This window comes from Lathyrus oleraceus, chromosome 7 (assembly GCF_024323335.1).
Source record: "Lathyrus oleraceus cultivar Zhongwan6 chromosome 7, CAAS_Psat_ZW6_1.0, whole genome shotgun sequence".
NCBI classification, from domain to species: Eukaryota; Viridiplantae; Streptophyta; class Magnoliopsida; order Fabales; family Fabaceae; genus Lathyrus; species Lathyrus oleraceus.
In genome coordinates this window covers 506,952,761-507,024,849 of record NC_066585.1, presented here as the reverse complement: position 1 = coordinate 507,024,849, position 72,089 = coordinate 506,952,761, and the positions used below count along the sequence as shown (strand labels likewise).

General features: G+C 37.6%; 1 protein-coding gene across 2 annotated transcripts; it reads right to left on the bottom strand.

Moving 5' to 3' along the window:
* Positions 1-46,745: 46,745 nt before the first annotated feature.
* Positions 46,746-61,456, bottom strand: LOC127105971 (molybdenum cofactor sulfurase). Of its 2 annotated transcripts, none has more exons than XM_051043196.1 (22): positions 61,234-61,456; positions 60,976-61,074; positions 59,934-59,992; positions 59,389-59,549; positions 58,513-58,661; positions 58,318-58,441; positions 57,335-57,440; positions 57,211-57,256; positions 56,424-56,462; positions 56,184-56,340; positions 54,116-54,218; positions 53,537-53,653; positions 53,389-53,466; positions 53,190-53,291; positions 52,905-52,977; positions 51,766-51,873; positions 50,245-50,312; positions 49,229-49,380; positions 48,413-48,645; positions 47,524-47,660; positions 47,199-47,309; positions 46,746-47,108 (listed from the first exon to the last, which is right to left on the bottom strand). In XM_051043196.1, exons 1-22 carry the CDS (start codon positions 61,343-61,345, stop codon positions 47,061-47,063), a joined length of 2,382 nt encoding a protein of 793 aa, XP_050899153.1. In that variant the 5' UTR covers positions 61,346-61,456; the 3' UTR covers positions 46,746-47,060. The 2 variants fall into 2 exon arrangements, with proteins under 2 accessions (XP_050899153.1, XP_050899152.1); XM_051043195.1 differs by having other exon boundaries at positions 46,746-47,104.
* Positions 61,457-72,089: the final 10,633 nt, after the last annotated feature.

Genomic DNA, 72,089 nt, shown 5'->3' with positions numbered 1-72,089 from the left:
CAGCGAAGAAAAGAGTTTGATTGGTTGAATGTATTTTTGGGCTTGAAAGACGAGTATTTATGACTTGCAAGCTCTTACAACTTGTGTCTAATAATCGGGATTACGTCTGGACCTTTCACCCAGGTAATCTTTTTCTTTCAATTTTATTGAGAAAAGACGTTTGAATATTTACAAATATTTTAAAGAGAAGACGAATACATAGGGCTTACAAGCTCTTACAACTTTGGCCTAATATTAGGGATTACAACTGGATATTCCATCAAGGGTAAGCTTTTTCTTCAGACTTTATTGAGAAAATTACGTTTGAATATTTACAAATATTTTGAAGAGAAGACGAATACATAGGGCATACAAGCTCTTACAACTTGGGCCTAATATTCGGGATTACGACTGGATATTTCATCCAGGTAATCTTTTTCTTCCAACTTACTTATGAAAATGGTTTGAATACTTACAAGTGTTTTGGAGGGAAGACAAATACTTATGGATTGCAAGCTCTTACAACTTGGGCCTAGCATTCGGGATTACGACTGGATATTTCGTCCAAGTAATCTTTTTCTTCCAATTTTTATGAAAATGATTTGAATATTGGAGTATTTTGAAGAGAAGACGAATACTTATGGCTTGCAAGCTCTTATAACTTGAGCCTAATATTCGGGATTACGACTGGATATTCCATCCAGGGTAATCTTTTTCTTCAGATTTTATTGCGAAAAATGGTTTGAAAATAATTTGAGGTTATTTTGATTAAAATGACTTGTCTTTGTTTTGAAATGGATTTTGAATTTGAGGAAAATTAGAATTGATTTTGAAATCAAATAAAATGTTAGTGAAATTGAATTTAATTATTTACATGTGTGAAATGAACATGGATAGATATAGAAAAAATTACCTAATTAATTCAACACATTGAAATTGAATAAACACACAATTAAGTAGTCTACACAATAAAAAAAAACAAATTAAATAAATAAAAGTTCAAAATTCAACAACTTAAAGATTTCTTTAATCCTTTGAATGGATTATACAAGAAAAACCTATACTATTTCATTTGAATTTATTTCAATTAGACTAGGCATTTGTAAAGAAAATCTAAAGCAAGGTTAAGCATCATTAAACATGGTGACGTGAATTTATCTTTAAAATTTATGCAATGTACACTATAATAATCTCATTTTGGAAGTCATTTTATGTGATAAGAATTTTCTCTTTAAGTTTGGTTTAAATTGTACAAAGGTACCACATACCCAAGTCAAAGAGAAATGAAAATGATGATACATGCACGTGTTCTGAGTTTTAGAAAAATTCATTAGCATAAAGTGAGATGTCTCACTTGAACAAATTATTTTTTTAATAAAATTTTAACACCTACCAAATAAAATTGAGACACATGGCAGTGCTATTAATAAAACAAATATAAATAAAACCTCTTCTTCTCTTTCATCTTGTAAGAAACAAATGCAGAAGAAAGAAAACAAGATAACCTCTCTTTTTTCAATTTTATGTCCTCTCTCAAACATGTGTTTTTTTTATAAAAAAATATTCATCTCTCTCTCAACTTCCAACATAGAACTTTATTGTTCTCACTCTCTCACTCAAAGAACAATAGCACAACAATAATCATTTGCAAAACCAAACTTAAAAATATTAATCAAGACAAACAAAACGATAAAAATAACAAGGAAAATAAGGTGGTTACCAAGGTGATGTATCATTCATGGGGTGGTGATGTTGTTGTGAAATACATGGTGTTCAATGAAGGCTTCGGTGGTGAGGTCTGTTTGTGTCGGTGCTTCATTTATGAACTTTTTCCGGCAAGGTGTTGTGTTCTCACTCCACTTCTTATCCTTCTTCTATTTTTAGCTTTTTTGCTTATTATGTTGTTGTTGTTCATGGACGTCTTGCAGAGCAACAGAGTTTATGAAATAGTATTATGTGGTGTAGTCAATGGTGGTAGAGGGAAGGAATTGTTGTGCTTGGTTGGTGGTGCAGTGCGGTGCATGTGGTTATTTAGTGAAGGGAGGACCAAGCGGATGTGGTGGAAAGCATATGTGAGAAAACCAAGTATTCTTCTTCAACTCTCTTCTTCAACAACTTCAACTTGGAGGATAAAGATAGAAAGTGAGATATTGAAGGGAAAAAAATACAGTCAGACTTTTGTGTGGTATGTAGGGCATAATAAAGAGAGAGTTAGAGGTTAGTGATGTTGGTGGTGGGTGCAGTTATGGTGGACATCGGTTGAGTGGTTATGGAGTGGAAGAAAAAGCTAATGGTCAAGAAAGAGATGGTCACTGTTTTTTATTTATTGATGAGTCTGAAAAAAAAGTACGATAAAGTGTTTTTTCTCCTTTTGTTTTGAAAACTCATATGAGTTTCAAGGATGAGGGGCACCGCTTCTTGTAGGTTTTTGGATCGGTCCCCTCTCACACAAACAAAGCATCACTTAAATACCACAATGTTAGGGTTTTAAAAATCTTAAAATCTCATTTTACCCATAGATATTTTAAGTGGGAAAAATGATTTTAAAATAAATTAAATAACTAAAAAACAAACAGTCTTTAAATGATCAAAATAAAATTGAAATGAGATCATGGTAAATTCTATTTATTTATTTCGAACATTTTGACAAAGAGATAAAAATAAAATGTCTCAAAATGAGTAAAGGTCGGGCGCAAAAGTGCTCGAAAAATTAAAATGAATGCACAAAAATGATCAGTGCGAAATAAACTTATTGGAAAAATACAGCGTTTCTTTTAATTTTGAAATAAATTTTGACCGGTTAAACAGGCTCGAGCTGATCAAAAAGTGGCCGGAAAATTAGCTGAAAAATAAATCGAGCATACCAGATTAAACTACGCGAAACGTAGATTAATAAAGTTGATGTTTGGAAGCTTGATTTAAAAAAAATGCATCCACTGATTTGACGCACATCCGTCGATTAATTCAACCGGTTTGCCTGCAGATCCAAAAAAATTATTTCGACTGATATTCTAAGCACTGTGCGGTATGGAATGCATGGTATGCTATTTAGATATGCAATATCTATGATGAATGTACAAAATCCGTGATTTAGGGTCAAAATCGGGGTATGACATTGACCAAAAGTCAACTCTAGGTCAAAGTAGCATTTTTTGTATAAAATTATGTAACTTGGATTTTGTAATGGAATGTTTGAAGGTTTTGTGATGGAAAATGACCTTTGAATGGCAATGTAACTTATTCTTCAAGAAAAATATTTTTCCCTCCAAATTGGCATTTGAAAATTTGAATTTGAACTGAACTTTGATCTTTGAATGAAACTTGGTCTTGTATGAATTGTGAACTGTAATGTCTTGCCTTGAATCCAAACCAAATAGATAATGGACTAATGTATTAAACAAGCTCATAAAGAGATTAGGTCAATAAGAGTCAACCTACCATGGTTAACTTTGGCCAAGTCAAACCTGCAATCAACGAACAAATATAATGCTAAAATGCCATCCATAGTAATCAAAAACAATAGTCCAAGAATTTGAGTTCCATGAGATTCAAGTCCAAGAGACGCATCTCCCAAGTCAACTATATCACCAAGATTCCATAGGCTGAATCCCCAGAGAAACCCTAGCTCAGTGTCAGTCTCAAACATCAAAGGCCTTTGAATCAATGGTGTTTACTTTAAAATATGCAACTGTAAATGAATGTCTTATATGCCATTGAGTATGCAGATGAACCAAAGACCAAAACTCATATGAAAAGGGAAAAAGGTAGGGCAAATTTTGGGTATGACAACTGCCCCAATTTAATCATCTTGAACCAGAATGTACGAATGGTGATAGTTTTTCGGGCATTCGAGGTAGAAGATGATTAAATATAAGAATATCCAAAATTTTGTATGTTGATAACAGAGTGAATGTGGTGTGAGGAAGGTAAGTGTATTGAGGATTTGTTTATTGGGGATATAAAATGGTATGTAAGCCTTTTGTAAGGTCGTTTGTTGGGGATTTACTGAAATATTATGTTGGGGAAATAGATTAGTGGCACAGAGTAATGTTTGATATACATGTTACATGCAATGTATGTTTGCTTTTTCATGATCCATGAAGTTATGTATGCTATGCAACAATATGGGTTATTTTTGTGAGGAAAATGAGTGGTATTTACAAGGGCGGAAAACTTTTTGTATGGTGGTAGACTTCGACTCTGCGACTTTTGATATCTGAACTAGAGAGCTTGTCACAAAGGGGAGTACTTCATGTTGCCACCACTTTCTCGGGATTTTCAAACAGCTTCCTTCTAAGAGAGAGAATGATGTGTGAATTTATCGGGCAATTATTGATATGCTTATGTGTATTAAACATCCTCTGTAGATTGCTGATTTCCCTTTAGAACTTTTCAAGTAAACAAGGCAATGCACAAAGTTTTTCTTCTTTTTTAGCATTTTATTATTCTCGATGTTTTGTGGCATTATATGATAAAAAATAATCAATTATTTGCAATATAAAATATGGGAAATGAAAATTGATAATGAAAAGTAAATTGATTATGGAAAAGGAGAATTTTATTGAATATGGAAAGTTTATACATATGATGTGTATACAAGGATGCAAAATCTTAGAAGAGGAAATTACAAAAATTGAAAAATAAAGATAAATGGAAATGGAAAATTTATATGAATTTCCATTGGTTACAACGTAGGCTATCATCCACCGTAAGATTTGGGTCCCAACACTTTGCTTTGGTTGACGATGACTGGATCGATATCTTCCCGTCTGAGATCTAGCCGTGATGAAGTAGGCTCAAGGTTTCAGTCAAATTCCTTTATCCCAAACTTTTTCCTGGACATTTTTGTTCTTTTTTTTCGTCCATTGGGATGCTCATTTTTTCCTAAATCTCCCTTTCGGGTTTTCGATAAGCGGGTCTATATGTACATTTTTTTATCCCTAATTTTTGCCTGGGCATTTCTTTTTATTTGGCCCACCAGGACACTCATTTTTTCCTAGGTTGTCCTTTCGTATGTCAACCTAGTGGGCTCTTATTCATTTCTTTTCAGGCATAATATTTTTTTACTGCGTCAGAGTTCAAGAGAAGTGGAAACTCCTCCCCATGCATGGTGGTGAGGATCAGGGCTCCGCCCGTGAAGCCTTCTTGATGACAAAGAGTCCTTCGTATTTGGGATTCCACTTGCCTTGTGGGTCCGAGTGTATTGGAGAGTATTTCTTGAGTACAAGGTCACCTTCTTGGAATACTCGAGGGTGAACCTTCTTGTCAAAAGCTTTCTTGAGACGTCTCTGGTATATCTGACCATGGCAGAGAGTCATCAAGCGCTTTTTTTCAATGATATTCAGCTGGGCATATATATGGATTGGATCCATTCGGCTTCATCAAATTTGGCTTCCATGATAACCGTTAATGAAGAAATTTCCACCTCGATTGGAAGGAAAACTTCCATGCCATATACGAGGGAGAATGGAGTTTCCCCAGTAGAAGTTCTTATTGAAGTCCTATATCCATGAAGTTAAGAGGGAAGCATTTCATGCCAATCTTTGTAATATTGACCATTTTTTGGACAATCTTCCTGATGTTCTTGTTTGCTGCTTCTACGATGTCGTTCATCTTGGGCCAATATGATGAAGAATTATGGTACTCGATCTTGAATTCTTGGCACAAATCTTTCATTATCTTGTTATTCAAGTTACTGGAATTGTCAATAATAATCTTGCTAGGAATTACGTAGCGACAAATTATTTCTTTCTTGATAAACGTTGTAACCACTTGTCGTATGACATTAGCATATGAAGCAGCTTCGACACACTTGGTGAATTAATTAATGGTGACTAGAATGAAGCGATGTCCATTCGAAGCTTTCAGTTTGATCATTCCAATCATATAAATTCCCCACATAGAGAAAGGCAAAGGTGATGTCGAGACATTCAATGGAGTTGATGGATCATGGACTTTGTCAACATAGATATGGAACTTGCGACATCTCTTGATAAAGTTGTAACAATCAACCTCCATAGTTGTCCAATAATAGCCAGATCGAAGGATCTTTTTAGCCATAGCTGGCCCTTTAGCATGGATCCCTTCACAGCCTTCATGGATGGACTTTATGATCATGTCTGCTTCATGTCTATCCATGTATCTGAGCAAGACAGAGTCATAATTCCTTTTATACAACACATCCACATTCAAGAAGAATTTGGTAGAAAGCTTTTTCTAAGCCTTGTTATCAGTGATGGACACATTCTAGGGATACTTTTATTTCTCTAGATACCTTTTGATGTCGTAAGACCAGGGTTGATCATCAGATTCTACCTCAGTTACTAGACAATATGCATCTTCATCCATGTGTTCAATTGTTATGGAGGGTGCTTCATTTGCCCACTTAACTTTGAACATGGATACCAAGGTAGCCAAAGCGCCAGCTAGCTAATTCTCTTTCCTAGGGATATGATTAAAAGTGATTTTATCAAAGTAGGGAATCAACTTTGAAACGTGATTCTTGTATGTAATTATTGTTCTATCACGAGTTTTCCGATCTCCCTTGATCTGACTGATTACCATAGCTGAATCTCTATATACCTTGAGGATTTTGATTCTCAAATCAACGGCTAGTTCAATGCCAAAGATACATGCTTCATATTCTGCCATATTTTTGGTGCAGTCGAAACATAATCTTGCAGTAAAAGGAAGGTGAAAACCAGTTGGAGAAGTGATGATTGCCTCAACCCCATGACCTTGAGCATTTGAAGCACTGTCAAACACGAGCATCCATCATGATCCTGGTTTGGGTCCTTCGTCAGGGCCTGGAATTTCATAATTTATTATAAACAAGATATCTTCATATGGAAAGTCAAATCTCATTGGTTGATAACCCACCATAGGTTGATGAGCAAGATATTCAGATAACACATTCCTTTTAATAGCTTTTTGGGTAACATATTGAATATCATACTATGTCATTAGCATTTGCCACCGAGAAATTCTTCCAATAATATACGGATTTTCAAATATGTACTTTACTGGATCCATTTTGGATATCAATAAAGTAGTGTGGCAAACCATGTATTATCTTACGCGTTGAGTAGCCCAAGCTAGAGAACAATAAGTCTTCTCTAAGAGTGAGTATTTGGTCTCACACTCAATGAACTTCTTGCTCAAATAGTAAATGACACTTTCTTTTCTGCTTGTGTCGTCATGTTGACCAAGTACATAGACCATTTATACATTCAATACAATGAGATACTTGATTAATGGCCTACCCGACACCGGTGGTATTAAGATTAGTGGTTCTTGCAAGTATTCCTTTATTTTATCAAATGCCCCTTGGCAATCATCGTTCCACACAATCGTTTGATTCTTTCTCAATAACTTGAAAATTGGTTCACAGGTAGCCATCAGATGGGAGATGAACCTTGAGATGTAGTTGAGTCGACCCAAGAAGCCTCCGACTTCCTTTTCTGTTTTGGGAGGTGGCATGTCTTGAATTGCTTGAACATTTTTGGGATCCACTTCAATGCCTTTCTGACTGACAGTGAACCCAGAAGTTTACCAGATCTGACCCCAAAGGTACACTTTGCAGGATTAGATTGCAGCTTGTACTTTTAGAGTCTGGAAAATAGCTTCCTCAAATGGCCAAAGTGCTCGTCTTCAGTCTTGGACTTAGCAATCATACCGTACACATAAACTTGAATCTCTTTGTGGATCATATCATGAAAGAGAGTTATCATAACTCGCTGAGATGTTGCCCATGTGTTCTTCAAACCAAATGGCATGACTTTGTAGTAGTAAGTTCCCCAAGGCGTGATAAAACTAGCCTTTTCCATATTATCTGGAGACATCTTTATCTTATTATACCCGGAAAACCCATCCATGAATGAGAAGACAGAGAACTAAGCAGTGTTATTGACGAAGACGTCAATATGAGGCAAAGGAAAGTTATCATTTGGGCTCTCTTTATTGAGGTCTCTATAGCCTACGCATATTCTGACTTTGCCATCTTCCTTTGGAACTAGGGTGATTTTGGCAAACCATTAAGGATATTCAGAAATGGCTAGGAAGCCTGCATCAAACTGTTTCTTCACCTCTTCTCTGATTTTCAGTGTCATGTCGTGTCTAGTCCTTCTGAGCTTTGTTTGATAGGAGGACCTTCAGGCTTGAGTGGCAAGTGATGCTCGACAATGTTGGTGTCTAGACCAGGCATATCTTGATATGACCAGACGAAGACGTCTACATATTCCTGAAGCAACTTAACCAACTCAGTATGCACACGTTCTTCAAAGGATGCCCTTATTTTCACTTCTTTTCTGGCTTCTTCAGAACACAGATTGATAACTTCTACTGGCTCTTGATGAGGCTGAATCTTTATTTGCTCGTGCTCAAGAAGCCTTGCTAGTTCAGTCGGCAATTCACAATCTTCCTCACCATCGTATTCGGCTTGGTTAATTGGAAACCTATAGTTACAAGGGATATTAGCCATGTGGTTACCAATGGATTCATTTTTTCTGCATGTTTATTAAGCTTTATTTTAGAGTGGGCTTTATGAAAAGTGTAAAAGAAAAAAAAGAAATTTTTGCTATTTATTTTGTAAAACATAAAAATAAGAGAAAGGAAAGGAACAAGATTTTGAATAAAAAAATCCTTTATTTATTGATGATATAATGTTTTAAAAACATGGAGACCCTTACAAGCTATCATCTTGTCTCGGGAGGACAAGGGATTGAAAAAAAAAAGAATTATGTTATAACAGAAAAGACCGTGGGGATAATAGAGGTTGTCCAGTTGTTTAGCGTGAAGCCAGGTGGGCACCGACGTACGAAGCTGGAAACTTCTCTTTTGTTTTCACCTTCAATAACTGCCACGACGTCGTCGCGCAGAAACCCATCACCGTTGAACTTGACAGGGAAAAACTTCTTTTGATTCTCTTGATTTGGTAGGCACAACGATGGATAATAATCAATACCGAAGCGATTATTCTTTTCAGCAACATCTATTATCTGACCCCAACCAGGAGGAATACCCTTCTCAGTAGTTTCCTGGCGCTCTTCACAGATGATATAACCACTTCTGTTGACTTGTCTTGATTGGATGTAGTAGAACTGACGTCTTCAAATTCCAAGCAATGGAAAGGAACCTCAATTATGCCTTTCTCGGTTTCAACATACCAAAACGATGATAATTCATTGACAAGCAAACCCTCTTCACCACAAACAATAACCAATTTGTCTTCAAATATGAATTTAAGCTTTTAGTGCAGTGTAGAGTTCACTGCTCCAGCAACATGGATCCATGGTCCACCTAGAATGCAACTGTAAGTTGGATTGATATCCATCACCTGGAAAGTGATGGTGAATAAATATGGTCCAACTCTGATAGCTAGATCGACTTCTCCAATTACTTGTCTTCTAGAGCCATCAAAAGACCTTACAACCAAGGCACTGGCTCTCATCTCCTCCCCTTCTACCGCTAACTAACTTAATGTGTTTTGGGGCATCACATTAAGGGAGGAACTAGTGTCCACCAGAACTCCAGATAAGAGTGTATCCATACATGTGACAAAAATGTGTAAGGATTTATTGTGAGTAGTTCCCTCAGCAGAAAATTCAGCATCATTGAATTCTAAATACCTTATGGTTGTAATGTTGGTGACGACTTTGTCTAATTGATCGACAGTGATATCATGCATTATGTGTGCGACATTCATGACTTTCACTAAGGCAGTTCTGTGAGCTTCTGAACTTAACAACAAGGATAAGACTGAAATATTGGATGGCATCTTCCCCAACTGATCCACTATCTTAAAGTTACTCTTCTTGATTAACTTGAGGAATTCTTGGCTTTCCTCTAAAGAGACGGTCTTATTGTGACCTTCCGGTTGGACTTGTGCATCCACGATTTCTTTACCTTTTGTAACTTTTGATGATATGTTTGTAACATCTTTCCCCACAGGTGGAGCAATAGTTGTGATCGTGGTAGCAGGGATAGATGTTAATGCTTCCTTATGTTGAGAAGGAATTTTTGACACAATATTCTCTTTCGGAGTAGTAATTATTAACGATACTATCTTCAGTGTAAACTTTGGACCAAAGACGTGACCACTATGAGTCACGCCCCTAGTCATAACTATATTGACTATTTTCTGCTTCAAAGAACTATATTGATTTACCTCTAACATATGCAGTGGTGTCATACCTCCAAGGCACATCCTTGGTACTCTGATACGGAAACGGCCCAAGAACGCAAATGTTAATTGGTTGTATCTTCTTCATAGGAACTTCAATTTTCTTCTTTCTGTAGATGATGGTAATAGGCTCGATTATACGACAAGTACCTCTTCCACGATTTTTGACTTGGTGAATTGAATCACCCCTTGATTCATCAACCCCTATTTTTCAATTTATCATAATAATCAGGCTCCATTTCACAAACCGGACAATCAATATGGAGATATTCTAAGTAACCATGCTCTTGCAACTTATTTATAACAAATGTCATTGGAATTTCAACTCTATCAACCTTCTTAACCACTTATGTACCCTCCTCTTTAATAACTTCATTAATTATCATCCCATTGTGGATAGGTAAAGGGTTAGTCTTCATCTTGGGTTGTTCTTCAAAGAAGGACGAAATCTTATGATCAATAAGCTCTTGCACCTTAGTTTTGAAGACTATGCAATCCTCGGTAGAGTGCCTTATGAACCCGGAATGGAACGCACACGAGACTTTAGGATTATGCTTAGGTGATAGGGGAAAGTAGCAGGGGCATCTTCTTTGGCACAATTTCCCCTATATGAACGAGATAAGGTAGTAACTGGGTATATGGTACTAGAATTTTGTCAAAATAAGGTTGTCTCCCATCTTGATTATTGTACCCACGTTTATATTTCCCTTACCCTTGGTTTTTGTTGTGCTATGGTGGTTGCTGATTTTTGGGAACTCGAGCCCGAGGAGGATGTTGATATTGAAGTGGTGCTTGATACTGAAATGAAGGTTATTGGTATTGAACCGCAACGACATATGGTTATGGATACTATGGCACGGGAGCTATAGAAGCTTGAAATTGAGGGTGAAAATTCGCCATAACAGCGCTTGTTTCCCCTTCCTTCTTTTTGGTGAAGTTGCTCTAAGGTTTTTTAGCCACTGTCTGATGATTAGCAGCGCCATAAATCTTTCCAGTCTTTAACCCATTCTCAATATGCTCGTCAATTATTATAACATCATAGAAATTAGAGGATATGCTATCCACCATCTTCTAAAGTACATCCCTTGAAGTGTACACATAAAGATATCAACCAGTTCGGTGTCAAACAACGGAGGTCGAACACGTACATCCATTTCTCGCCACCTTTGAGCATATTACTTAAAAGTCTAATTTGTCCTTTGAGCCTGATTCGGCAGTTGTAATCTGGTAGGAGCCATGTTCAGATTATATTTGTACTATTTTAAGAAAGCGTCATAAACATCCTTCCAAGATCGGATCTTATTGCGCTCCAGTCCCATATACTAGTCAAGTAAAGCCCCATACAAGCTATCTTAAAACCAATGAATGAGTAAGGCATCATTGTCAATATAGGAATCCATCTTCCTACAATACATAGTGATATGACTCCTTGGATAGCCCAACCCTTTATACTTTTGTAGATCAGGCACTTTAAACTTTTGAGGTAAAACCATATTTGGTATAAGACATAACTCTTTTGCATCCATACCGTATGCAGAAACCCTTAATAGCTCTGGTGCATTCATGTAACCGTTGATAATCAGTAGGCTTATTGGGAAGATTCTGATTAGCAAACTAGCCTTAAGAATACGCTTGAGAAGTAAGAACCTAAAAAGCTTGTGGAGTAGTCTGAGCAGGCACTTGAGAAATACCATACTAAGGAATCTGAGTGGCAGCAAATTGAGGGAACATTTGTGGAGGATACATCATACCATTATTAACCATTTGTGGACCAGGTCCGGGGGTCGGATATGCAAAGGGAAGATATTAGCACCCCTCACATTCATCGTAATCGATGAGATCCATTTAGTTAAATTTGCGATAGAGTATTAGCTAAGGTTAATTGTCATCTTCTACTTACTGAGTGAGAAAAAAGAAAGAAAGGAAATATGTTTTTTTATTAAAGTGGTGTTTTTTAACATTAATATGACTGACAAGATTTTGCAATCCTACTCCTACGTATCTTCAGGTGCTATGAAGAACTCAAGGCATACATAGTTCTACTAAAAGAGAACTACTAAATTGATTGATTTTAAGAAAATGATGCTTAGATCGCATTTGAGCGGTTAAACCTTTATTTGTTGCTCGCTCTTGGAGGCTGAAGTCTTTGTTTGTTTCGTGCCAAAATGGATGAAGCATACTCTTTTTTGAAAATGTTTTCGGGGTCGCACAAGGGTAGAAAACAAGTTTGATGAGTTTGAGTTGATTCAAAATGGAGATATGCATCCAAGCAAGGAGCTCTACTGCAATACTCAAATGCCTGAAAAAGAATAGGCATAAGCCCAATCATTCTCTTTTCATCCAAAAGTTTGTTATGAAAGTGTGTGGCAAATTAGGTTAAAATTCATTAATGGAAGACGATTATTCAGACAGTGAGCTCTACTGTAGTGTCCAAATAACTGGGAAAGAGAAGGCCGATACTCAATCCATCTTTTTCTTCTGTAAGAGACATGACCTAATTATGGTAATTTACTGTATTTTAATATGGAAGACGGATGTTCGAACATGGAGCTCTAAAACAGTATCTTAACATTCAAAAAAGAGAGTCTAAACCTAATAAGTTTCTTCCATTTTTATTGTGAAAAGCTTTAAAAAAAATAGGGGGACAACTTGACGTTGGATCAAGTGTGTAAAGGTTATTTATGAAAAGAATTTGGATGTGGCGGGGGTATGTGTTGCACCCCAAAATTTGCCCTCTATTTTTAACTCTAACCAATTTTTTGTTTCACATTCATTTGCATCATCTTCATAGCATAACATTTTTTTTCTGTCTTAATATTAGCCGGAATAATTTCTCGGAATTTACAAACAGACTGGTCAAATTAACTTTTTAACTGTGCCTAAAATTAGTCAACGAAAAAATGTCAAGTTTAAGTTTGCAAATGTCGGTAACATTAATCTGCGGTTCACGTGGTTTAATTTGACATGCTAAAAATATTTTTACGACTATTTTTGGTCATATGTTGATCAGTCTGAGCAGTTTAAACGGTCATAATTTTTATCTCAAAATCCGACCAAACGCTGTATTTTTCCGAGTCATTTATTTCGCGCTAATTATTTTGACGTGTTCATTTTATTTTTTTCGAGCATTTTGGTGCCCGACTTTTATTTTTTTTTGAGTTTATTTATTTTTATATTGGGTCTAGAATAAATAAATAAGTTAATTAATTTTTATTTTAATTTTAACTATTTTAATTATTTAACTTTATTCAGTTTTTAATTTAATATTGGGTTTCAAAATAAACTTAGGCCCATTATCATTAACCTAATTTGTTGCTATATATATTTACTAGCATGACTGATAGAGGGAGGAAAAAAGGCAGAACAAAAAAGAGAAACTGAGAGTGGCTGATCTATACTATCGTACACACAGCTTGGTAATAGTTTATATATGATATATACTTTATCTATTTTGTTGATATATATTTCTATTTTATGTTATAATTTGATTATGTTTTCGGATCGGATTGTGTCAATACGCCGTTTTCACATATACGTGTATGAGGCGTGACATTTGTGTTATCCGATCCAGTTGCGATGATCGCAATTTTGCGCTAGCAACGCCGTTGTTTTTTTCTAATTCATATTTTTAGATCTGCACATTTTTTTCATAACTAACTACCCTGATTTTTCCTAAACCCTGACAATTTCGCCACAAACTCTAAATTTCAAACCTAAAACTTTAACCGTGTTATTTCCTCTCAACCATAAATCTTTTCTTAAACCTTAACAAACCTTATTATTATTTCCTATTTTCGCTCATATTTATGTTATTCATACACTGTAACTGCTTCGCCCTTGTAATATTTTAAGTTTTAACTTGTAATATTTTCAGTTTTACTTTTCGCCATCTTTATTATGTAACTGCACCAAAGCGTTGTAATAATTAGGATTTTATTTTCTGCCATTTATTTTCTGCCATTTTATTTTTCTGCCATTTATTTTTCTGCCATTTAAAATCCTGCCATTGATCCTATACTAACTGCGTGGTTTAGTAATGTAGGGAGTGAAAACCTACTAAATTAATTATTTAATATTTTTCTATAACCTTTATATTTTTTGTAAATAAATAATAAATACTAACTATTTTAATAACTTTTTTTTATTACTTACTTATAATAATAAATCCTTATATATTTTGTAAATAAAATCTAATTGACCATTTTTCTAATTGAATAATAATAATAAACCTATTAATCTAATAATTTGATATTTTCTATAATCTTTATTTATTTTGTAAATAACTAACTTAATATTTTTCATATAACTCTTTTATTTTATAATTTGTACATTAATGTATTTTAAATTCTTTTATTATTACTAATTTATTTTAAACTCATATTTTTCTAATAACTTCTAAAAAAATCTAACTTGTTTAACTTAAAATAATTTCTTTTAAAATTCTAACATTTTTATTATCACTTTATTATTATTGTTATTTTATTATTGCTTTATTACCATTGTTTATTTATTATTTTATTATTATTTGCTTTTATCTATTCTATTTTTGCTTCATTATTTTCCTTATTTTAATTTTGTTTTATTTATAATATTAGGAACAAATGTATAGGTTGTAAATTTATTCTTTCTCGCCTGATTATTATGTATCTGTCCCATAGCCATGTAATAGTTTAGGAATTTATTTTTCTTGCTTTTATTTTTGTAAATATTTATTGCGTGGTTAGTAATTTAGGGAGTGCAAAAAACTAACTGTAAATAATTGAATTTAGAAAATTAAATTCAAGACAAATATCTGAAAAATAACACTCACACACGTAAGTCGATCTTTGATCGCCATCTGTACTTCCTAGGGTATTCCTCTTGGTTGCCTTCTTTAAATGGTCAAGTCCCTCGAAAATAGGGGTGTCTTAAGCAAAGTCCCTTCAAACAGAAAAATCATCAAGTCCCTATAAACTTAAAAGATCAAGTCCCTACGAGGTTGCCTACGATATAATGATCTTGTCCCTTCGGTAAATATGATGATAGTCCCTACGAGTTGCTAAAGACACCCCTTATGTTGCCTTCGTTGACCATACGATGACCCTACGCCCGTCCCTTAAACACATCCAAGATAATGACTACCTATTCCTTAATAATAGGGACAGTCTTACCATTGAAAGAATATACGAGAACACGAAAGACTTAATCTAGGGTAGGTATCTCATAGTTACTTGCTCACACTTTTCAAAATTACTTTTACACCTCACAATTTCTAAACTAGGCTTTGTATACACCCATACGAGGATCATTACAAAGTACTTAAAGAAATTTTTCTAATCACACACTACACTCTTGCAAACAAACAAAGTGAGCTAAGTAACTAAGAGCCCATGGATAACCATGGATATAAAGGGTGCTATTACCTTCCCTTTGTATAACCTACCCCCCGAACTCAAAATCTTTTTAAGGTCTTTCCTGTTTTTTTATGTCCTTTCCTTTTGGATAAAATAAAAGTCGGTGGCGACTCTTGCTATCCGCAACATTTAACTAAAGTCAGTTCTCCCATCGTGTTACAGATTTGGCGACTCTGCTGGGGACTTAATAAAAGAGGGGTACCCTTAGGAATTAGATCACTTTAAAATTGTTTGCCTTGTTTGCTTTATACTTATCTGTTGGGTGCTCTTATGTGTGAAAGATCCTAACCCGGATCTAGTGTACCTTAGGTAAATGGCAATAGACCAAGGAAACTGTACGGCGTATATCGATATGGTTGATCTAGTGGCCATAGTTAGTGTGACTTCTTGGTTGGTGCTTATGTTCCTTAAGCAAGTTGAGGATAATATGAGGCAGCCATATGTTGTCAATACACTAACTGACTTTTAGAACCCTAGTCATCCCATCTTGGCCATTAGAAAATAGTGAGATAACCGGCTTTGGTGAAGACTGAAGTTGGTTGATACTCGATACTACACTCATTGAGATCCTAAACTTGGAGGGTTTTGGTTGGCAAGTAAGTTGCCTACTGAACAACCATCCTTGTGAAGGATCAATGATTTTGAGATCCCTTAGAACCTGGTTACTTTTGTAGGACAGGATGAATCAACTAAACTTCAGGGGAGGGTACTTACCTTTAAACCTCATGCAAGCCTTCAAACCTAGGGCTATTGTGTGACTTGTTTGTGTGTGCCACATGTTTGTGATTGAGCATAACATCATAGCATCATCATGCATCATAAGCATAGCATTTTCACTAACCATTTCAAGGACCAAAGGATTTATCTTTGTTCTTTGTTGCAGGTCATGGCTTCTGCTCGTAGGAATACTATCCGGATCAACTTTGTAGGAATACCTCCTAAGCTTAAGGAATTGGTCTCTCAAGTTTCTGAAAACTCCCAGTTCATCAAGAGGCATGGTCACCTACTAGATCTAGTCACTTCAGGGTTCAATGAAGACATGATGAGTGCCCTGTTTCAGTTCTTTGACCCTAAACATCATTGCTTCACATTTCCCGACTATCAGCTGGTTCCTACAATGGAAGAGTTCTCCAAGCTTCTGGGTATACCTATTCTTGATCAGAAACCCTTCACAGGCTTGGAAAAAGAGCCTAAACCTGAAGTCATTGTTGCAGCCTTACATTTAAAGAAATCAGACATTGTCCTAGAAACAAGGAGTGGAGTTAAGGGTATTCTTGCTAAGGTATTGATGGAGAAAGCTCAAGTATTCCTGAAGGCTATGAGTTATGATGCTTTTGAGGAGATCTTAGCCCTATTGATTTATGGCTTAGTACTGTTCCCCAATCCAGACCAGTTCATAGACGTACACGCCATCAACATATTTCTGACTCGCAATCCAGTGCCTACATTACTTGGAGACATCTTACACTCTCTTCATACCCGTACTACGAAGGCACGAGGAACTCTGATGTGTTGCATACCTCTATTATCTAGGTGTTTTATTTCTCACCTTCCTCGATCAGTGATGAAGAATGAACGAGGGTTCAGGTGGTCCAAGAGGATTATGTCACTTTCTCATTCAGATATCCGTTGGTGCTCTAGATCTATGGAGAATGTTACCGTCATTGACCGTTGTGGGGAGTTCCCTAATGTGCCACTCCTTGGCATAAGAGGGGGCATTACTTATAACCCTTCTTTAGCTCTACGTCAGTTTGGTTACGCTCGAACTGATGGTCCTCATGACATGCTTATTCAGGGTATTGTGTTCGACTACGACAACGATCTTCAAGGTTACCGTCAAAGGTTCATACGAGCATGGGGTAAAGTGAACAAGGTTGACAGCAAGACTCTGGAACCCAAGTACACTATTCCTATGGAACCATATCTCAGATGGGTACGATCTCGTGCTCAGACTCTTATGATGCCATATCCTGCTATCCTGCCAGTTACCATAGAGCCTGTTGCTGAAGGAGATACTTCTTACATCATTCTTCATCCAGACATGCCCACTGACATGGAAGAGTTACAGAGGTCCTGGATCCAGTTGAAGGAGCAAAGAGATACTTTTGAGACTCATTACAAGACAAGTCAGGAAAGAATCCTGGAGCTAACAAAACAACTTCACGAGGAGCGGAATCTCAACTCATACCTCAACACAAAGAGGAAACGTCCATGGGAGACTTAAAACCCCATTTTCTGTATTCATTTCATTTTTATTGTAAGCCCAAGGGGAAAACAAGTTTATTACTAATAAAAGTTTACTTTTTGGTGGTTTAAACAAATTTAAATCCTACGGTCATTGAAAACATTGCATAAGCATCTACATACCATATTATTGCATCACAGGTTTCTTATGAACAGGTATCTTATCTTCTCGCTGTTTATTTCAGCAGAAATGGCTCTTGAACAGACTGTCAAGATCACTTCCAAGGGTCCTATCAAAATTACTGCTGAAGGCCTGGTGAAGACTGTTGCTGAAGTTAGAGTGCCTCCCATGATTATTACCACTCCTGGCCCTATTCCTTATACTTCTGATAAAGCTATACCCTGGAATTACGGTTCTGATGTTTATATCCATGGTGTTAAGCAGGAACCTTTGACTGATACACCTGTTACTGATGATAACCTTGATGTTGATAATATTGCTGGATCTAGTAAGATCACCAGAAGTGGAAGAATTTTCTCTCCTCCAGCTACCTCAAAAAATACAGTTCTTCCAACTACTACCTCCACTTCTGAGCCAAGTACGGATGCTCGAGGCAAAGGTCCTGTGGTTGAACCTGTGCAAGCTGAAGCACCGACTGCTGAAAATCTCTCTAAACAGATGGAAGAAGTGTTGAAGATCATTCGTAAGAGTGATTATGATATTGTTGACCAGTTGGGGCATAATCCCTCCAAAATTTCCATGTTGTCTTTGTTGTTGTGTTCTGAGGCTCATGCTAAAGCCTTGATCAAATTCTTAAGGACTGCTCATGTACCAAATGAAATTTCTGTGGATCAATTTGAAAATTGTGTTGCACATCTGACTTATGATAATGGGTTAGGTTTTTCTGATGCTGACTTGACTCCTGCCAAAAGAAACCATAACAGAGCTTTACATATCTCCATTGAATGTAGGGGCACTACCTTGTCTCATGTGTTGATAGACAATGGCTCTTCATTGAATGTACTTCCCAAAGAGGTTCTGAACAAGCTCAGTCCTGAAGATGTTGTGTTAAGATCAAGTAATATAGTGGTGAGAGCCTTTGATGGTTCAAGAAGAGTGGTGCATGGAGAAATAGATCTCCCGATCAAAGTAGGCTCTCAAGTCTTCGATTCTACCTTCTATGTAATGGATATTCGTCCTGCGTACTCTTGTTTGCTTGGGCGCCCCTGGATCCACGGGGCAAGTGCTGTGACCTCCACTCTACATCAGAAGTTGAGATATCCAGTGAAGGGAAAAATCGTAACTGTTTATGGAGAGGAAGAATATATGGTCAGTCATGTGAATACATTTAAGTATGTTGAAGTGGAAGGTGAATATGTTGAGACTCCTTGCCAGACATTTGAAGTAGTTCCTTGGGTCGTTCCCGCTACTGAAGCTCCTCCTGTGGTTAAAAGAGTTCCTGTGGTTACCAGAGTACCTCCTACAATGGCTTCCCTCAAAGATGCTAGAGTTGTGGTTGAAGAAGGTGGTTGCACTATTTGGGGTCAACTTCCCGACATTCCTTACAAGTCTGACAAGTTTGGTTTGGGTTTCACTGCAGAGTCCCAGAAGGTTGTTCGTCGTGCTTGTGCTGTTCGTATCACCAATCAAGGGAACATGAAAGATCAAATCAATGTTGTGGGTGACTATAATGAAGACTACAATCTGGATAACTGGATTTTTCCTACTGTGGGTGATGGGCTCAACAATTGGAAGACTGAAGACGTTATTCCTATCTCCTTTAGTCAGGAGTGAATACTATTACTGCGTTGTTATTTTTAAGCCTTGTGCCTTACCCGGGGCACAATGGTATGCTTGTTTCGGGATGTCATTTCATTTGCATACTTCATTCAATAAAAATCAATTGACGTTTCGTTTTCATAAATATTGGGCTCTTTGTTTTTCTTTTATTTTATTTTCATCAGCTATGTGTTCTTACACACACCCACATCACTAAAATGCAGATCCTCATCCACCCTGGATCCTGTTGATAACAGTTCTACTATTGCCAATTATAATTTCGAGAATCCGATCTATCAAGCTGAAGATGGAAAGGATAAAGATTGTGAAGTACCTGTAGAGCTTGCTAGGTTATTACAACAAGAAGAGAAAGTTACACAGCCGCATGAGGAATCAATTGAGGTTGTAAATCTGGGTACTGAAGTAGACAAGAAAGAAGTCAAAATAGGAGCAGGCTTGGAAAACAGTGTCAAAGAAAGATTGAGTCGGATGTTACGTGACTATGTAGAGGTTTTCGCTGGAAAAATCAAGAGATGATATGGAATGATGAATGTCAAGAAGCTTTTGACAAAATCAAGAAGTATCTCCAAGAACCTATAAATCTGATGCCACCAGTTGAAGGAAGACCTCTAATCATGTATTTGAACGTGTTAGAAAATTCAATAGGGTGTGTGTTGGGGCAACATGACGAGTCTGGTCGAAAAGAGCATGCAATATACTACCTTAGCAAAAGGTACCGATTGTGAAACAAGATACTCCCAGCTCAAGAAAGCTTGCTATGCTTTGGCTTAGGCTGCTCGCCGACTAAGACAGTATATGTTGAATCATACCACTTTATTGATTTCTAAGATGGATCTTATCAAATATACATCTGAGAAACCTGCTCTCTCCGGAAGAACAACAAGATGATTGCTGAACTCTGCACACAGTTCAAAATAAAACACCATAACTCTTCTCCATACCGGCCAAAGATGAATGGCGCCGTGGAGGCTGCTAATAAGAATATTAAGAAGATCATACAAAAGATGACAGTAACATACAAAGACTGGCATGAGATGTTACCCTTTGCTCTTCATGGTTATCGCACTTCAGTGCGCACTTTGACAGGGGCAACTCCTTTCTCTTTGGTCTACGGAATGGAAGCCGTGTTACCAGTGGAAGTTCAGATTCCCTCTCTAAGAATCATGAAAGAGGCAGGTTTAGACGAGGATGAATGGATTCAGACTCGACTCGACCAGATAAATTTGATTGATGAGAAGAGGTTGGCAGCTGTTTGTCATGGTCAGATGTACCAGAAACGGATGATCAAAGCTTTCAATAAGAAGGTTAAGCCAAAGGTATATCAGGCTGGTGACTTGGTAATCAAGCGTATCATGCTACCACAGGGTGATCCTAGGGGCAAGTGGACTCCTACATATGAAGGACCATTTGTGGTCAAAAGAGTATTCTCAGGAGGTGCCATGATGCTTACTACTATGGATGGTGAAGACTTTCCACAGCCTGTAAACGCAGACATAGTTAAAAATACTACGCATAAAAAGAGACCCGTTAGGTTGACTGGCCTAGGCAAAAATAAGGGCATCCCGGCAAACCAAAAGGGTTCGGGCAAAAATTAGGGATATATATAAAAAAAATGTACACCCGGCAAGTCGAAAACCTGAAAAGGCGGCTTGGGCAAAAAAGGGTATCCCGGTGGATTGAAAACCTGAAAGGGCAATCCAGGCAAAAGTTAGGGATTAAAGCGTATGACTATGTCTCGTTTGGATCACTCATGTAACTTCAACTGATGGTGCTACCTAAATCAAGTTCAAACAGATAAAGATCAATCCAATCGTTTCTGTCTCAACAGCAGAAGATGAGATATTTGAAGATAATGGCAATAGTAGAATTGAAACTCAATAGGATCATTTTTCACATAGCTGTTTTCTTTGTTTTATAAAAAATTTACGACGAATTCCTCTTACTAGGATTTCTGTCTCCTTGTACAAACTTGCCTATGTATAGGTCACTTTGTGATATAAATAAAATTTCATCTTTGAATCCAGATTTACTTTTACTCTATTTACATAAGCGAAAACGTCCATTGGTTGTGTTTGAATGTATGTATGCTTTTGAATACGATTGATGTTTACCAGAAATGCATAAAATGCAGTAATAGTATTTACTAAGGACGAACGAGGGTAGTAGTTCAACGAAGCTTCGCCGGTTCATCCCCACTACAAATCCCTAGTAGAGCAAATCTATCTTTATAGATGCTTCGAATTACGTCTCCCCTTGAATTTATGTCCATCTCTTTTATCCTCAGTCGGGATATGTAATACCCCAAAATTTACCCTTCAGTTTTTCCAAAAAAAAAAAAAAAGGAAAAGAAAAAAAGAAAAAAATAAATAAATAATTAAAATATAACAAATTTTGGGTCTCCCTCATTCCAAGCCCACAAGTCCACGAAAATCAGCTATAAATATAAGAGTTTCAGTAGGGTTTCAGACACTTGGAAATTCCCTGAGAAATAGACTTGGAGTTCACGTGGAGTTTCAAACCTAGGAACTACTCTGCAGCAACCTTCGGGCAGCCCTGAGAAGTTCATTCCGCCTCACGCAAACCCTAAACGTTACTTCGCCAATCCGGCCTTGCCTTCCAATTTTAACAGGTCTCTCATCAGGTATGCCTCTGTTCCTATTACTCTATGCCTCGGGTTGAATACTGAATATATGAGGTAACCTCAGGCTTGGCCCTCAGGGTTATATTTGTGTATGAATATGTGATTTATGCCTTGACTGTTTAACAGTTTCGTTTATGAGGTGAATGCCATAGGATCTGGAATCTTTAACATCGTGCAGGTACCAATGGGAAATCCAAATCCCGCAGGTGCTCGCTAGCCGCTTCGCTAGGCGAGCACGCAGCGAAGCTTCGCTAGGCTTTCGCTAGGCGAAGCAGTCGCGAATGTGACAGTATCTGCTTTATTCCGTTTTGTTCTAACCTGTTCTTTGTGTTGCCATGGCCTTGTTATCTTTTGATTTCAATCCTGTTTGCCTAACCCCTTTTGTTGAGTTTTTGTGAGGGCTCACATATTCTCGCAGGGATACCCTCCGGAGGTTTATTCCGATTTCCCGTACTGATTGGTTTTCTTTGATGGCATCAGCTTGGGAGAATCTCAGGGTTGCTTATCCTTTAATTGCTGTAACTTCGGATCTTGATCCGTGTGGTATTTTACTTCTTCCCTTTTATTTCTACGGTTTCTTAGCTGGAAGACCTCGATAGGAGGCAATGTTTGAGCCCCTTGGTGGCATTTTTTCTATTTCAAGATATATGTTTTGTGTGATGTGATTGTTTCCCCATAGGATGCGAGGCTTCGCATAGTCTCCCGTTTGCATGCCAATTTAGGTAGCACTGTTCCTCCGCCTAGGACTTCCTCTTTGCATGCGCGTTCCTACAACGCAAACAAAACCTAAAACCCAAAGCAACACGTTTACTCCTTCTACTACAGGCGAGTAAGTCTCCAAAGGTCGAGCATCCGGTAGATTGCGTAGTAACGTTGTTCACCCCGTAACATAATCCATAACCCCGTAGTTAGTCGAACTACGTCTTGCTCTGATTCTCATTCCAGATGAGATACGTAGGCATAAGACGCGATGTCTTAGCGAGCACAATTACCCCCAACCCATAGGTCAGCCGAGCTACGAAGACTCTGATTCTCATATTCATATGAGATACGTATGCAGTGGATGCGACATCCGCGCGAGTCCATTTCTCTTAACCTTTTTAGTAAATAGCACATTAGGCAAAACCATACCCTTTAAACAGAAACCGCATAAGTGGATCCCGTAGAGTACTACGGATGCGTAGGGGTGCTAATACCTTCCCTTCGCATAACCGACTCCCGAACCCAAGATTTGGTTGCGAGACCTTGTCTTTTCCTTTCCTCTTTTCAGGTTTACTTCGAGCGTTTCCTTTCCCTCCTTTGGGATGAATAACGCACGGTGGCGACTCTTCTGTCATTTTCTTTCGCCGGTTGTTTTTTTCGCGCACTGTATTTTTCAGATTGCGACAGCTGGCGACTCTGCTGGGGAGTGTAGAAGTTGACCTCTTGCTGGTCCATCTTCCCTAAGCGAGTCCTTCCTAGCTTGTGTGTTTTCTTGTTTATTGAGTGTTCATTCTTTTGTGCAGTTACTTATTTGCCTAATTGCATTCATGTACATATGTTTGCTGTATCTGCTGCTGTTTGTTTGTTTGTTGGGATGGGATGTTCTACGAGAGATAAGCCCATTACCCAGGCTTGAGTGTACACACAGGTTTTAGAGTGGATGTTCATGAGGCTTGCGTGGTATGTTGCTGCGTTAAGTCGTTCGTGAAGAACCACACCCAGACGAGGTTTCTCTTGGATATACTATGTCCTACGGATGTTCCGTAACGACATAATATTCCCCTAGAAATTGTCGACTCTGGTGACCATTTCCCGAGAACTCAGTCGAGGCCTCTCCTCCGAGACGTGATTATGTTAGCTCTGGTGGGCACATTCTCGCTGATCAATCCGAGGACCCCGAGACTGGGAACTTGCTTTAGGATGTCCTGTTGAGGGGAGTCAGTGGAGGTCTTTTATTCCGTAATAATGCCAAACCTTCAATGGTAAACGTATTATTCGCGACTGAAGGGCTGAAGTTGACGAACTTCTGTTCTTAGAACCTACCAGTGAGGGGCGGGCTAAATTCAGGAAACCTTAACCGCCAACCAACCCGGTTTTCTGGAGCAGTGCTTTGATCTCGTATTATATTCCTCAGTGGTTTTCTCTTCAGACAGTGCAACCTGACAAATGCTCAAGCAGATACAGCAATCCTGATTGACACGCCGCTGCATTGCATTCACATCATCACATCATTTGCATTCATATCATTTAACACATGTTTATCCATTTCTAGGGGGTTTACATCTTCTTCTTGATTCCGGTCGGGGTTTTTCCTGGTTCTCTTAAGATGGATATTGGCAGAAAGAGACTCGTCGCCTACAAGTTTCCGGTGGTCTGTTTGGAGCCCATCCAACAACTGATGAAGTTAATGGATCCTGGTTCTCTAGAAGGATTCCGAGAGGATTACGGTTTAATTCTAAGTTTCGTCGCGGTTCTTTCCAAAGATCAACATGATGCTCTCTTCACACTACTGCAGTTCTATGACCCTCCATTGAGGTGCTTCACATTCCCGGATTATGTTTTGGTCCCTACTTTGGAGGAGATTGCCAGTTTTCTCAGAATTCCCATCAAGTCACAGTTGCTATTCTACAGCTCGGAGTGTCTGCCCGATCTCAGCATGGTTGCTTCAACCACATATTTGAGGGAATCAGTTTTGAAGGCTAATATGTGTCAAAAGGGAGAAGTTAACGGTTTTCATCTGAGTTTCTTATTGGGAGAAGCAAAGAAGAAGCTTGAAGATGGTGACCAGAGGGGTTTCAATGCTGTGTTGGCTCTTTGTGTGTATGGGATTGTCTTGTTCCCTAATGTCGCCAAATTTATAGACGTAGATGCCGTACGCCTCTTCGTGTTGGGAAATCCAGTGCCGACCTTGCTGGGAGATTTCTTTCATTCAGTGCACCACAAGAATAAGAATAGAAAAGGAGGATTGTTGAATTGTTGTGCGCCTTTGTTCTATAAGTGGTTCAGTTCTCACCTACCCAAGTCAGGAGCATTCATTGATGTCAAGGACTCGTTGAGTTGGTCAAAGAGATTGATGGGGTTGAGAGCTGAAGATATTTCTTGGTGGTCTGACCGGAGTTTGCTTCGGGCAGATATTATTCACAGTTGTGGGAACTTCCCGAATGTTCCGTTGGTAGGAAGAAAAGGAGGAATCAACTATAATCCTTCTCTGGCAGTTAGACAGTTTGGATATGCCTTAAGAACTCCGCCGGTGGAAAAGGATGTGGAAGAGTCTCTGTTTTTCCATTCTTCGCCTGATTTGACGGTATCCCGTAAGGCAGCTGAGGCCTGGCTCAAGGTGATCAAGAAAGGAAGAATTGTTCTTGGGAAAGGAGATTGTAGAGCTTACCCTCAGTATGGAGAATGGCTTCAAGGAAGAATCGAAGAGTTTGGTCTACCGTTTCCTATTGAAGAACCCTTGTATTCACCTACTCTCGAGCAGTCAGCAACGGTGAGCCGAGAGGAGTATGACAAGTTGAAGAACACCACGGAAGGACTTCAAATCGAGAACTCGGAGTTAAGGGAGAAATTGCAAGACTGTATGCATCGATTCCATGAGTCAGAATATCAGAAGGAGGAAGCCGTCAAATTGCGAGAGGAAGCTGAAAGGAAATTTGCTGTGGAGGTGAATTTCTTCAGGAAGACAGACGAAGCCTTGAGATCATCCAGTTCTGAGTTGAGGCGAGTCAAGCAGCAGTTAATGGATGCTCGTGGTAAATTAGCTGGGTGGCAAGAGCGATGGGATGCATTTTCAACTTCTCGGAAGACAAAGGAGGAAGAGACGGTGGCTGAACTGACTGGTCAGATAGAGAAATTGAAGACTTTGCTGAAGGGGAAGAACCACGAGCTGCTGTGTACCCGATCAACTAATGGTTATATCACAGATCAACTCAATGAGGCTCAAGGATATATCGAAGAACTCAAGACGCTAGCAAGTTTGAAGAAATCCAGACTTGAAGAGGTATTCGGAGAAGATGATGGGAATTACTACAGAGAACACATCAACGAACTGGATGGGATCATTCACAAGAGGAATCTGCTCATCCGGCGTTTGACAGAATCTCCAGATCATCCTGACACGGTGGCGCTACTGGATGAAGTGAGGAACGGTCCTTATGGGTCGCATACAGGAGGCTGATTTCTGATTTGCTTGTTCCTCTCTTTACTTACTGCTTTGGTGTTATGTAGTGATGATCCACAGGCTTGTTGTGGAGATCCTCCTTTGATGTATTTTTGGCTAAGGCCCTTTCCTTGAACTCATTTGTATGATGGTTTCCCTTTATTACATCTTAATCTCAGAAGTTTATCCATGACTCGGCCTTCTTGCACTACCCACTTGATGTGAGACTGGAATCAAGGGGGCAGAATACCTTTTGGAATGGATAAACATGTCATTACATTTACATATTCATTGTCATATCTTGCATAACAGGTACCGCTGCGGTGTTCTCATATTGTTTGGTGTTCCACTAGCAGGATAGCTGACTCAGGCATTCACCGATACGGTACCCGGAGGAATCAACAGAGAGCAATGGAAGGTGTACAAGCAGAGCTCGCTGAGATGAGGGCCCGCATGACCCAATTCATGGATGTGGTTGAAGGGGTGGCTCAGGGACAACAAGAGCTCAGGCAGATGATACAGGGGAATCCCCCTGCTCAACCAGAGACAGTGACTGAACCTCCAGCTGGAGAGGTTAACGGACCCAGTGGACCGGGGCCTATCCCGATCCCGCATGCCAACCCCGGTCAACATACCGTTCATGATGATCAGGACGATCAGTTTCCCCCACTTCAGGAAGACTTTGGCATGGGTCATGGCGTAGACCCCATGTTCAGGAGATTGGAAGAGAGGTTGAAGGCAGTGGAAGGACAGAATCCTTTGGGAGTAGACGTTGCTGACTTAGGGCTGGTCCCAGGTGTGAGAGTGCCACCGAAATTCAAAGTCCCGGTCTTTGACAAGTACAAGGGCAACTCTTGCCCCAAGACTCACGTGCAGGCCTATTTCCGTAAAATGGTTGCATACTCTGATGACGAGAAGCTACTTATGTACTTCTTCCAGGACAGCCTAGCTGGGGCATCCTTGGAATGGTATATGAGGCTGGACAGAGCCCACATCCGTTGCTGGAGGGATTTGGCGGAGGCCTTCGTGAAGCAGTATCAGTATAATGCAGACATGGCTCCGGACAGAACTCAACTTCAGAATCTGTCTCTTAAAAGCAATGAGTGCTTCAGGGAATACGCTCAACGCTGGAGGGAGACAGCTTCCCGTGTTCAGCCCCCTATGTTGGAGAAAGAAATGGCCAACATGTTCATGAATACGTTGCCGGGACCTTATCTGGAGCGTCTGGTGGGGTGCAATGCTTCCAACTTTGCTGATGTGGTCTCTACCGGAGAGAGGGTGGAGAATTACCTGAAGACCTGCAAGATCCAAAGTGGAGGAGGATCTTCGTCAGGGGTAAAAAAGCCGTTCGTTGGAGGGCATAAGCAAAGAGAGGGGGGAGTGAATTCTTTGGCTTCCTATCAGAACAGAGGTGTTAGAAGGAATAATTTTCAGAATTATCATCAACAACCGTATGTTGCGGCAGTGACCATTCCAGCTGCAGTGCCACAACAACAACAACCACCGCAGCGTCAACCAGCTCAGTATCAACAGCAGCAACAACCGGGTAACAGACCCGCTTATCAACAGAGACAAAGGATGATGGATCGGCGTTTCGACACTATTCCAATGTCGTACGCCCAGTTACTTTCTAGTCTTCAACAACTACAGCTTGTGCAACTGCGCACTCTGGCTCCTCCTGTTGGTAGACTTCCGGTGGGTTACGACGCCAACGCTAGGTGTAGCTTCCACTCTGGGGCACCTGGCCACAATATTGAGAACTGCAAAGCTTTTAAGCACGTAGTTCAGGACCTCATAGATTCAAAGGCCATCGACCTTGCACCGGCTCCGAATGTCGTTAACAATCCCATGCCCCAGCATGGTGGTGCGAACGTTAACATGATAGAAGGAGAAGCCAAGTCCATTAAGGATGTGTTGAAGTTGAAGACTCCATTGTTGGATATCAAAGGATGCTTGCTGAAGGCCGATGTTTTCCCCGGTTGTGGGAAAGTTTGTTTGGATTGTGCTGCACAGGAGAAGGGTTGTTTGAAACTACAGCAAGGTATTCAGGCCTTGCTCGACAAGGGTATCCTCCAGGTTGAAGATTTGTCTGCCCGAGAGTTTATGGAAGGGGTTGAGGAAGAAGGGTTTGAAGGTGCTACTGAAGAGTTCCTAGATGTTGTTCCTGCTGATTCTGCAGTCCATGATGATGTATTTACTCTTTCCAATACGGTTGACTCTTTTGTATTTGAACTTGATTCCGATGTTTCGGATGTTCATGCTCCAACAAATGAGGTTTCTGAGTACGACTGTGACATTGCAACTATAACTATTTTCTATCCAACTAATCAGATCAGTGTGCCAGAAGCGCAACCCGCGCCACCAGTACGACGACCTACTATGACCATCACAACCCCTGGTCCTTTACCCTTCACCAGTGAAAGGGCCATTCCGTGGCATTATGGGGGGAGCGTGTATACGCACGATCATAAGGTGGAACGGCCACTAAAAGTAGAAGAGGGTCAGAAGCCTGAACTTGAAGGTCCCGCAGTGGATAATGTTGGTGGAATCTGGCGATTCACCAGGAGTGGTAGATTGCTCTCACCACCGGTTACCCAAGCTGATAATGCTGATGCTGTGGCGAAAACCAAAGGCAAGCAAGTCGTGAATGAGGGTACCTCTGCACCCCAAGATGGTTCTGAGCCCACTTTTGCAAAGGACGTGGACGAGTTTCTAAGAATCATAAAGAAAAGCGATTACAAGGTAGTCGATCAGTTGATTCAGACTCCGTCCAAGATATCCATTCTCTCACTCCTATTGTGTTCGGAGGCACACAGGGAGGCACTTCTGAAGGTTCTTAATGCTGCATATGTACCTCAGGAGATCTCAGTGAACCAACTAGAAGGGATCGTTGCCAATGTCCATACAAGCAACGGGTTGGGTTTTACTGATTCTGACTTAACACCAGCTGGACGCAATCATAACAAGGCTCTGCACATCTCATTGGAATGCAGAGACACCATGTTATCTCATGTTCTGGTGGATACAGGTTCCTCTCTCAATGTGCTACCCAAGAGGGCCCTGTCGAGGTTAGAAGTAGAGGGTTTGGTCTTGAAACCTTCAGATCTTATGGTGAGAGCCTTCGATGGTTCTAAGAGATCGGTGTTTGGAGAGGTGGAATTGCCAATTCTGATTGGATCACAAACCTTCAACACTGTCTTCTACGTGATGGATATCAGTCCTTCCTACAGTTGCCTGCTGGGTCGGCCTTGGATCCATAATGCTGGGGCAGTCTCTTCAACTCTACATCAGAAGGTTAAGTTTCCGGTCAACGGACGAATTATCACCGTCTGTGGTGAAGAGGACATCCTGGTCAGTAACCTGTCTACATTCAAGTATGTAGAAGTAGGAGGTGAAATTCATGAGACTCTATGTCAGGCTTTTGAGTCAGTTCAAATCAAGGATGCAGCTCCGGTGGAAGAGGTTAAAGCGGGTGCCTCTATCTCATCCTTTAAGCAGGCACAGGCCGTGGTGGATTCAGGTGTTGCTCCCGGTTGGGGACGTCTGTTGGAATTACCAGTGAAAGAGGATAAGTTCGGGATTGGGTACCAGCCAACTCTGACTTCTACAACTTCAGCACTTCAGACTCTTCAGGGGCCGATCACTTTCTCTAGTGCTGGCATCATTCAGTATGGTCAAGTCTCTGCAGTCAACGAAGAAGATGGGGATAGTGACTGCGACATCAACAACTGGGTGCGTCCGAGGATCCCGGGTGAAGTCATCAACAATTGGTCTTCTGAAGAGATTATCCAAGTCACTCTTCTTGAAGAGTAATTTTCTTTGTTTATTCATGCATATCCAAGTCTTACGTTCCACCCAGGGCGTAACGACTCATTGTAGGGCCCGTCTATGTGACACTTGCATTTTTTTATCATAAATAAAAGACGTCTTTTCGCATTCAAATATTTCGTTCCTTGTCTTTCTATTTTTGCAGTTTTTCAAAGAAAAATATATAATAAAAAAAAATAATAATAAAAAAAAATGGCAATGTTTTGTTTAGTTTCCATATTTTTTTTCACACTCATAAGCACATACCATCACTCATGCAGATGCACATCACCGGATCCTATTGATAACGGTTCTGCTATGGCTCGCTTCGACTTTGAAAATCCAATCTTTCAAGCTGAAGAAAAGGATGATGAAGATTGTGAACTCCCTGAAGAACTTGCCAGGTTGTTGAAACAAGAGGAAAGGGTTATTCAACCGCATCAAGAGTTTGTTGAAGTGATTAATCTCGGCACCGAAGACGCCAAGAGAGAAATCAAAATAGGGGCTGCTTTGGAAGATAATGTGAAGAAAGGGCTGATTAAATTGCTGCAAGAATACATTGACATCTTCGCCTGGTCTTATCAGGACATGCCTGGGCTGGACACAGACATCGTGGTACACCGCTTGCCTCTCAAAGAAGGTTGTCCTCCGGTCAAGCAGAAGCTCAGAAGAACAAGACCAGAGATGGCTGTCAAGATAAAGGAAGAAGTGCAAAAGCAGTTGGATGCAGGGTTTCTAGCAGTCACCAATTATCCGCCATGGGTTGCAAACATCGTCCCAGTACCTAAGAAGGATGGAAAGGTACGGATGTGTGTCGACTATCGGGATCTGAACAGAGCTAGCCCTAAAGATGATTTCCCATTACCTCACATCGACGTTTTGGTGGATAATACAGCTCAGTTCTCGGTATTCTCCTTCATGGACGGCTTTTCTGGCTATAACCAAATCAAGATGGCACCAGAAGACATGGAAAAGACAACTTTCATAACCCCGTGGGGCACCTTCTGCTACAAGGTGATGCCGTTGGTCTGAAAAATGCCGGAGCAACATATCAACGAGCTATGGTAACTCTGTTCCATGATATGATTCATCATGAAATCGAGGTTTATGTGGATGATATGATTGCCAAATCTCAGACAGAAGAAGAACATTTGGTGAATTTGCAGAAATTATTTGAGCGTTTGAGGAAATTCAAGCTGAGGCTTAATCCGAACAAGTGCACTTTCGGGGTGAGATCGGGAAAATTGCTGGGTTTTATTGTTAGCGGAAAAGGGATTGAGGTGGATCCCGACAAAGTAAAAGCAATACAGGAAATGCCTGAGCCAAGAACAGAGAAGCAAGTCCGTAGTTTCTTAGGGAGGTTGAACTACATTGCAAGGTTCATCTCTCACCTAACAACCACGTGTGAGCCAATTTTCAAATTGCTGAGGAAAGATCAGGCTATCAGGTGGAATGAAGATTGTCAAAGGGCTTTCGAGAAGATAAAAGAGTATCTACAGAAACCTCCGATCCTTATACCTCCAGTTCCTGGGAGACCTCTGATAATGTACCTATCAGTGACTGAGAACTCGATGGGGTGTGTATTGGGACAGCATGACGAGTCTGGTCGAAAAGAGCATGCCATATACTACCTTAGCAAAAAGTTTACCGACTGTGAAATCAAATATTCGCAGCTTGAGAAAACTTGCTGTGCTTTGGCCTGGGTTGCTCGCCGACTGAGGCAGTATATGTTGAACCATACTACCTTGTTGATTTCTAAGATGGATCCAGTGAAATACATATTCGAGAAGCCAGCTCTCACCGGAAGGGTCGCTCGTTGGCAAATGATTTTAACAGAGTATGATATTCAGTACACGTCACAGAAGGCCATCAAAGGGAGTATTCTGTCAGACTACCTTGCCGAGCAACCGATTGATGATTATGAGCCAATGAAGTTTGAATTCCCTGATGAAGACATCATGTTCCTCAAGATGAAAGACTGTGAAGAGCCAGTTGTTGAGGAGGGACCTGATCCAAACGAAAAGTGGACTTTGTTGGGGCTGTCAATACTAGAGGAAGTGGAATTGGTGCTGTCATTACAACTCCGAAAGGTGCCCACATACCTTTCACCGCTCGTTTGACTTTTGAGTGCACAAATAATGAAGCTGAGTACGAGGCCTGTATCTTGGGCATTGAGCAAGCCATTGATCTGAGAATCAAGACTCTGGACATCTTCGGAGATTCAGCTCTGGTGATTAATCAAGTGAATGGTGATTGGAATACTCTCCAGCCCACTCTGGTCCCCTACAGAGATTACACGAGAAGACTGTTGACTTTCTTCACAACGGTAAAATTGTATCATATACCTCGTGATGAGAACCAGATGGCAGACGCGCTTGCTACTCTATCCTCCATGATCAAGGTAATTCGTTGGAACCATGCTCCCAGGATCGATGTGATGCGCCTTGACAGGGCCGCGCATGTGTTTGCTGCTGAACTGGTAGTCGATGACAAGCCCTGGTATCACGATATCAAGTGCTTTCTGAAGAATCAAGAGTACCCTGCAGGGGCATCCAACAATGACAGAAAGACTTTGAGAAGATTGGCAGGCAGTTTCTTCTTGAACAAAGACGATGTGTTGTATAAGAGGAACTTCGACATGATTTTGCTCAGATGTGTGGACAGACACGAGGCGGACATGTTAATGCAGGAAGTTCATGAAGGTTCCTTCGGTACTCATGCCGGTGGACATGCAATGGCTAAGAAATTGTTGAGAGCGGGTTATTATTGGATGACCATGGAATCAGATTGTTTCAAGTATGCTCGGAAGTGTCATAAATGCCAGATTTATGCTGATAAGGTGCATGTACCGCCGAATCCTCTGAATGTGATGTCTTCGCCGTGGCCGTTTGCCATGTGGGGTATTGACATGATTGGAAAGATTGAGCCGACTGCTTCCAATGGGCATCGCTTCATCCTTGTTGCCATCGACTATTTCACCAAATGGGTCGAAGCAGCGTCATTTGCGAATGTCACCAGACATGTGGTTGCCCGTTTCATCAAGAAAGAAATCATTTGTCGCTATGGGATTCCCGAAAGAATCATTACTGATAATGGTTCTAATCTCAACAACAAAATGATGAAGGAGTTGTGTCAGAACTTCAACATTCAGCATCACAATTCTTCCCCTTACCGCCCTAAGATGAACGGCGCTGTTGAGGCGGCAAATAAGAACATAAAGAAGATTGTGCAGAAGATGGTCGTCACGTACAGAGATTGGCATGAGATGCTACCTTTCGCCTTGCATGGGTACCGTACTTCAGTACGTACATCGACCGGGGCAACCCCTACTCCCTTGTGTATGGTATGGAAGCAGTCCTACCTGTTGAAGTGGAGATTCCTTCCCTAAGAGTCTTGTTGGATGTCAAGCTAGACGAAGCTGAATGGATTCGGACAAGGTTCAATGAGTTGAGTCTTATCGAAGAGAAGCGAATGGCAGCCATTTGTCATGGGCAGTTGTATCAGAGTCGGATGAAGAGAGCTTTTGATCAGAAGGTGCGTCCTCGTTGTTTCCAAGTCGGAGATTTAGTGTTGAAAAGGATCCTTCCTCCTCAGACAGATCACAGGGGCAAGTGGACTCCTAACTATGATGGACCGTATATTGTCACCAAGGTTTTTGATGGTGGGGCCCTAATGCTTGCAACTATGGAGGGTGAAGACTTCGCTTCCCCTGTGAACTCAGACGCAGTTAAAAAATACTTCGCATAAAATAGACCCGCTGGACAGTAAAAAGAATAGTCCAGGCAAAAATGGGCATCCCGACGAACCAAGAAAATGAAAAGGTTCGGGCAAAAATTAGGGATCAAAAAATAAAAAAAGATTGTACACCCGGTAAGTTGAAAACCTGAAAAGGCAACTTAGGCAAAAATGGGTATCCCGGTGGATCGAAAACCCGAAAAGGGCGATCCAGGCAAAAGTTAGGGATTAAGCGAATGACTGCGTTCTGAGTAGCTCTGAATCTCATCTCGTGCCAATGACTGGAAATTTTTGAAGGATAGGAAACAGTCCAATCACTCTTTCAGAAAGCTGATCATCTGGAGGATCTTGAAGACGGGCAAGTCATAGCAGAATTGGAACCCAATAGAAATCCATTTCACATTGCCATTAGATTAATTTCTGTTTTTATCTATTGTGCGATTACCTCTTTCCAGGGATTGCTTCTTAATGTAAATGCCTATTCAGAGGCCATTCAATCAATAAGATCATGTTATTCAGTATATCTCTGTTTTCATTTTCATTTTACTGTTTTGTTTGCAAAAATGACGTCCGAATTTTTGATAAACATTGCATCATGACACATAAGGGCTTTACAGGTACATGCTTAATAAACATTTAAAATTGCTGTAAATTTTAAGTGCTTTGGATCGTCTATTCAGAACAGATACCCTCGGGGCATTTCCTTAAAATTCCCTGCAGATGATCGTGAATATCTTCCCCAGTGAAGTCACCAACAGACAAATTCGGTGTCTTATCCCTGCAGAGCTGATCAGAGCGTTGGATTCTTCAATCCCCAGCAGGTTTTCACCACTGTACTTCCCCAAGCGTTTGTTTCAGGACATACACTCCCCAGTAGAGTTGACAGTGTCAGACTATATATCCCCAGCGGAGTTGACAGCGCCAAACTGTATCTTTCCAGCAGAAGTGCCTGCTCCTTAGAGTTCGATGCCAGATCGATAATCCCAATGCAAGATCCATGGTTTCTTTCTTGAAGCAGAACCTCGGTACCGTATCAGTGTTTGCTCCCCCTGCTGAGTCATCTCTCGCAAATCGTGGTTGCCAGAACCATTGTAGCTTTCCTCAGCAGCAGGCTTCCAGTGCCATTCCTTCCCCGATCAGAGTCTCGGTATGGCCAGAACACCGCATGGCTAGTCGTCTCCCCACAGAGTTCATTGTGGTGTGTATCTCCAGCAGCCTGGCCAGAGCCCAGAGGATGGTAATCATTTCCCCAGCAGATCCCCTTGCCTCGACTTGGCATTCTACCTAGCATTTCGCATCCCTGCATGTAGAATCATATTGCATTACATCATTCCAAATCGCGTAGCATTTCCATTTTCATGGAGCATTACGCCATTGAAAAATTCAAACATACGCATGTAAGCATAAAACATTCTCGGTATCCCAAGTGATAAGCTAGAAGTTGTTTCCAGTACTCAGACTGAAGATTGTTCATGACTTACCTTTGTTATCCCCAGCAAGTGTCATTGGCCCATGCGCCGCCTCTATTATCATTCCCTATTTCTGCCAATGCTGACAGGCATGAAGTTTTCCGGTATCCAGACCGAAGTGGCATTCAGGCCAGTTTTCCCGGTATCCAGACCGAAGTGGCATTCAGGCCAATTTTTCGATGTTCAGATCGAAGAAGTTTCCGACGTTCAGGTCGATGCAACTTGTGGCATTCAGGCCAGTTTTCCGGTATCCAGACCGAAGTGGCATTCAGGCCAGTTTTCCGGTATCCAGACCGAAGTGGCATTCAGGCCAGTTTTCCGGTATCCAGACCGAAGTGGCGTTCAGGCCAGTTTTCCGGTATCCAGACCGAAGTGGCGTTCAGGCCAGTTTTCCGGTATCCAGACCGAAGTGGCGTTCAGGCCAGTCTTCCGGTATCCAGACCGAAGTGGCATTCAGGCCAGTTTTCCGGTATCCAGACCGAAGTGGCGTTCAGGCCAGTTTTCCGGTATCCAGACCGAAGTGGCGTTCAGGCCAGTTTTCCGGTATCCAGACCGAAGTGGCATTCAGGCCAGTTTTCCGGTATCCAGACCGAAGTGGCATTCAGGCCAGTTTTCCGATATTCAGATCGAAGTGGCGTCCAGGCCAGTGTTCCAATGATCAGATCGAAATCCTTTCCAGTATTCAGACTGATGAGCGGCATTCAGGCCATGGTTATTTCTGTGTTACCATTTATTTTGGTATCCAATTTAACATTCTTTTTTCGATATTCAGACTGACTTTCACCGTACCAGACGGATTCTTCTTTCAAGACCACCTCTTTGCCGATTTTGACAGACATTGTTACTTCACTTCACTTCAGTGCAAATTTTTGGGCTTTTATTGTATTCAATCCCTTGATACCTCGAAAGCACGAAAGCAGCTGTCATCTTCCTTCCGGGTCTCCAGTTGATTGAATAGGGGCAGCTGTAATACCCCAAAATTTACCCTTCAGTTTTTCCAAAAAAAAAAAAAAAAGGAAAAGAAAAAAAGAAAAAAATAAATAAATAATTAAAATATAACAAATTTTGGGTCTCCCTCATTCCAAGCCCACAAGTCCACGAAAATCAGCTATAAATATAAGAGTTTCAGTAGGGTTTCAGACACTTGGAAATTCCCTGAGAAATAGACTTGGAGTTCACGTGGAGTTTCAAACCTAGGAACTACTCTGCAGCAACCTTCGGGCAGCCCTGAGAAGTTCATTCCGCCTCACGCAAACCCTAAACGTTACTTCGCCAATCCGGCCTTGCCTTCCAATTTTAACAGGTCTCTCATCAGGTATGCCTCTGTTCCTATTACTCTATGCCTCGGGTTGAATACTGAATATATGAGGTAACCTCAGGCTTGGCCCTCAGGGTTATATTTGTGTATGAATATGTGATTTATGCCTTGACTGTTTAACAGTTTCGTTTATGAGGTGAATGCCATAGGATCTGGAATCTTTAACATCGTGCAGGTACCAATGGGAAATCCAAATCCCGCAGGTGCTCGCTAGCCGCTTCGCTAGGCGAGCACGCAGCGAAGCTTCGCTAGGCTTTCGCTAGGCGAAGCAGTCGCGAATGTGACAGTATCTGCTTTATTCCGTTTTGTTCTAACCTGTTCTTTGTGTTGCCATGGCCTTGTTATCTTTTGATTTCAATCCTGTTTGCCTAACCCCTTTTGTTGAGTTTTTGTGAGGGCTCACATATTCTCGCAGGGATACCCTCCGGAGGTTTATTCCGATTTCCCGTACTGATTGGTTTTCTTTGATGGCATCAGCTTGGGAGAATCTCAGGGTTGCTTATCCTTTAATTGCTGTAACTTCGGATCTTGATCCGTGTGGTATTTTACTTCTTCCCTTTTATTTCTACGGTTTCTTAGCTGGAAGACCTCGATAGGAGGCAATGTTTGAGCCCCTTGGTGGCATTTTTTCTATTTCAAGATATATGTTTTGTGTGATGTGATTGTTTCCCCATAGGATGCGAGGCTTCGCATAGTCTCCCGTTTGCATGCCAATTTAGGTAGCACTGTTCCTCCGCCTAGGACTTCCTCTTTGCATGCGCGTTCCTACAACGCAAACAAAACCTAAAACCCAAAGCAACACGTTTACTCCTTCTACTACAGGCGAGTAAGTCTCCAAAGGTCGAGCATCCGGTAGATTGCGTAGTAACGTTGTTCACCCCGTAACATAATCCATAACCCCGTAGTTAGTCGAACTACGTCTTGCTCTGATTCTCATTCCAGATGAGATACGTAGGCATAAGACGCGATGTCTTAGCGAGCACAATTACCCCCAACCCATAGGTCAGCCGAGCTACGAAGACTCTGATTCTCATATTCATATGAGATACGTATGCAGTGGATGCGACATCCGCGCGAGTCCATTTCTCTTAACCTTTTTAGTAAATAGCACATTAGGCAAAACCATACCCTTTAAACAGAAACCGCATAAGTGGATCCCGTAGAGTACTACGGATGCGTAGGGGTGCTAATACCTTCCCTTCGCATAACCGACTCCCGAACCCAAGATTTGGTTGCGAGACCTTGTCTTTTCCTTTCCTCTTTTCAGGTTTACTTCGAGCGTTTCCTTTCCCTCCTTTGGGATGAATAACGCACGGTGGCGACTCTTCTGTCATTTTCTTTCGCCGGTTGTTTTTTTCGCGCACTGTATTTTTCAGATTGCGACAGGATACTCAGGAACTTATTCCTTCAATAAAAGTACGACGAACGAATACGGGAAGTGACAAATACTATACTATCAAACAAGACGGGAACGAGTTCCTCATATTCTTCAGCAACGAATCGGGATTTATTTTCCCTAGCCAGCAGTTGTTATACAAAGATATACGGACGCTTCAGGCCGCATGATTCATACATACATCATTTACATCATACCATGGCATATCCATAAGTGCATAATACATTTACTTAGATGCACCATGCCATGCATGCATACATATTGCATAAACTAACCTTTTCCTTGCAGGATGGTTATATACAGATAAAATACTATTAACAATTCACAACAGGTCAGAAACGATCTATACGAAGATCTAGTGCTGATACTTAATCATTACTTAAGGTGTCCTTGGATAGTAGGCAAACGGTCTATACGAAGATCTATTCCCTAGTCCAGGATGTTTTCAGGAGAGTTAATCCTGATACTCTTTTGTCCTCGGATAGTAGGCAAACGGTCTATACGAAGATCTATTCCCTAGTCCATGATATTTTCAGGAGATTTCATCCTGATATTCTTTTGTTCTTAGATAGTAGGCAAACGGTCTATACGAAGATCTATTCCCTAATCCAGGATATTTCCAGAAGAGATAATCATCACGAAGATTTATTTCTACTGGTCTATTCAACAATTCAAAACTGTTCAGAGACGATTTATACGAAGGTCTAGTGCTGATACTTAATTCAGAAAGAAATCGCCACGAAGATTTGGTTCTGACACTTAAATTAAAAGTATGTTCTTAGATACGATTCAGAGACGGCCTATACGAAGACCTAGTACTGATATCCAGTATCAACATCAAGATATTATCACCTCCTGATATTATGGATGGCATCTATAAGCCCATCTCCAGTTCTTCCAAGTGGCATCTTCAAGCCCACTTAAGCATATACAACCAGTCATCAGTGTTACTTTACGCACCGAAGAGTGCAAATTTTTGGGCTTTTGTGTTCAATCCCCTTCAACCTTCCAAGTCACAAATGGCACACAGGTCAATCTAACTCCTCAGGTTTCAGAAAATTGAACAGGGACAGCTGTTGCACCCCAAAATTTGCCCTCTATTTTTAACTCTAACCAATTTTTTGTTTCACATTCATTTGCATCATCTTCATAGCATAACATTTTTTTTCTGTCTTAATATTAGCCGAAATAATTTCTCGGAATTTACAAACAGACTGGTCAAATTAACTTTTTAACTGTGCCTAAAATTAGTCAACAAAAAAATGTCAAGTTTAAGTTTGCAAATGTCGGTAACATTAATCTGCGGTTCACGTGGTTTAATTTGACATGCTAAAAATATTTTTACGACTATTTTTGGTCATATGTTGATCAGTCTGAGCAGTTTAAACGGTCATAATTTTTATCTCAAAATCCGATCAAACGCTGTATTTTTCCGAGTCATTTATTTCGCGCTGATTATTTTGACGTGTTCATTTTATTTTTTCGAGCATTTTGGTGCCCGACTTTTATTTTTTTTTGAGTCTATTTATTTTTATATTGGGTCTAGAATAAATAAATAAGTTAATTAGTTTTTATTTTAATTTTAACTATTTTAATTATTTAACGTTATTCAGTTTTTAATTTAATATTGGGTTTCAAAATAAACTTAGGCCCATTATCATTAACCTAATTTGTTCCTATATATATTTACTATCATGACTGATAGAGGGAGGAAAAAAGGCAGAACAAAAAAGAGAAACTGAGAGTGGCTGATCTATGCTATCGTACACACAGCTTGGTAATAGTTTATATATGATATATACTTTATCTATTTTGTTGATATATATTTCTATTTTATGTTATAATTTGATTATGTTTTCGGATCGGATCGTGTCAATACGCCGTTTTCACATATACGTGTATGAGGCGTGACATTTGTGTTATCCGATCCAGTTGCGATAATCGCAATTTTGCGCTAACAACGCCGTTGTTTTTTTTTAATTCATATTTTTAGATCTGCACATTTTTTTCATAACTAACTACCCTGATTTTTCCTAAACCCTGACAATTTCGCCACAAACTCTAAATTTCAAACCTAAAACTTTAACCGTGTTATTTCCTCTCAACCATAAACCTTTTCTTAAACCTTAACAAACATTATTATTATTTCCTATTTTCGCTCATATTTATGTTATTCATACATTGTAATTGCTTCGCCCTTGTAATATTTTAAGTTTTAACTTGTAATATTTTCAGTTTTACTTTTCACCATCTTTATTATATAACTGCACCAAAGCGTTGTAATAATTAGGATTTTATTTTCTGCCATTTATTTTCTGCCATTTTATTTTTCTGCCATTTATTTTCTGCCATTTTATTTTTCTGCCATTTATTTTTCTGCCATTTAAAATCCTGCCATTGATCCTATACTAACTGCGTGGTTTAGTAATGTAGGGCGTGAAAACCTACTAAATTAATTATTTAATATTTTTCTATAACCTTTATATTTTTTGTAAATAAATAATAAATACTAACTATTTTAATAACTTTTTTTTTATTACTTACTTATAATAATAAATCCTTATATATTTTGTAAATAAAATCTAATTGACCATTTTTCTAATTGAATAATAATAATAAACCTATTAATCTAATAATTTGATATTTTCTATAATCTTTATTTATTTTGTAAATAACTAACTTAATATTTTTCATATAACTCTTTTATTTTATAATTTGTACATTAATGTATTTTAAATTCTTTTATTATTACTAATTTATTTTAAACTCATATTTTTCTAATAACTTCTAAAAAAATCTAACTTGTTTAACTTAAAATAATTTCTTTTAAAATTCTAACCTTTTTATTATCACTTTATTATTATTGTTATTTTATTATTGCTTTATTACCATTGTTTATTTATTATTTTATTATTATTTGCTTTTATCTATTCTATTTTTGCTTCATTATTTTTCTTATTTTAATTTTGTTTTATTTATAATATTAGGAACAAATGTATAGGTTGTAAATTTATTCTTTCTCGCCTGATTATTATGTATCTGTCCCATAGCCATGTAATAGTTTAGGAATTTATTTTTCTTACTTTTATTTTTGTAAATATTTATTGTGTGGTTAGTAATTTAGGGAGTGCAAAAAACTAACTGTAAATAATTGAATTTAGAAAATTAAATTCAAGACAAATATCTGAAAAATAACACTCACACACGTAAGTCGATCTTTGATCGCCATCTGTACTTCCTAGGGTATTCCTCTTGGTTGCCTTCTTTAAATGGTCAAGTCCCTCGAAAATAGGGGTGTCTTAAGCAAAGTCCCTTCAAACAGAAAAATCATCAAGTCCCTATAAACTTAAAAGATCAAGTCCCTACGAGGTTGCCTACGATATAATGATCTTGTCCCTTCGGTAAATATGATGATAGTCCCTACGAGTTGCTAAAGACACCCCTTATGTTGCCTTCATTGACCATACGATGACCCTACGCCCGTCCCTTAAACACATCCAAGGTAATGACTACCTATTCCTTAATAATAGGGACAGTCTTACCATTGAAAGAATATACGAGAACACGAAAGACTTAATCTAGGGTAGGTATCTCATAGTTACTTCTCACACTTTTCAAAATTACTTTTACACCTCACAATTTCTAAACTAGGCTTTGTATACACCCATACGAGGGTCATTACAAAGTACTTAAAGAAATTTTTCTAATCACACACTACACTCTTGCAAACAAACAAAGTGAGCTAAGTAACTAAGAGCCCATGGATAACCATGGATATAAAGGGTGCTAATACCTTCCCTTTGTATAACCTACCCCCCGAACTCAAAATCTTTTTAAGGTCTTTTCTGTTCTTTTATGTCCTTTCCTTTTGGATAAAATAAAAGTCGGTGGCGACTCTTGCTATCCGCAACATTTAACTAAAGTCAGTTCTCCCACCGTGTTACAGTATGCTCGACCTTGTATTCAATTTGGATTTGGTTTGGGAAAAAGACTCGGCGTTGGATTGAATGTTTATTTTTGTTTTTGTTCTCTTTTTTTAAAATGGTTGATTTTAATCTTTGAATTAACAATCAACTAACAATAAAGATAAATGAAAGCGGTAAATTTATCACACAAATTACGAGAATGGGGGTACAATTTTTTGAGGGAGGATAGAACACAATAATTAAACAATACAAGTTTAAAAGACAATAGTAAAATAAAAGAATCCCGTTGTAAGAAGGCTCAAGAGAAAGCTAATGGACTCGAAGTAAAAATCAGAAATTCGAACTACATAATTTAGCATTATGTTAAGCAATCGTAAAACAATTCATGTAGGAATCACCATATCCAAGGTCGGTCAACAAGACTATATGCACTCAAGCAATTTTTGAAGTTAAATTGAATTTCTAACTCCGAAATTGCTAGGCATCTGTGAAAAAACAATTTTAAGCGATAAAAAGAAACAAAAATTAAACTAAAAGAATTTAACGTTATGTTAAACAATCTTAAAACTATTCATGTAGGAATAACTTTATCTGAGACCTGTCAACAAGACTATATGTGTGTAAGCAATTTATGAGGTTAAATTAAATTTTTTACTTCAAAATTGCTAGACATCTGCGAAAAAGAATTAGAATAGCAGCAACTAAAAATGATTTACATCGTCATATGAACATGGATATGGATAACTCACTTAAAGGACTAAACATCTAGTAAAAAATCAAATAAAATTTACTTAACAATTAAAACAATAAATCATAATAAAATCTAGTCAATCTAACCAAATAAAAATTTATCAATCTACTAAATCAAAATAAACACATTTATTAAATAAATAAAATACAACAAAATTAAAGGAAATAAAAATAAATAAAAGAGGGCCAAGTAATCAAAAGGGTCAAATGCAAAATAAAAAAGGGCCCAAATCCTTAATCCAAGCTTATTAAATATGAAAACATAAAATTAAAATAAAATAAAAACAAAAAAGCAAATGAAGCAAAGTTTGACCCGGTTCAAACTAACCAAAATCAACAATCCAAATTTATCAAATGTTAAACAGAAACGCAGTGCAAGGTAAAACAAATGAAACAAAACCAGAAGAACACCAATGGTCATGAAACGGGAAAATGGAAGTTGAAGAAAAGGTTTCCTATTTTTATTTTTTTTAGAACGTCACCTCTTTCTATTCTTATGCACTTTTGCACACCATCTGCTATGCGACACGTGGACATTCATATGTGGAGCGTGAAGATATTAAAACTTTTCAAAGCAACAAACAATGTAGATACATATATATTAAATAAGTTAAAACATTTAAAATTAATACAAGAAAAAGTTAAATAAAATTAATGACTCAAAAATAAATTAAATTAACTAATTAATAAATTCTAAAATATTTTTATAATTAATTTGATAAAAAAAATGAATTAAAATCGAGCAAAAATCGAGCGCAAAAATAAATTGAATGCGTCAAAATGATCAACGTGAAATAAAAGCTTAGACGGATTAAAATGCGACCGAAAAATTAGTTGAAAAATTAAAACGATCACGCCAGGTTAATCTACGCGAATCGTAGGTTAACAAAACTGACGTCAGGAAGTTCAATTTTGAAGTTTTTCGGCCATTAATTCGACGTACATTTGAAAATTGATTCGACCGGTCTGTTTGTAGATCCAAAAAATTATTTCGAGCGACATTTCAAGCATTATGTGAAACAAAAAATGCATGTTGTGACATGTATAAAATATAAACGTCTTGTGAAGGTACTGAACTGCTGACTAAATAATCGTGAATAGACAATCAGATGCAAATGAATCGCTCCTAGACCATTTACTTCTGATTCTTAAACACAAACAAAACCCTACAAAGATTCTGATAACTACGATACTCCTAATTGCCATTCTCTGAACCTCTGAAAACATGATGCAAGGGATTAGAACAATACACTGAGATTGAGAAATCAATTTTTTTGACTTCTCAATTAACAGATGACTGAAAGAATGTCATTAAGACCAGATAAAATGCCAGAGCTCCTGACTTTTCATCTGAACCCCAATGAATACTTTTAATTGATAAAATGCACGATAAAATGGATTGATCATGCCATGTTGATGCAATTGAAAAACTCAGGATAAAATTTAGGGTATGACAACTACCCATGTCTTTCTATTTATGACTCCCCCTAAATATGAGAGTTCTTCTCACTTTCTCTTAATCACTACCCTGGTGATCTATGCTTTCAACAAATTAAAGATGTCGAATTACAACTGAACTCAAAATCAACCTTTATGCCTTGAATATTCAGTTTAGGCTTTTTTAGAGGTTTACCATAATCAACAAGAATACAAAGACTCAAAGAACAAACCATAACACACTAGATCTTCAATACTTATGTGTGTTCTTTTCGCTAGGAACGAGTATTCATATATAGCAAGGACCTAAGCATGGCAACGGGGCTGATCAGGGACAGTTTTTACCTCCCCCAAATCCAAACCCGAATTCCCAAACAATCCCCGTTCCCCGCCCCAAACCCAAACGGAGATGGAGAATTAAAATCCAAATTCATCCCAAACGGGTTCGGGTATCCCCGTCCCGCCACCATCCATTTAATGAAATCAATTTTTTAATAGAAATATTTAATTTTTTAAAAATCAAATTATATTACAAATAATAAAAAAAAAATCTTAAAAATTTTCAGACATACATTTCGAATATTTTAAATAATTAATACAAATCAAAATATTAAAACATTGACCACTTATTTAATATTCTAAATCATCAAAAATAAATAATAATGTACATAATAAAATAAACGGGGCGGGTTCAGGGACGAATTCGGGATGGATACTAGTGTCCCCATTACACGACCTGTCTCCATATTTTATAATCGGAGAAAATTCAAACCCAATCAAAGCGGGTTTTCCCCGTCAACTTTGGGGTGGGTACCTGCGAGTACGGGTTATGTTGTCATGCCTAGTTGGGCTTGGACAATTGAATAAAATTCAAATAGATTTGATTTGATGCATAATTAGATTTAATGCATATTTGATTTGCTTATACATTAATGTCCATCAAGAGATTTAATCTAATTCAATTTGATTTTGTCTTGGACGGTCTTTTTAGCGAATCTTCATTAATAACAAATTGTTAAAAGATACATAACATAACTGAAAAATCTTCTTGGAATCAACCAAAAATACGCTCAGATTTATTCACTGGATTTGTCTTCTAGACTGAGGACAGATGATGCACACTTGCTGGAACATCATGTCTCACATGTTACCTCTTCACAAAATCATCTTGTTTTATCCATGTTGTTTTGCCTAAAGCATTCAACCAAAGGAACAACAAAAACAGAGGTCGGAATGTGTAAAAAAATTCATCAATTGGGTCAACCGGATAAGCACGATGAAAAAATTGTCTCTCAATATATTATAGATAATATGTTGAAATACGAGAGAATGAGAGACATTTAAATAAAATCATGTGTCTGAATAGCACTACAAAAATTATAGTATATAGTAAAATATACACTTTATCGTATTAATTACACAAGAAATATGCTATAATATATTATATTTTATTCTAGATATGCTAAAGAATATTATTTGGAATATTCTATATATACAAATATAAACATATGAAAAATTATGTATGTCAAAAAAGTGTTGGATTTGAGTCAGGAAATTTTATGATTCAAATCAGACTCATAAAGGCAAAATTCTCATTTTTTCACACAGTTTTATTCGAGTCATGACTTCCTGTGATTGGAATCACACTTTAAAATTTTCAATTTTTTATCAAAATGAAATGTTACTTTGAATCTAAACATGACATGACTTAAATCATTCTCAAATGTGTTTCTTGATTCAAATCTTCGACTGTTTAATTAAAAGCATATTACTAAGACTATAATCATACAATTTGACTTATGCATGCGTAAAACAGATTAGGAACTCAATCTTAGAATTCCCGCCTATGTGAGGAGAATTAATTACGATAAAATAAATCAAAAACTAAATTGACAAGCAACAAAACATAAACAGGTAAATCCTTGAAGGCACAGCAACTCCAACAGTGCGCCTCCTCTTGTCACCATACTAAGGAAGATGACTAAAATGAAATATGAATTGATGGTGAGTATGACTCAGATCAGTTTTATTGAACCTCAATTCTGAGGTTGGGATACTTAAAATAGATCAACCGCACAGGACCTCAAGAATTTGGGGGCCTCAAATATTAAAAATACATTAAATATTTATTATATAGGTTGTTTATTGAATATGTGTTTATGTATTGGCCTGATGGAAGTGTATCAATGTTTTTTTGATGGTCATGACCTGAGTTCGATTCTACCATAATCTTGTTCAAGACTAAAATATTATATTTTTATAATTATTTTTTATTATATTTTTTAATATTATTTACAATTTAAATAAAATTTTAATTTTTTTTTAAATATCTTTTTATTAGAATTCAACATGAAAGATTAGATCAGGACCTCGAAATATTTTGGACCGACCCTGTGCGAGATATTCAAAGAAAAAGAATAGAATTAAATAATTATAAAAATCTACCGACTCAAATCACATAAAGATTAGTTTGAGTGATAAAATAAGAAAACTGACAAAAATGTATAAGAAATAAATTAAGAGTGGGATTAACTTACTCCAAGAATTTTTTTTTAACCTACTCTAAATCATAACCTTTAAACTAAATCTATTATAATGATAAAATTAACATTTTTATTTAATTAAATATTAAATTCAATTCAATTTAAAGGCTATGCTTTAAAGTAATTAAATATTTACTTAATTAACATTTTTATTTAATTAAATATTAGATTAAATTTACTTTACAGGCTATACTTAATATATTAAATTCAGTTTAAAGACTATACTTCAAAGGCTTCCAGTAGTCTTGGAAGACATGAATTTGGGAGCTTTTGAGAATGATTCTTATAAACTGCATACATCAATCTGGATGCACTTCCTGCCCCACATGCAGCCATGAATCACCTTGTTGCTGCTCTCCGTTAACAGATGCATATTTCAGCAGTATGCCAAACAAAATCCTTCCCTGACTTATGTATATAGTTATATTAGACTGGTGATGCCTAGGATGAATCAAATATATACACACATTTATTTAAGTATAAGAGAATTTAACCAACCTTTACTCTCCTGTATGATGCTAAGGTTGCCAAAGGTTCCTTCGACTTTTGCACTCGCCCGGCATTTAGTGAAAGGTTGATTACATGGCATCGATTGCATCCTCCTAGCGACTGCAGAGCAAATGGAAACTAAACTATAAAGTTGTAAAGATAATGAAGATCAAGATCCATGAATTCAGTCTTAGTTAAACATTATTGAGCATAAATAGCAGGGTTCAGGTAAATGTGTTGTGAAAGAACCATTTAACTACAATAGTGTCCACATAAAAACTGCAAAATTCCAAAATATGTGTTGTCAAATATTTAGAAAATTCTTAGAACTTACTCTGAAATACTTATTTCCAATCCTAATGTCTCTCCATCCATCTTCATCATATGGCCTGCCTCCAGATACCACAAGGTTGGGACGAAATCTATTTGCATTGACTTTCATTGCTGTTCCGCATACGCCCATATGAACATCTAGGAATAACATCAGCTATAGTTGTCAAATCTTCAATATTCTGAAACTTGGGGTTGAAGACTAAACAGTGTAACTAATAGATTTTGTAATACACAAGTGATCGCCACAAGTAAGGCGGAAAATGAAAGTTAGCTTTCTTAAAAAGAATTTCATTTCTATCTTGCTTCATTGATTTTGAAAAGATATACAAGATTCTTAAAAGGGCTTGTATAAGGTTTTGGAGAAAAAGATCATATTGTCAACATTTATGCAACCCAAGTTATGTACAAGGGCATGACTAGCACGAGAATACAAGATGGAGCCTCAAAAGACTTACTTATATTATAACTACAAGTAGGTACCAATGATTAACTTAGAGCTTTTATCTCCCTGTTTTGATTCTAGATGTGATTTCTATTATAGCTTACATGTCTGATTTGTAATCATTCTTTATACACTACTCATTGAATTAGAAATCAAATTCATACCTTTCTTTTCAAGTTTACAGATATAACAATATTTGAAGTCTTGGGTTTATGTACTTGTATAGATTCATGTACAATGATTAAAACAGTCATGAAGTTGTAAACATGCACATCTCTCAACTTTCCTCATCAACATATCGTGTAATTAACTGTAAGCGTATTTAAATATCAAGTCTTGGGTTTGGCTATATTCTGACAATGAAGCATTCACATATTAACTGTAAGTGCAAATGTATTTCCAATCAAGCATGTGTCTTGGCTAAACTCTCAAGGGTACAAGAAGATACCTGAACATAATCTTTTGTTTAGGTCAGAAACACTTTCCTCAGATACAAGTAAAAATTGACCTTCATTAGCAAAACTGACTGCGCTGTCTGTATCTTTACACGAGACTACATCTTTGGTCTTATCTAACACAAACTCATGATTGGAACCAGAATATCGTAACAAAGTGCATGGTCTTCCAAGGGCTTCACTAAACCATGCATTGGGCTCATTGCTGTAACTATATACCTTGTACCTAAGCAACAAAATGAAAAAGATAATAATACAAAACAAATAAATCCATGTAACAAACATCAAACTAAATCAGTGTGTAAGCCAATTTAGAATTTTCTTAAATTTTAGCATTAGCAAATACAACAACAAACTACTGATCTGCAAGTGATTCTTTTTGTAAGATTCCATTAGTTTGTACCAGTGTATATATCAAATTAATGAAGTCATCCTCAACAATGCATAACAACATATTTATAGAAAATATATATTAATAATGCAAAACTAGACATTTAACACTTATGTTGTGCTGATTCCTATAAACATTTGTGGTAAATTTTATAAATTGAATTATATGGGAAGTGTGTGTTTTTTTAACAGCAAACAGAAAGTGCGTGGTAGATAATAACTGGGCCAGACAACTTAGCCTGTGACAACTAATGCAAACTAATTCCTACTAATTTCAATGCTTATTTACAACACATATTATAAGAAGATCCACATCAGCACCTTAGAATTAGATGCAATGTTTACGAGAGTTTACTTGAGTTAGTATATTATATATACACAATTATACATAGATATATAATGTGCATAACATCACATACCTCTGGCCATGCAGTTCAATGTCCTGTACAGTACTATCATAAAAATCTAGCTCAAGCCTGATTTTCAATCTTTCTTTGCAATGTGGAGACTCTACAAACAACATTCCCTGACTGAGGTCAATAAAGGAGCTTATAAGACCCATTTCAGGAACCTACAAAATTAAGATCAAATAAATCCAAACTTTACAATCAAGCGTTGGTTCTGAAAAGTGAAAGGGTGAATGATAGATAAGCTTGTCAGGAATCTGATCACTGAAGACTACTGAAGGTAGAAAAATTAAGAATGTTAGCTTAACACCTAAAGAACTCCGAGAGAAGAATGAGCAACTTGAGGAGAGCTTAGAACTGAATATTTTGATTTTCTTATTCGTATGTCAGAACATAATCAGTTAGCAACAAATCTAACCGGACAAAACTGAACTAAGCTAACAGCTACAATCAGTATGACTGCATTCGGAGAATTGCACTCACTCTGTGAATACTAAGAGCCCCACTAAAACTCAACGAGGTATGAGAAATGAGACCTATCAATAACTGAGTTTGTCCCCTAGTACAAATCAATTGTTCTGAAGTATGGTTCAGTGAGAAAATCTACAATATTGTAATCTGAGATTCTCTAATATTAGAAACTAAACCTAGAAGATAAATTAAGTTAGACGAACACAATGAATCTAGTAATACCATGGTTTGTTTCTTATTTAATTAGGTTTAGAGTTTAGTACAACTATAACTCTGAGTTGGAATTCGGTCTTTTGTACAGTCATTATAAAAACACAAACCACTTAGAAGTTTTTGTTCTTTCTCATCCTTCCTTATCTAAATTCCTTTAATTTCAGTAGACAAAAATGTACCTCCACTAACTCAAAAAAGAAAAATTAAAGGAAAAATGAATCTTTACATAAATTAAACAAAACTGAATCGCTAGAACTGACCATAAAAAGAAGTACAGTCCCTCAAATTCGGATCCATCAGCAGATGATCTAAATAAAGAACTTATGTATTATAAAATGGATTACCCTTTTCAGTGTAAGAACTTCACCACTCAGGCTTTTGAGAATCCATTCACGATCATGTTTCAAGCTTCCTAAACATTTAAAGAACAAAATTTCATTAAAAGCTCAAAGATAAAACTACAGAGGAAATTATGACTTTGGTTTTTGTGAAAGTTAAAAATAATAAAAAGTTGAGTATACAATAAAAGCCCAATCAAAATGAATTAGGACTATGTGTAGAGAAACAAATGTGAGTTGCGTTGAGAAATAAGTGAGTTCTAAGTCCTACATTGCTTAGAAAAATGGAGGTTGAACATTTTATAAGTAAGAGGACCCATACACCTATCACTTTAAGGTTTTGGATGAATATGTGGTGTCTCTCTCACTTGTTTGGGTGAGTCTATAACCCAATGTGAATGTTTTCCCCCTCATGATGACACATCACTATGATCACTGACAATATGATTAAAATATTTTATCAAACAATCAGTGAAATAAACAGGACCCCATCCAAAGCATTACATTGAACTTATTTCGAATAATGAATTTTGGAACAGAATAGAGAACATTGACAATTAAGATATTGAAAACGGGAGAGAAAAAAAAAGATGATTTCAAAAGTTTGAGAACATTAACTAATAGCATATAGAATGAATAGAATAAATGCTAATTGATATGATTTGTTCCTTCTAATGCTAATAAAATAAATAAAATTCTTAAAGTAAATAGTAGGACTTGATTTTAAGACTTCCTGTAAAGCTAAATCTTAATAAGCTTTAAGTTTGTTAAAACGGGTGGATGAAAATTACAATGTGCGAAAAATAGGAACAGAAGGGCTGTAGCTGCGACCAGAAAGTTGTAGTGCGACTAAAGGTGACTGTAGCAAAGACAATTGGCTTTCGGGATTTCGGTATATGTCTGAATCAGACCACAGTTACCTCTACTTATAATAGTATGTAGAATATAACAAATGGCAATTGATATAATTAGCTGATTCTAATCCTAATAATAAATATTAGGATTTGGTTCTAAGATATAGGTTAAAATTTATCCTAATAAATTATATGCTGTGAGAGATAAAGGAAACTAAGAATAAAATATTCAATGCTAAAATAGTGCTACTAAAATATTTACAACAATTCCCTATACTCTTTAAAACACTATATTTGCGGCTTTTAGTGTATTGCACATGTACTACCGCAGCTCGGTCCTCTTAGATAGTGTATTCAGTTAGTTCAACAAAATCTGAATATATGTATATCTAGAAGATATCTCATATTATCATATGATAATGTCATAGTTATAGTATAGCATAGAGCATCTAAGATGATCTCTTAGGATTAAGTCCTTTATTAGTACAAATAGAGTTTATAACATCACGTCATTCACAATAATATCAATATGACTTTGATACTCTTGAGTATTCCATTCCCCTTCGGGAACCCTATAATTTTAATATGCGGTAGTACATAGTAGTGCTTATTCTTCTTAACTCCTAATATGAAAATGGAAAATCAAAACAATCGGCAGAAATTAGATGATTACCATTATTGCTAAGAGGCCAACTTCTTGCACCGAAACCTCCACAGGATTTTATTGGATATATTGTAATTGACTTGAGATAATAACAGGTATCTAGGGAACCATTCACACCTGCATGTAAATAACACTTGAAAACAAGATTTTGGTACTGAATAATAATAACTTGAGAGATTAGTTCTCAGCCTGATATTACTGATAATGAAAAATGTGATTTTTGTTACTGTTAAGAATCTCACATCGGATAATATATGGCCTGAACATGTGTTTATAAGTGGGGGCAGTCCTCACTCTACCAACCGGTTTTGTAGGGTTGAATTAGGCCTAACCACATTTCTTAACATGGTATCAAGAGTCTCATTTAAGATCCGGTGGGCCACCTATTATGGTTTTCGCTATCGGGCCACCCACCATTTCAAATACATGAGCCAGACCAAATAATTATAGATTGATTGTCACATTTTCCTTGGGAAGATTCTACCAAGAGAGGTTGTTAATTGTTATGCCGTTCACAAATTTCAATGATCACCTGGTAGAATTTCTACCAAGTCACTTGGGATACATAATATATATGCAATAGCTTGAGGGGGATTATTGAGCCTTTCCTTATTTCTGAATTTCTTTTTTTTCTCTCTGTAAATATTCTCTTTCCTAACTTTCCTCTTTACTTGCATATATATATTCTCAGATGTAATTATTAAATTAGCTGGTTTAATTCCTATAATCAAGGGATTCATATTGAGCAGATATTACTATAGTTATTATGAATTCACAAGGGTGAGCCAATCTCTCAAGCACTTCAGCACCAAATTTCAGTCTGCTATTCAAGTAATTCATGTATAATCCATTTATTTTATCATTAAAAGAAACCCCTTAAAGACAATGTTATAAGAAACCTGCTTAAGATGTACTAGTAAGAACCCCATACAGGAAATCGTTAAGCGAGCCTAATATGTTGCTACATTAAAAACATGCATTTTATATGTATATGCAAATCTATTTTTGCCTTTTTGGACTTCAAAGAAAAAAGCTGAGAAATACAAAATGAATAAGATTGAGTCCTTATCACTGAGAGTATATAATCAATCTGGATTTCAATTCATCAAGTATGAAGGATATATTAATATTGGAAAAAAGAGGCGAACCTTTCAATTGATTCCCGTTGTGAACATGATTTTGAGGTGACATGAAGGAACTTGTTACAAAATCAACAAATTTCTGCAAATAAAAAATTGGGAAAAGGATAACCAAAATCTGGAGAAGTGAAACTTAATCCAACATTGACACACCAAACAAGAACCAATATAGAATTAGCAATTGGAAAAAACATATCCATTGATACTTTGTTTTAACTCAATATGTTGTGCATTTTCCATATTGATGGTTCAAAACTTTAACAAAAAAGAATATTGAGTATAAAGAATTTAAACCTTGGCATCTTCATATGTTGACATGTAGCCAAAGGATACTCTTACAGCACCAATAGGTTTTCCATTAATTATATCATTGTCATCCCAACAAACGTGGCCAGCCTAAATACAAAAACATTGTTATCATTGTTTAACACTATCATGTAGATAAACCAAACATAATCAGGTTTTAGCAAACAAAAGCAGATAATAGGAACACCTCAGTATTTGAAATGAGATCTGTATGAGACAAGCCAAGGTATTTAGCGCATGCACCTGGATTGCAGAAGCATCCTGTCTAAAAAGATGGTAAGTGAACTTATATAAACAAGAAAAAGCATAGAAAAGGTACAAATGAACATTTATACCCTTAGCTGAATTCCTGAAAGAGATGCCAGCTTTTCTACTTCACGGTATCCATACCAAGAACCATCTGGTCTTTTCAAGTTGAATGAAACTATCGGACCCATTTCATGACACATTTCCTGGATGAAGTTAAAACAATATTAACTAGTTCCAATTTCTTAAAGGGGATGATAAACTTAGGGAAAAAAAATGAAACTGCACGAGTGATCTTGGTTTGTGTGTATGAAGGCATTATTAAGCACAGTTTGTACAGGAACAATAAAAAAATATTGTCATTTCCTTAGGTTTCAATTGTTCTCCAATGATGTACTAACTATTGTGATACAATCAATTCCAACACAAGTATACCAAAATGTTACTAATACTCTATCCAACAAATCACTTGGAACTACTCTCTATGTTCTCATTACTGAAAACAGTTTTAATATAATAATAATAATAATAATAATAATAATAATAATAACTTGATAAAAAAAACAACCAATGACCATAAGTCTTGCAACTGTCAAAGAACAAATAACTAGTGCATATAAAACTATAAATGAGACATCAACTAAAATGTGCACTGTGCACAGACTAACCACTGAATTATGACGTCCATAGAGGATGCAGACACGGGATCCATTGCCATGCCTTAGGGCTAAAAGTGTTTTCCTCGTGTACAGGGCAAGAGATGTTGTATGTCTACAAGGCAACAATTTTTGAAAGCTTTAAAACATAAAATTTCAGACACAGTAATATTTAAACAACTTTAAGGAAACAACAGCTTTTCTGTTCCAACATCTCTATTTAGGCGGACCTTTCAAGGTAAATCTGTTTTATATGTGAGGATTGTCTTAGTCCACCCTCACCCCAAAAACACCTAGAGCATAAAATTTGAAATACTGAACCTATACAAATGACCCAATATTTGAACTAGGATAGGCTCTAAGAACAATGCTAGGAACACTCATTTTACCCTCTCTTTTCAACTTTCACTCTCTTATTTGGTGAAATCGTGACTGTCTCATATTTTTAAATAGGACCCACGTGATTTCACCAAATATGAGTGAATGTTGGAAAGAAAGTGGTAAAATGAGTGTTCCTAGCATTCCTCTAAGCTCTAATGGAATGCAATGTGGGAAACCTAGGGTTGTTCTACAATCTAATCTTATTAGGGAGCATATACAGCCTGATAACATTAGATGTGTCGTATTCATTTGAAAATCTGAATCCAATGTCCTAACTCCAACCCAATGAGCCCCCGTGATTTCACCAAATTAGAGAGAGAGTGTTGGAAAGAGAGTGGTAAAATGAGTGTTCCTAGCATTCTTCTAAGCTCTAATGGGATGTGTTGGAATTTCCGCCTTCATTGTGGTCCGCCCCTAGTCGCCTTAATTGCGGCATTTGGATCGCCTTCATCGCATCCTCCAACACCTTCATTGTGTTGAGTTTGAAGGGGTGAATTTAGTCCCACATTGCTTAGAGATATGGCATGTGTTGTGTTTATAAGTGGGGACAGTCTTCACCCTTGCAAGCCGGTTTTGAAGGGATGAGATAGGCTCAACTCATATATTCTAAGATGGTATCAGAGCCTATCCTAGATTACTTGTTAGGCTTTCCGCATCCTCCACGATATGGGTTCATTGAGGCCCGAGCGTGACGGGGTGTGTTGAAATTTCCGCCTTCATTGCGGTCCGTCCCTAGTCACCTTAATTACGGCATTTGGCTCGCCTTCATTACAGCCTCCAACTTCAATGGAACTGTATCATTGGAAGGTTTAAAGGGGTGAATTTAGTCCCACATTGCTTAGAGATATGACCGTGTTGTGTTTATAAGTGAAGGCAATCATCACCTTGCAAGCCGGTTTTGTAGGGATGAGTTAGGCCCAACCTCAAATCCTAAGAGGATGCAATGTAAGAAACCTAAGAGCATTTCAACACACCCCGAGCGTGACGGGGTGTGTTGAAATTTCCGCCTTCATTGCGGTCCGTCCCTAGTCACCTTAATTACGGCATTTGGCTCGCCTTCATTACAGCCTCCAACTTCAATGGAACTGTATCATTGGAAGGTTTAAAGGGATGAATTTAGTCCCACATTGCTTAGAGATATGACCGTGTTGTGTTTATAAGTGAGGGCAATCATCACCTTGCAAGCCGGTTTTGTAGGGATGAGTTAGGCTCAACCTCAAATCCTAAGAGGATGCAATGTAGGAAACCTAGGGTTGTTTGTTTGTCAATCTAATATTATTAGGGAGCATACAAACTGATAACGTTAAACGTGTCGTATTCAATTGAAAATTCAAATCCGATGTCCTATCTCCAACCCATCTTACATCTACCTTATTGATCTTCAAATTGCTATTCACTACAACGCCCAACCTTCCAATGATACAGTTCCATTGAAGTTGGGCTAGGCTAAACGCAACCCCATCAGTTAGATCAAGAAATGCAAAATTCACATACCCCTTTCTTACATGTTGATGTGACAAACGTAAGAAGTAAGATAAATCCACAACACGATTAGTAATATTGAAATAGACAACCCTCAAGAACTTCAAATAATAGAGTATAATACGCAGTGTTTTTTATTAAAATTTGACGGTTATTTATTAGGAAACATGGTAATCCCATTTTTATTGGAACCATGCTAGTGTCAAATTCTGCATACCTTGATACTGCTGATACAGTTAGAGAATTCAGTATGTTGAAGCCATGGCGGATAGATGCTATGCTCAAGAATGAAACAGTTCCATCCTCAAAGAGTTCCTCAATACCTTCCCTTCTTTTAATGAAATCAATGTCAGCAATGGATGCAGCAACTGTTCCTGTTATAGGGACCGACCAATCAATTAAGAAGTGTAAACCTCCACTAAACTATATAGAGGCGAGAAACCACTAAGCCACAAACCTCCACTAAAATACGACTTCTTCAATAACTTGGCAGCATCTACAATGCAAATAATCAAGAGGATAATCAATAAGAAGCAAACTTTAAAAAAGTCAAACTAATTCTAAATGTATAGGATCATAACTAAACTTCATTTGAATTCAAAACTAAGGCAGATAAGGATTCTGTGACGCATAATCTTAGCAAAACTCGAAGTAATTTTAAATTAATAGGAAATAAAATTATTCTAATCTAAGCAGAGAATAAAATATGAAATTATCCTGATCACTCACAACGTTTCCTGCACTGATATTGCTGGCTAATAGATGTGTCCATATCAAATTATAAGCAAAGCATAAAAGTAGAAGATAAGGCTGCCTTGCAACAAAATACCAACAACAACAAAATATACACCTAGTAACTGAAAGATTGAGTCATTTAATAAAGCAAATTAATCTCTATGCATATTTAACCAAGAAACACTTCTAACCAGTCCATGAGCAGAACAAAGCAAGCCAAGAAACTGAGTGTATCCACAAGATACAAACTCTTTTATAAAATCAAGACAACAATATATGATGTATCAACAGGTTTCACATGACATGATTGCTTATATAGTCTGTTAGTCACACATATTCATCATGTCACATTAAATTAACATAGACGACATTCTTGTACTTAACATCATAGAAAATGATGAATAAGATAACAAATGAAATTAGTACCATCATAAGAAGACGGAAATTATCGAATCATGAGGACAACATAAAATAAGGATATATCAATTGCTCTCAAACCAGTAGCTTACCATTTTTTACAATGAGAGCTCCAAGCCCAGTTGGATAGCCAAACAGCTAAGAAAATGAACAAGACAGAACGTCAAATCTCAAAGTAATCCTTGATCCAGAAAAATTGAACATAAAACCGTATACCTTGTAAAATGAGAGTGCAACAAAATCTACAGGATACTTGGACAAATCAGGTGGCATGGTAGCAGATCCTTTTGCAGCATCAATCAAGACTAACCATCGTCCATTTCTTATGAACCAAAAAAAATATATGCAAATAAGCAATTGTTGATGCTTTAAAAAAGTTCTATAGATAAACGAAGCTTTCCTTCCCCCTCTCTCTCTACATGTGAGAGTGTGTATGTTGTTGTTTTGATTAAATATTGTCAATAGTTCTTTCTTGGTATACATTATTTTCATTATTCCTACTATTTTGACACATTAACTTCCAATAATAAGTGTGGCTATTATTGTTTATTAAATTCAGTATACAACAAACAACAACAACAACCAAGCCTTATCCCACTAAGTGGGGTGGGCTACATGGATCAACTTGTGCCATAATGTTCTATTCAAGACCATGCTTCTATCCAAATCGTTAATCTTGCGACCTTTCTTAATGTAAATCACCTTGGTTTGGCACAATATTTATTAAATGAACAGTATTTGGTAATTATAATTTATGATACCAAGTTAATGTTAGATCACCCAACCTGGAAGAAACTAACTCTACATATTATCATCCCTCTTCTAGTAATTACCACAAGCAGCAGATGTGCTTGATATTGGTCAAGATATTGTAAAGCTGCATTGTAAAGCTATTGGGATTTGGGATACTCATTGAAGTAGGAAACCATAAAATTGGAAGTAATGGGAAGAGCCCCAGTGTAGATAGCTTAATATCAAAGGCCGGTGGGGAAATTAATACACCCAAGACATGTCTGACTTGACATACCATATATGGTCAAATCAATGTAACAAAGAGCTCTACTAATTTTACTAGTTCCTGCCATATTATGGACTATAGTGCAAATAGTTGAATGTGCATAAGTCATGACAGTTTTAGGTTATTTAGACAAAAGGGATGCACATAAGGAGTTAATGAGACAAATGATTGTGTAAATTACTTGCAAACTGAAGTTCCTAAAATCCTGCTAGAGTCTTCCTTGATAATCTTCGCCAAGTCAAGGTCGAATCTCAATCCAGAGAAATTGCACTCTGAGGGAAAGGCAAACAGATTATACACATCACCTGCATGGAACAAACAGATATAAGACAGTAAATTTGAAGCTCATGAACATACCCATGACCTTAAATGTTACCCGTTGGTTCTCCCTCCTGCAATCCAGCCACTTTTCTCCTTTGTGCTTGATGCAGTGATATCTTGGTAGAAACTTTTTCTCCTTCTAGTCTAGGATGTATATCTTCAATGTCTACTGCAATGGCTGCAGCTCCTTGATCAAGAGCATATCTAATACAAGTTATGGAAGTGAACAGACTAGAGTTGATGGGCGTTTGAAAGAGCTCATTCGAACTTCTTAGTACGTAAACACATGCGTATGCGTTTGGAAGAGCTTTTAAAGCTTTTAAAAGTATTATGTGCTTTCGGGATGATTGTTTTCGTCATTTTTTCCCTAAGTTATGTAAAATAGGTTATAGAAACAATTTATGTTGAGTTTATGCAGCACTTATCCTCATTTCCTCCTTGACTGTAGAAACATAGTATACCAACACTCATATGGTAAGCTCTGATTGAGTTAGTATTTAATTAAATTGTTCACCCGATGCTCTCAGTAATAATATAACAAAACAAGGTACCACATTTAGATTTGTCAGAAAGTGACAAGATCATTTTACTAAACTAATGATTTCTAGAAAAAGAAGATTAAACTACTCAATAAGTACGCAAAGGAGACAAGCCCAAACATGAGATTATACTGAATCAGTATAAAAACCACATAATAGTTTGGTTCTCAAGTCCAGCAGTACAGAAAATGATATATAATATATATATATATAAAAAGAAAGAGAGAAAACTGAATTAAAGTCACGTCAGGGCCAAAGAAATCTGGCTATGATATCTCTGCACCCACCCAGTTCCGAAACTCGTCCCATTTTAATAAATTTAACGGCATTGTATCATCAGCAGTGATATATTGAACAAAACTAGTGCAGTATCTCATTTTTGGGGAGGATACTCTCTTATACCAAGAACACTGTTATGATTCTCCATCGTATACATAAAATTACTGTTACAACTCCATGGAAAAGCCTCTCCAACCATTTTCAACGCTGCTGTTGCCCCCGAGGTAAATATACATTTGTAGTCTTTGGGGGAGGCATTGCAGTAGTCAAGGACCTGTATGACTGATAGTTTCATAATCTGTGCAAACTGTAGAATTTTCTAGAACATGTATCAAAAAATACATAAGAAAAACACCAACAGCATTTTCCGATTGACCCGCCATAGCCCACCCATCTTATCAAAGCAAAACAAGGTAAACCATGGGCAAGGCATGGCATCCAACAAACTAGATAACAAGTAGTGTCACCCATGGAAATTTAGTACTCATTCCTATACCATATAGCATGGATACAGAATAACAAATATTTGCATAAAATACTGATAGGAATTTTTGTCTAGCTAAAGATAACTTAACAAAGAATCTAATCTCGATATATATTACAAATAATTATAAACAAGGCATTTGACACGTTTAAATAATTACATATTTGCCTGTACCTGCTGGCGGGCATCCCTCACAATCTCGAAAGTTGCAGAACTGGAATCACTTTGGCTATCTAGCATTATGATTAAGGAAATTCACTTCATAAAGTCAGTGTCAACTACCATTAAATTAACTTCCTCTGCATTAAGTATTTAACAATTTTTCTTAAACAGAATCTAGAAACAGAAAGTCAGTTTTTGATTAGCCTCTAGGTGATGCGGAGCTTCTTAATCAAGTTTATAGTTTTTTACTTAAAATAAAGTCCATATAAAAGTATAGGTACCAAGCTGCAGAAGATTCTATAATCACATTTTCAGTAATAATAATATACCATTTGGTTCTATAATAAACATTGTTTAAAAAGCTACAAAGTTTCTTTAAATATTTCCTATTTCTAGAAATTGTTAAGTTTTTCCAAAGTATGCCAGGTAAGTACACAACTAAAAGTGTCATGCTGATACACAAATGGCCATTGGCGCAATACAAATACTCCGCATTATTCACTTATTTTGAATAATCTCTCTCCTGAAATTGTGAATTCACTCCGATTTATATAGGCTATAGCAGCGTCATAACACTATAGCACAACATCATTTTAACAAAAAGACATGGTTCCACAGTACACAATTTAGTATAAAGTGTTGTTAAATGGCGGATATATCTTCGTAGCATAGGATAATTTGAACAAATCTCTATTTTCCACAATCTTTAACTAATAACACTATTGTCCTGTAGTGCTAGAAACACTCACTTTATCCCTCTCTTATAGGGTGAACTCATCTCGGTTTCACCACCATAGGTCTGTTTAGACTAACAGCTTATAGCACAAACACTAATCAATTTCTATAGCAAAAGATTCAAAACAAAAATTAAAATGTTTTCATATAAGCTACTGTTCTCAAAAGCAATTTTAAAGAACTTCTGAAAATAAGCTGAAAACAACTTATTTATGAACAATGTCATTAATTGTTTTTTCATAAAACTTGTGCAAGTAGATAAGCTAAAAATACCGAAACGTTCTAATTCTGAAATTATGAATTGTATGAATAAGGATACGAGGATTTCCATATACGTTACTAGTAAGATCCTTGAAAACTGAATCCATTTGCAGCTCAGAGTACAAAGTTGCACCGGCATGATCCAAGTACACAAGATCTGTGAAATTCCAAAATTAACAAATTGTAACAGCAAACAAGTTCAAAATCATAACTACTAACTCATAATCACATAGCAACTCAGTGAAAACTATAAGAAAACCTAAGGATTTTTGTTGTGATTTTGGTAACTTGTGGGATATATAAAAGGAAGTAGAACCTTGTAATCGGTTGAATTCAGTAGCTCGAATTTGATCAATGGTTTTGGGGCCATTGGGATAACCGTAATGTTCGCCGAACTCTTTCAGAAATTCTTCCTTGGCGGTTGCCATACGGAAGGAAGAAGACTAGTCTGGACTCTAGAATCGACTGCAGACAAATGCCGAAAAAGTTATGCAAGTTTTACTAGTTGTTGTTGAGTTACTCCTACTTTATATCTTTCGTTTAATGATGACTCAGAAGATAAAATATTGTTAATATATTTTATTTATTTTATAAAAATTCAAAAAAACTGGCGTTCTTGCATTTATCCTTGCACTTATTGTCCTTATCTATAAACTCATTTTCTTTGAAGAAAAAAATAAGTAATTAATCCTCCTGTTTTTTAACATATGATTTTTTATATTGGTATTAATAAAAATATTAAAGTTTTTAGATTTATTCAGCCTCTTATGTGAAACGTGTCTTGCATTCAGAAATTTGAACAAAATGTTGTATTTTTTAAAACTATTAAATACATATGATGCGTCCAAATGGATTTTGAGGAGGCATACTCTGAAGTGGAAAAAAATATTTTTGAGAAACTGTATTTTGTCATACCAATACACACCCTATCACAAGCATTTACTATAAGATGTCGCGTTTTCGGAAAATGCGTCCATTTTTCAAATTATATCGGACCACTAACACAAGGAATAAGAGCATTGAGAATTGTATCATAATTTTTCTTTTTTCTCGTGTAGCAATATGTATGATTCCATATGCATCATCGACTATTGTATAAGATGATGGTGGAAATATTGGTGTTCGTCCTCTCCTTTACCGAGCAACCTCGAAATAGCTCAAAAATCGTAGTTATTTTTACCTTTAACATCTACAATTTGCTGAGTGTATTTGTGAATAAAAAGAGTCATATCTTCAATATAGATGACTTTTTGTAATTGTGGTGGAGAATATGGTTTGCTAACGTGAGCACCCTTTAAAGCACTTTTTTTAGATTTTAGAGTCGAAGAATTCGAAAAATGTGAGTCAACATGTTCAAAGTATGATAGAGACTGTCTCGTAGAGTTGTCACTATGTGTCGGCTTGATCTTTTTATAGGAGAACCCTTTGTTTTAACCGATTCTAACACCGCTCTCAAATATGATGTTTCTGGATATGCAATCTTCCTTAACTTCTCATACTCCCTTTGATGTGATAAAATACCCCAATGATATTTTGGTGTTGAAAAGATGATTGAGAATGAAAGAAATTTCTTTAAGGGTTTTGAATGTGAAGTTATGTTTGATCATGAGGGAGATGAACATGAAATATGGTGTTTTATCTTATTTCCCCCTCGACATTTCCAGATATGCATCTTCGAAATCGTCGTTGAGTTGTCAAATAAACCAGTTCAGTGAATAAAAACACCATAAATTAGTATATTGAGTGTTACATAAATGCATCTCCGGATACACCCCCAATAAGATACAAAGATATATCTTAAGTCCATATTTTGTAAAAAAAAAATGGGGTGGCTACTAGAAATTCAAGTACTGGTGTGATTTTAGGTGCGATTGAAAATGCATCTCTTGACATATGAGGGGCATTTTCAGGTTTTCAAAGGTGTGGATCGCACCCTATAGGGTGGGATGAGTATTTCATAAAAAATAATGGAATTGGGCAGGTTACAGTCGGCAACGAGTTGACGGGTGGCACAAAAGGTTTGGGTCAGATTTAAATGGGTGGGGTCGGGTAGCAAAATTATACAGCATGTACTCTGACCCGCCCTAGTGGAAGAACTATGCAAAACTATGTCATTTGCATTAGGTTTCCTGACTCCCATATTCACTCACTGCCACTCTCACTGACTCACCATTATTCTTAGCCACATCAAACAACATGAAGACCTAACTTCACATCTCATATCCCTCTTGTCGCAACGTAAAAAATCCTGAGCGCATCGCACGCTCAAAATACAACATAGTCGCCACCGAACTTTATTTGTTCCAAAGGAAAGGAAAAATATCGATAAAACTCAAGGGAAAGAGAAAAAGGGTAAGGAAGTCGGTTATGCAAGGGGAAAATATTAGCACCCCTGGCATTTGTTGTACTCAACCAGAACCATTTTGATTGTTCTTTACATGGATGAGTGTTATCATCTAAATGTTAGTTGCGAATGATTTTAATAAAAGGGGAACAGATTATAAGAATTCTTTTATGAAAAGAAAGAAATTTGTTTTGAAAAGGTTTGTAATTGAATTGAATTGAAAAAGTTTGTGAATGAACTGGAAAAATTTTGTGAAATGGTGAAGTTGTTGCCAAGGTGTTATTTGGACCAATGTGAAATGGGGAAATGGGGAAGCGATGCAAGAATGCTTTTTACCTCCGAGAAAGTATTCTCGCATTTGGTGGTCCACTCGAATCTCTATTTATTCTTTAGAGTGGCAAAGAAAAGGAAATCCTTATCTCCCGCACATAAGAGGAAGTGAGACAAGAAGACGGTGTGACTTGTAAGTTGTTGCACTTATTTGATATTGATAGGGCTTCTCATATTTATGGCGGTATGACATTTGTATGGATTGACTTCAATGTCCTTCTTCGTCAGCATGTACCCTAGTAACTTCCCGACATGAACCCCAAAAGAACACTTAGCGAGATTCAAGTGCATATTATACTTCTTGACTGATTGCAGGACATCCTTTAAGTTTGCAGCATGGATGCACCCTTTGGCGGTTTTTACGAGCATGTTGTTCGCATAGTCCTCAAGGTTGCACCCTATATGGCGGGAGAACACGTCGACCATGAGTCGCTAATAGGTGGCACCAACATTCTTGAGGTTATTTTGTCTTTGAAATAGGCACAAGACTGGTTGATGATGAAGTCAAATTTTCTCTCTTATGCTTGACTAACATATCTATTCGATAAGTTTCTTTCTATATACAATGCATGATACTAGTGTTTGTAAAGCTTATGCCCCCACGGAATATTACTGACAAGTGTGGTTCTTTATTGCTTTATATTTATTTATATGTAGCTATGGTAGTTCATCAGTATCCTAAAAATATGTAATGACAAATATGCATTTTAATCTATTGCATGATTTACATAGAGCTTGCGCAATCAAACTATATTACAATGTATATCTTTTATTTTGCTATAGTGGTTATAAGTCACATTATAACACAATGATGTATTTTTGTTCTGGTTATGATACTCGAGCAATCTATAATCTTTAACTTATAGAGCTTATTAATAACTTAACTTAATTGAAGCCACAAATGGTATGAAACACTAAAATCATATTTGTAATGATATGGATCCTTTCTCATGATAATACAATGAAATTCATATTTAGTTATGATGCTTCAAAGCAAACTTATAAGTTGAGGTGCAAGAGAAATATGAAAAACAATAGAGGTAAAAGTGGAAGTGGGAAAAAAGATTAGTGAGGATGTGTAATGTATCAACAAACTTTGTTAGATTTATTTTATCTACTAATCAATTGATTTCATACTAGTCTTAAAGCATGCTTCTGAGCTTTCTCTAAAAAATTTGACCCTGAATGATCGTTAGTGTTGCTTAGAAATCAGTAATTGAAACTTCTATATCATTTGTTTAAATGTTTCAGTATAGATGTATGATACATGTCAACTTACTTTGTTTACCTAATTAAAAATTAAGCAGGTGTTTGTCACTACAAGCAAGCTACATCGACTAGTGAAGTCAAAGCATGCATATGTTAAACGCAATCTTAATATAGTTGTTACCATCATTAGGCATTTAATTCAGAATGTTGATGCATTTGAAGTGATCGCTCAACAATTGAAAGAAAGACAGGTTATCATTATAAGTAATATTTTCAACGATCATTATTCTTGAAATCACTTGGCATACATTAATTGATGTATTAAGCCTTCACTTACATGTTGTCGCATCCGCGAAAAAACAACCGGCGAGACTCAAATAAAAACACAACACAGAGCCGCCACTGCGCGTTATTTATCCCAAGATAGGGAAAGGAACGCTCAGAGAAACCTGGAAAGGAAATGGTCTCGCGACCAAAGAGAAAGGGTAAGGGAGTCGGTTACGCAAGGGGAAGGTATTAGCACCCCTCACGTCCGTCGTACTCGACGGGATCCACGTTCTAAAAAAAGAATAGGTTGCTAAAACATCACACACATACACAGGGAACGCAGGTGGGGTTAGGAGAAGGGAGCTCGATAGGACATCGCATCCTATGCCTACATATCTCGTCTGGAACGAGAATCAGAGCCACTGTAGTTCGGCTTACGCACGCCAAACAGCACAAAACACATAAACAGATGGCAAACATGGAGCCCAACTGCCAATCATTGGACTTACGTCAGCATCCGAACCAAAACACACTAAAAAGGGCAAACGTGGAGCCCGACGGCCAATTACTGGACTTACGTCGGCATCCGAACCAAAACACACTCAAAAAGAGCAAACGTGGAGCCCGACAGCCAATCACTGGACTTACGTCGGCATCCGAACCAAACACACAATCAGATAACAGGTAAACACACACAAAAAAGAAAAAAAGGTTGCCCGGAGTGATCTCGCACGACCACCTGCCTACATACCTCGTCTGGAACAAGGATCAGGGCGATGTAGTTCCCCTGAAAGGGACTGAATTACTAGCCAGAAACCAGGGGAAGACACACTACCAGGGAGCTGGACTCGAGCCTAGTGTTGTCATGCATCGTTACCCTAAGTTCAGTTTTCTATCCTACTTGCATAAGCAAACTACTCCTATCCAGGAAAGAAGCAAGCATACAAGCATACAAAATAATTCAAGCATACATCAAATGAGAACAAGCATCTCAAACAGATATCCACATAGCACGCACTATAACCAAACAAGTGGGCTCACACAATAGGTTTGACTGCCTCAGCAAGTCATCTGTACGGGCTGTGTTTGCTCTTAACCTTGCCATTACGAGGCTAAGGTGAAGCAGATGAAAGGTGAAGTGAGGATCAGACCTCACAGCTCTTATCCCTGACTAGGGAGAGCTTCTGACAAATGAGCATGGGTCCAGAATGGGGGAACCCTTCTATACTCAGAGACTCTGACACAATGTGCACTGCACAAGATCTTGGGCTTGTGATCTCAATGCTACAACCATGTAATGGGAGCAAGGAGAAGACTCAACTGAATAGTGGGGGATAGATTGCATATCCCTACCTTCCACCAATTGCCTTATTTAAAGGACTTTTCCTGCTTGGGCACAAATGTAAACACACACAAGCATCGCCTCTTAAGGAGGACTTCAGACAATTGCCTGGCCAAGTAACAGGCCAGGTCTTCCAGACTACATGAAGTTAGGAAGTTATACCTCAATGCAAGTTGCTTAAGCAAAGCAAAGCAAAAGTTCACAAGGAACTGAGCAACTAAAAGTACCTGGAAACAGTCAAACACAGTTAGTACTCAGACAGACAAAAATAAACAGCAAGTATTAATCAGTCAGACTATACAAACTAATGCACAACAAAGGCAAGCTATGAGCTCAAGCCCAATCTTCACAACCTACAAAACAAAGTTATGTTAGTGTACAAACATCAAACAACATCAATTGAATTGACTTGGTTCAATCTCCATACACATTGCACCTTTTCATCCTGAAAAATCAATCAAATGTTAGAAACTTGACCACTAGGCCAAGCCTAGGGTCCAAAGGTGACAAAAATGTCTAAACAGCAAGGGATCTCTAACCAAAGTCAAATTAATGTCAAACAAAAGCCAACACAATTAGTCCCATGTTTATATCATCCACCATATTCATTTCATGCACCAAATAATTCAATTTAGGTTAAATGAAGCATCAAACATCCAAACAGAACTATTGCATTCAAATCCATATCAAAACAATTCCAAAAATCCTCAAATAATTTACACCTAAACAGGACCTATTCAAGGCATGGCATGTCAAATTTCAGCTTAATTAGGCAAAGGGAACTATGTCAATGAAAATCACCAAAAACAGACACAATTATATGATCCAAACCATAACACCAACACATGCATTCACTTCAAAAAATCATAAGTCAATGAAAACAGTAAAGAAACGAATGGGACCAAAAGCATCATGTCCTATCATGTGTCTATAACCAGCACACCAAATTTCATATTCATTCAATACCATATGAGCATTTCACACAAGATCTACCAACCTATGTCACATGAACTTGCATAATTGACCAACAGAGATGAAAAATACCAATCAATTTGAAAACGCAATGGAAAAATCCAGAAAAATACACATAGCATCTTAACATGTTAATGAACATCCATGCAAAATTTCATTCCATTCTAACAAGTCTAGGTCATGAAAATAAATCCAGAAAGATGACCTAACTAGGTGTGACACAAATTGTCACACCTAGATTCAAAAATTCATAACTCAATCACCAGGAATCCAACATTCATGAAATTTACATGTAAATAACCATCAACCAGTCTACAATTACCACAAAAATTTCCAAGCATTTATTTGTAAGCATGAGGATTTCACAATCAAAATGGCCAAAGGTATCAAAATTGCACACATGTTAATCAACCCTAGGTCAAACCTAAATTCCTCCAAGCACAACTTCCAAAAATTAGTCAACAAAATTCTACAGTGAATTAGGAAGTCAACAAAAAAATCCACATATTTTTTGGATTGTTAAAACATTTTTTATGAATTTTTTAAAGTGTTTGTGAATTTTAACAATTTTTTAGAATTAAATTAATTAAATTAGTTCATTAATGGCATATCCGTAATTAACATGAACAGTAACGCGGTAAACATCTTATTCAAATTTTCAAACAGGATTTCGGATCAAACAAGCCTTTCCTCATCGTTTTCGCTCAGAATTTTTCCAGGACCACATGAACATGAAGATCCACGAATTATCACCAAAATTTGCAAGCGCATAGTCTATGGAATCGTCTAAGAACAAGGAGTCCAAATATGTCAATGATTTAACCTACAAGTTCCTAAATCTCACGGATCGATCGCGTTAGGGTTTGGTTTCAAAACTTCTAATCAAGATTACTTCACCTACGTTTCATCATTCCTAAAACTAAAAGCATCACGATGCTCTACATGAACCAGTCTACACAACGCATACAAGCAATCAAAGAACCATGACATTCGAAAAAATCAAGTACCTGGAATGCAGTGCTGGAACTGATGTTCTTCGCGCGTTTTTTCCACAAACAGTTGAACTAGAAGCTCCAAGGATTTGAATGCAAGGCTTAGGTTCAATTGATTCTGCTCCTAGTGCTTGAATTCTCCAAATGCCATGAATGATGCAAACTTGAACAGTCGTGTTTTAGTGTGAATTTGATGATGAAATCCAAAAACAGTTGATGATGATGATGAGAGGAATTGGCAGCAAGAAGAATTTCGAAAGATGACCAAGAATTGAGAGAGATCTTGTCAATTTTTGGTTTTGGTGTTCTTGAGAATTTTCAGAATTTGGAGAGAATTTTGATCTGATTTGGTGAATTGTGAAATCTGTTATGATTTAGTTGTGATTAGGAATATATACTCTTGATTAATCCATGCTTAATCACACTAATTAGCCAAATGCAAAATGCTTAGCATAATGTCATTTTCAAGCTAGGGGCAAAATTGAACTTTCACATGCCAGCTCATGACAGCTCATGGACAGCTCACACACTCTCAAAATGACATGTGTGAGCTGTTGCAACTTGGTTCATGTTGATTGGATGCATATTTCTCATTTTCACTATGTGATGGCTTATGTGTTCATTTTCAAGTCCATTTCAAAAGCCATTTTCCAAACCATGAAGCCTTAGCATGTTATGAATATTCCAACAAGTTTCAAATGCCATTTATGAAGTGTTGCAAAAATCCCCATCCAAAAATTCCAATTATTTCACAAGTTGGACAATTTTGCCCCTGGTTCATTTAACTGTCCAGTTGAAATTTGATTTTTTGCATTGACCTTTTTTGAGAAAATCCAATTATGCACCATGAGAGTACATGTCAAATAGAGTTTGTGCATATAAAGAACATCCAATTTGGACACTCCATGTGGAAGTTATGCCCTCCTGATTATGGGTCATTTTTGAAATTCACTGGACCATAACTTGACAACCATACATGGGATTTTCAAGTTCTTGGACTTTTTTGGAAAGGTGAGAACAAGATCTACAACTTTCATGTTGAACAAATTTTCATTTGAAGCTTCCTTGGACATGTAATTTTGAGATCAAAAACTTTCCATTTTTGGAAACTTCTATTACAAGTCACTTTCTATTTTTGGCAGTTTTTGTCCTGACTTGATTTTCTCCATTCTTGAGCTTTGACATGTCAAATATCACTTATTCCAACATGAATGAAGTGTATCCAACTCATTTCCACCTCCAAATCCATAAAATCAAGCACAGTTGACCACAGTTGTCTTTTCCAACCGATAGATGAATTTGGCAATGCATAGATCAAACTGAGCCCCAATCTCCTGATGAAATGGCTCAAGGGTGAAACCCTAGCCTCAATAAGCACAACAAAATCATAGAATGAACCCCATAGCCATCATAAACCCCATCTCCTGATCATGCCCTGACTAGCCCAATGCAACTGATTAGGGTTGACCAGTGGTCAAAACCCTAATCTCAAGGAATGAGCTTCAATCTCCTGATGAAATCCAACCATGATGATAATGATGTATCATTGCAATCAAGATGAAGATCAATATCCTCTGAGAATCATAAAACCCTAATTCACTGCCCCATCCTCAGATGATCAATGATCAATCCAATGAAACCCTAGGCTTGCACTTTGACTTCCTCATCTTCTGATCCAGACTTGGGAAGATAGCTTGCACAATGTAACCACATGATATGCAATATGCTATGCCTAATGCCCTAAAAATGATATGTAATATGTTAAGCTAGTCCCAAGAGAGGAGGGCAAATTTTGAGGTGTTACAGCTGCCCCTATTCAATCCACTGTGAACCTGTCAATATGAACAGCCTCGGCTTTCAGATGATCAGGATGAAGAGTGATTGAATACCAAGAACAGACGAACAATTTGCACTCTGATGGGATATAATTAACAACGCCTGTCAGCATCGGCGAAGAAACAAACTCGAAAAACGTCGACCTGGATACCAAAATAAATGGTAATACAGGGATAACCATGGCCTGAACACCACACATCCACTCGGGATTATCATTCTCTTCTTTTTATGCTTTTCTTGAACCCCGAAATTTTTCTCTGTTTTTTTCATTTTCTTGAACTCCAAAATTTTTCTTTGCGCAAATGATCCTCGGATCTCTGCATTTGAACCCCAGTCTCCTGTTTGCCAAAATAATGAACCCCATTTTCCGATTTGCCAAAATAATGAACCCCATTCTCCGATTTGAACCCCAGTCGCCTGACGATAACTTGCGATCGCCAATATGAACCCCATTCTCCAGAAAATGCCGCAACATTTCCTTTTCTCCGTTTGAACCCCATCTCCAATCTCTCGTGATAATTCCGCTGGCAATGACGGAAATAACACCAAACCACTCTGAGGGCGACATGTCAGAGGGTATGCCTTCACAAAGGAAGGTAGCATGTGTATCTCTTCCTCAGAAGACACCTATAACGACCTCCATTGGCCTCAGCCAGAGTCTAAGGTGACACATGAACAGAAGATAATCCTAAGGACCTCATCCTGGATATAATCTTCAACTCCAATCTCTATTTGAACCCCAGAAAATACCTCAGTATCTCCTTTTCTCCATTTGAACCCCGGAATCGCGCTGATCGCGTCACGTCCTTTGACTTTATTTCCATCTCCGTTCGACGGAAACATTTCCTCCAATATCGCACTATTGGGGAACATTGCTGATCTGACGTCATGATGCTAAACTCCTCAGAGCAACATCTTCACCATCTGGCGAAACCAAATCCCAAGCGGTAACCACGGCTTGAGTCGCGCTGATCGCGGCATATCTCCATCTCCGCACGACTGAAACAAACTTCTCCAGTATCGCACTACTGGGGAAATACCTTTGATCAAATCATGAGGCTAAACTCCTCGGAGTAACACCTTCACTGTCTGGCCAAAACCACTTCTCAAACGGTAACCACGGCTTGAGACTAGCTTATGCTTGCAATGATGCATGATTGATTTTTTCTGCGTAATGCTCCATAAACATGGAAATGCTACGCGATTATTTATTTTTCTATGTAATATGCCATGTTATTTTTTCATGATGAATGCATAAAAAAGTATCCCCCTCAAGGGACTCTTCTGGGGAATACGAGACACTCTGCTGAGAAACTCGTCACCGCTCCGATTTCCACCCAGCTGGGGAATAGCACTGCTGCTGGGAATAAGGCAACCCTTGCTGGGGAAGAACCTCCTTTGCACCCAATCCGCTCGAGAAACTGCTGGGGATAAACACCACCAACACTCTGTGGGGATACAACAGTCTTTGCCTTGCTGGGGATATCAATCCTGATTCTGCTTCGGGAAACCCTCACAGATACCTGATGACTTCACTGGGGAAATGCTCACAGCAATTCCGCTGGGGAAATAGCAATCTCCAGGCTCATTGACTGGGGAAACATCAATCTATCACCGGCTGGGGATAACCATCCTGACCCTGCTAGGGAACCGCATACTACTCCGCTGGGGACAACCCATGCAATCCATAGATAGCATCAACTCAGCTGGGGATGCAGATATCCGTCCGCTACGGGAACTTGTTCAATCCACTAGTAGGATGAACACTGCTGGAGATATATCATTGAAACCCGCTCCACTCGGGGAATAACAACCTTCAACTCCTGGCTGTTGAGGAAACACCGTCGTAAACCTGCCGGGTAACCATCCTGACTTGGCTG

Coding starts and splice junctions, on each gene's coding strand:
- LOC127105971 (XM_051043195.1), bottom strand. CDS start 61,345: ATGGCAACCGCCAAGGAAGAATTTCTGAAAGAGTTCGGCGAACATTAC. Junction 57,257..57,334: donor TTGCACTCTCATTTTACAAG/GTATACGGTTTT, acceptor TCATTTTCTTAG/CTGTTTGGCTATCCAACTGG. Junction 56,341..56,423: donor GAAGTCGTATTTTAGTGGAG/GTTTGTGGCTTA, acceptor TCCCTATAACAG/GAACAGTTGCTGCATCCATT.